This window comes from Haemaphysalis longicornis, unplaced genomic scaffold (assembly GCF_048455015.1).
Source record: "Haemaphysalis longicornis isolate Haplotype H1 unplaced genomic scaffold, Haemaphysalis longicornis Haplotype H1 scaffold_1, whole genome shotgun sequence".
Classification (NCBI taxonomy): Eukaryota; Metazoa; Arthropoda; class Arachnida; order Ixodida; family Ixodidae; genus Haemaphysalis; species Haemaphysalis longicornis.
The window spans coordinates 27228880-27300968 of NW_027526203.1; the positions used below are offsets into that span (position 1 = coordinate 27228880).

At 48.9% G+C, this 72089-nt stretch overlaps 1 pseudogene; it reads left to right on the top strand.

The window, feature by feature from the left end:
* The first annotated feature begins 10157 nt into the window (after window positions 1-10157).
* Window positions 10158-31077, top strand: LOC144160584 (uncharacterized; annotated as a pseudogene).
* Window positions 31078-72089: the final 41012 nt, after the last annotated feature.

Here is a 72089-nt window from a genome sequence, read left to right on the forward strand (position 1 = left end):
GTTCCATGCTATCATAGATTGATTGTAGGGTCTAACGCGCCAACGAAACGTAGGCGACGAGGCGCGCCGTAGTGGAGGGCTCCGGATTAATTTTGACCACCTGGGGATCTTTAACGCGGGGCGAAATCTCGTACACACGGGCGTTTTGGTTTTCGCCTCCATCAGAAATGTGGGCGCCGCGGCCTCCACGATATAAAGAAAACCTAACTACCCCTTCTCTTTAATGGGCTTAATACTGAGAGAGAGATAGAAAGTGTTTATTAAACTGAAAATTTTTACAAGGCGAAGCTTTGCCTCTCGACAGTTGGCACAGGTCTCGCTGGGTGAGGAAGAAACATTGAAGAAAAAAATAAAATGGTGGTGAAAGAGCAACGGAAAAATAAAATATGATAACACGCTATTAAAAGGTTATGTATACACAATGTACATACACACGCACGTAATAAACAGACTTTTTTTACATACACACGCACACAGCCTAACATTGACGACCAGGTCGGACCGAAGCATTTAAATTTCGCCACAAAGGACAGACACTTTATACCTCTGCTGCAGCTTTTTTTATTTATTTGCAGCAGGGAGGCACGGCCGTCTTTGCTCCTCAGGCGGGCCGAGCTCGCACAATGCCAGACAAGGTCCCCTGCTTCTTATAACTCAAAGGGTAGCCCTCATCTCCACCTCGGGGAGAGGGATTTTGCTGCAGGAGGAGGCACAACACGTGGGAAGAAAGACGGGGATTATGAACAGTGGGATTTGGAGACAAGGAGGAAGCTGGACGGGAAAATTGCGACGGTGGAAATGCGACATGGGGAGGCGTGCTACACTCACAGCAGACATCTGGCATGCGGTGTCGTCAGTGACAGATGCAGGGGCATCTAGAAGTATTTTATGTGGGGGCGTTCGGCCTTCTACTGCAAAAATAAGAGCAGGCGCAATTACTACTCGTTGAAAATACAGGATCACTTTCGGAGTACTCACCTGCCTTCCTCTTCATCTCATGTCGAACTCGCAGGGCATTCAATTCGCTTGGGTCTCCCGCGGGAACACGCCCACTCGTCGCAGCCAACTCGTCATAGGAAAACTGGTCCTAGGGGAACTGGTCAAAGCGCCCATCTGGTTCTAGGAGATTTCGTACTAGGGAAAGTGGTAGCCCCGACCTTCTTGTTCTCGGAAATTTAGTTTCGCAGTTCCATTTTCGGCGGATGTCGAGGAGGGCAGGAGGGGATGGGTGAGTTGTTTGGCGTCAACCTCATAATTGTTCCCTCTGGGAGCTCCCTCTGGCGTCCCTCTTTTCCGCAAGCGTGTCAGCTCAATAATAGCGTTTCGGTTCCTTTGCGACCAATTGATTATGGGCATATCGTGAAAGATTTATTCACTATACTCGGTTACAACTCAAGAACGGCACCACCTCATGTAGTGTATCACTCCGCCGAAGCGCCGGACCCGTGACGTCAGTGCGCCCGCGTTCTGAAAGAGGATCGCGGTAAATGCGTGACATCATCTGCTTTTCTCAGGGAGTTTGTTTGTCGTCGCTGCAGTAATTTATAGGCAGATTAAGTCCGAAAAGTCATGGAAACGACTTGTGTCCGGTGTAGTTATTGTGTGCGTGCGCTGGCGGTGAATTGCTATTGGTTTTTTATCTTGCGTCTATATTTTAAAACTGATCGATTGTACACAGCTCATCTCACCAGTTCGTGGACTGCGCGAGATTTCGTAATTATGACATACGAATGAACAAATAAGTTTTAATATAGCGTGTAAAACAACGAGCGCGTCGTTAATTCGTATAAGAATCACCATGTTACAAAGATCGATGCAGTTAAACGTACGTGGGGTACTCGATGTGCTGAAGCATTATTTCGCGAAGTACGCAGCATTATGGGCATTCGACGACGACGCGGACAACAATTTTAGATTTTTAGATTATGCTGATGGGTAATAACAATGGCATCAAACACTCTTGTGTTTAGTAATGTGTGCACGAAAGCCACGCCAATCGGAGGTGCACACAGGTACCGCGCTGTGTGTAAAAAGAAAAACAATAACAGAATTGCTCCTGTCAGATCACGCGTGAAAAATAACTTCGCTTCTGCTTCGTTATTACGCATGAGTTCATTACTTTCTGTTCCAGGTTATTGCTCCTTACATGTGGATTGCCTAAGCACCGCCGTCATTTCTACGACAGTCTTCAATATCGGGCTGTTACGCATTTTTTACGCTGTCAATATAAATATCAATAGGAGTTAATTGGCATAACTTCCATACAGCTGAGATCCAGAGGCAGCCAAAAGGCAGGAGCCCATACACCAGAGTGCTGGCTGCTTCCTCAGCTATATGTTAACGATATGTAGGGCATGCGAAAACGATTATGATAACATATATACAAATGAGGGGAGTTATAGTTATATATACTGTAGTATATACGGGTGAGGGGAGGTGCAGTGCAGTTGGTCACACATCTCTGTACCGCACGAAGTCTTTGAATTCACCGACACTTTGGGCCCTCCTAGGGTCGACTGGCAAGGAGTTTCATAGCTCAGGGTCTTGGATGAAGAGGGAGTATGAGGCACTAGAGGTGGGAGCGAGGCGCTGCTCGAGTCTCAGTGGGTCCCGTCTTGAACGCCGCAGGTAACCCTCCGGGATGGGACAGTCGCCGTGCAGAAACTTGTACAGCAGTACCCGCCTGGAGAACAGTCCGCGTCCGTCAAGTCTAGACCACCTCAGGGTCTGCAACCGCCACTCCTAGGGAAGTTTGGTTGCCCAGTCCTTGATATGAAACGCAGTCTTCAACGCTTTCCGTTGAACGGACTCGAGCCGCTTTTGGAGGTCAGTCTGCGGGGGCTCCAGATGTGGGAACAGTATTCCAGGACTGGAAGTACAAGGGCTGTGAACAGCGCACAGAAGGCATGGTGTGGCAATTGCCCTTGACGTTAGGGTTATGAACCCCCTTAGCCTGTTATCTCTTTTGCAGACATAGTGTACGTGAGGTCTGAAAGACAGGCTTCTATCAAAACAGATCCCAAGGAGCTTAGCCTCGGTGACCTCCTGCAGGCGTGTGCCATTGGCCATGTAGGACATGTCCGCCGTTGTTCGTTTGCGAGATATGCGAAGGTATAGCGACTTGCGTGGGGTGAGGAACAAGCCATTACGATCGCTCCATCTGGAAATCTTGAGGAGGTCGGACTGCAAGATCTGCCGGTCTTTGGTGGTATGGATAGTGCGGTAAAGTATGTGGTCGTGAGCGTATCTTAGATTGTTTGATTCAATGTCGGACGCGAGGTCATTCATGTACAGGGTAAATAGGAGTGGCCCAATCACGGATCCCTGAGGCACGCCCGTTTTCACAGTGTGCCACTGACCAGTAGCACCCCGGTAGTAGACCTGCTGGCGGCGGTTTGTGAGGAAGGCTGTTATCCAGTCTTGGCAAGAAAGCTTGCAGTTTACACGAAGCGACCATGAAGTGTCTGCGCGTAAAAATCGTGTTTCACGGCGCTGAACATTTTTGGGAAAAAACGCTTTTAAGCTCAGTTCTGCTCAAGTGTCAACGCAATGCAATTCTGGTGGGGTCTACGCAGGCTTTTCCAAAAGGATGTTAAATTCTTCATCCTGAAAAATGCTGTTTCACAGCTGCCATGGCAGTTGCGATTTTGAGAATGCCAATATAGGTTCTAACAGGCTATTTCACTATAGCCTGTTTATAGCCTGTATATATTTCACTATATACAGGCTATTTCACTTCTTTAAGATTGTTATACGCCCTAACACACGGTATTTGGAGTGTAATTTTACGATACTACAAAAAATGCCCGTACAGTGAAAAATTTTTGGCGCCATAGTTATAGCTCACCTTTTTATGCCCATTGTTTAAATTTACTTCTGCTTGGGCAAGCCCAAAGAAATCGCAGTCCAAACAGCAGAAACGTTTGCTTTTGTTTTAACTATATATGGGAGTGAATTATACACACTTATAATTCGCTAAAGAACTGCCACTTATAAACAGAATTTGTTTTTATTCCCTTTTGCGCTAAAATTTTTATGAATGGAAAGTTATAGTTTCTTCTATGCAAATTCAAGTGCCAAAACAAGGGCAAGATGCAGACAGTCTCACTGGCAGACATACGCATACATACTAGCTTGAGGTACCAATTTATAAATATGAAAAGGTCATTAGAACCCAGAAACATAAGCAGGCGCCTCCGCCGCCCCAACCAAAATAAATTGGGCTAAAACGGGTTGTGTGGTTTTGACATGGAGCTTCACTGAACACCAGAATGCAGAGTGCGACAGGTGGTTCCCTGCAGGTCTTACATGTGGATTTACCACTAGGGCACTACCGCAAGACAATCACAGTGCCCGTACGCAGTTTTGTTCAATGTTTCCTCCACATTATCACAATAATGCACTGCTAACAACCTCGATATCTCACATTTCTCTCTGAAGTATGCTTTACAGCCCAGATGTTGAAACAGCTGCTTACACTTCTGTTCAGCTGCATATTTATATACGTGAGGCACTTTCGACAAAGTTGACACTCGGTCTTCTTTTCACATCAAAACAAAGTTGCATTCAATGACCTCTCCATGCCCGTAATATGACAGTCACATTTTATCGGTCTTACAATGAGCCTGAGATTATTATACATGCATTCGCTATAAGCAGTGTACTCGACAAGCACAAAATTCGCAACGGCTGCTTTTTTGATACCATTCAACACGACATCAAACCAGGGAGATGTTGCAAAATTCTATCTCCACCACTGTCAATTGTAATTTTTTAATTACATATTACATATATTGAATTACACTGCAAGCTGTGACGTGAAATCACATACAAGCACACATGTAGTGAGAGGAAAATGTACACATCCTCAGTGAAAGAACAAAACATCCCATACGTGGCGCTACCATGAGAAATCCATTCGAGCATATAAGTAGCATATGATGCCACTTTGAACACTGCCATGATTTCCCGTATACCTTACTTCCAAATGCTGCCGTTGCAAAGAGGCTTAGTGAGATGGTTATACATGTCGTTTTTCCCTCAGCACCTCGGCAACTCTTTATTGCCAGCTGTTTCAAATGAAATAAAATCACCAAAAAACGAGAAATATGGTTGCAGGTCACGTAATGCTGCAAGACAATTTCAAGCTTACGCGCAGAAGGTCCTACTCATCAGGCACAGCGGCACAAATACGACGTAAAGAGAACAAAACGACATGAGCACATTTTGTACAGCAGCTAGTTGTCGTAGCAGCCATTTCAAAAAATTTTTGTACGTCCGCGAGGCACAGTCCCCTCATTGAAGCTTGTGGCTGAAAGTTTCAGGCAGTCCGATAACATTAATCAGACAGCCTTGTCCTGGTGGCATTCAGCGTATCTTGTGCATTGTTGCAACATGTTGGCATTCGTTCCAAGGGTAGAATATCCTATTGTGGAAAGGCAGGGCACACGTGGTAGCAACGTCAAAAAATGTGTTGTTTGAACAGTAAGTTAGCCTGCTAAATGTAGTCGTGCGGGCAGAACCACCATTATTACTAGAAAAGAGGCTTCCTTAAAATTATTGACTGCAAGCTTGAGCAGATGGTGGTTTCTCCCTGGTCGATGCAAAAATGAGCGGGAAGTTTTTCTCTTTCCTTCGCGTGCATTCCCCAGACAAGGCGCAACCTCGTACTGACCTGTTTGCTTCACCACAAACAGTACCACGTAATGTACTGGAAAATGCATTTCTTCTTTATGAGGAGATATTAACTGGGTAAAGTGTCAGTGACAAGGGAGAGCAGAGCCAGACACTCTCAACTTGTACGTTAATGTTCATTTTGTGGGACAGTGATAGAATCCATGTGGACCCGCGACGTCAGCGGGGTGCCGCCCCGCAGCACATGGCGGCATGGCACGTCTCAAGCTCGCCTGGACCGCTTCTGCGTTACCAGGGATTTCTTGCAGTGGGTGCCGTCGCACGTCCTTTCTGACCATGGACTAGTGTCTTTCTCCATGTTAATCAGCTTGGCTCGTGTGGAAAGAAAGACCAGCAATCGCTGGATAACGAATCCTGACGCTGTTCACAAACCTCCACTCGTTGAAAAGGTAAACAAGACCATTGGAAACCTTGAAACCAACACTGCTGACGTGGCCGCATGAAAATATTTAAGGCAAGAATTGAGCGTGAGGCCACAAAGATAGGCAGGCGGGAGGCAGCCGAGCGTAAAGTTACAGAGCGTCGCCTAAATAATACAAGATTGTTTTTTCAATAATGAAGATTGTGTAACCATCCCCCTTAGTTTTATGGTTCATGTTGCTCAGCCCTACATTGTTGTCCAGCCCAGTAAACAACCTTGGCATTGCTCCAGAAATAAAAGTTGAATTCTGCCTGCATAAAGCAAACATAGTGGGAGGATACACCGGTGGCAAGCTCGCTGTAGAGCAGACCGCTATGCAACAATTGGTGGGCTCCTAAAGGAGCCGTTTGGAGCTTCGGAGATGAAGACTGCAGCATGGTAAGCCTCACTCCATTTGCTTGATGCCGGAGAGGTCGTCGTCTGGTGGTGGTGGTGGTGGTGGTGCCAAAAGAGATGGCTCCAGAGATGATGATTGGCTCCACAGGGTCGCTGAAGCCACGCGCCTCTCGGCACTTGTCCTCCATGCCGATGACGTGCTGGACAGCCCTCGCCCAGTTGTTTGGAGAAACAAACATTCTCAGCTGCTGTGATGAGGAGCTTCCGCACACTGCCAATCATGAAGTCAGTGTTCAGCCTAGCAACTTCACCTTTCATCTGCGCCCAGATCAGCTCGATGGGGTTAAACTCGCAGTGGTATGGTGGCAACCTCAGAACGACTCATCCAGCCTTTTTGACGTGACATCAACTCTGAACTTCACAAACGGGTCTTTCTGCGGCGCCCCCTGTTCAAGAAGCTGCTTCTTTGTCATCGTTGCATCACACGGGATACCTTTTGATGTCAGCCAGTCTAGTAGATGAGGCTTGCGTGAGGACATGGTCGGGACAGTCTCCAGGCACCTGGATTGGTAGGACACGTTGTCCATGACAACACTACCCTGGGGCAGCTCAGTGAGAACAGAGTCAAACCAAGCCTCGAAATGCTCACCGTCTATTTCCTTGTGTTAGTCTCCCGACTTCGTTCCTTTGAAGACGGACAGACAGCCGTCCACGAAGCCGTCCTCGTTGCTGATGTTTGTGACTACCAGCCGCGCTTTTCTTCCAGATGGCTGTTTGAGCTCAGTTGTCAAACCACGCTGGAAAGCGTCCTCAGACGTTTTCGCTGTGTCGTCCCTCCAAGCCATCGTCACAGTGTGGCCAGCGTTTACCCAAGTTTCGTCTGTGTAGAACACCTTGCGGTGCTGTTGCCTGTACTCGGAAATCTGACGAAGGTACCTCTGCCGCCAAATCAGCACGTCCTGATGCTCGATCATCGTCGAGTTTCGTTCGCGTTTCTCCAAGACGAAGCCGATGTCACTCAGGAGGTGACGGATAGTCCACGTTCGAAGGCTGGAGAGATGCTCACTCCTCCGAAATTCTTCAGCAATCTTCTGTGCAGTAGGAGGCTCGTTGCGCCGGCAGAGATCGTGCACAATGTTTCTCAGCGCGCACAAAGTGATTCCGTCATACATCGCAGTGCGGCGTCTGCGGTTCTCGCTTCCGGGCCTTTTCCGCCAAGGTGTTGTCAGCTTCCCGCCCGTCGCCTTCGCTTTGGATTTGATGTCCAAAGTCTTCCGGAAACTGACGCCGGTGTACTCACAAGTTGTGTGGCTAGTTTCTTTCACGCCAACGCGCGAATACTCCTCTCTCAGTTTCATGTAGACGTTCAAAACTGTCTGCTAAACATGGCGACAAAGAACAATGCCGCTGCAGTTCTTCCTGTACAGATGCTTCGGCGTTGATGGGCTCTGTGGGGGATGTGAACTCACCCCAGATCGCAAACGCGACGAAGAATATTGAGTCGAAGAAACAGTAACGAATGCTGCTGCAGGTGGCACTGCGTAGTCATGCTCCGCCAAAAAAATCACCTCGTGCGAGACGTCCATGTTGGAGAATGAGATGGGGGAAAATGTGAGGACAAAAATACAATGCGCGACGCAAGAAGGCCACTATACGCTAATATTTCGTAATTTAAAAGCTAATCAATATTGCATACGTGTGTCAAATACAGCACGTAAGCCATAAAAAGTAAATTGAACTTAGTTATTTTTTAAATAAGGTTTTGTCAGTTTTGCATCGGGTGTAGACTGGGAATGGCAATTTGGTATGATATTTTTACGTTTTCATACAAGTTAGTTGTGGTAATGTATCTCACATTGAAATTTTAAAATCCGAAGAACGTTAAGTGTACTTGTTTTGTTTTGGGGGGGATGTTTTACTTTGTGCTTCAAAAAATATTCGGAGTAACGTACTCTTTGCGCCGAGCGGAGGAACATCCGGTTGCGGTGTGCGGTGATGAGGCGCAAGGTGCCGTTCTTAAGTGGTAACCGAGTGTAGTGCTTCTTTCTTATACGCCAGCTTCTCCCCTTCCTGCCTCTTTTTGCCAGTTACAGTCTCTCTTTCTGCTTTGTGTACCAAGACAAAAAGGTCGCGTCCCTTTCACCGCCTTTCACCGAACGAACTATACTGAAACGTTCTGACCCCTCATATTTCCATTTATATTGTGCCCTGCTCTATGTTTTGTCTAAAGGATTTCTCAGTTTCTAGTTTGAAAGGCAAACGTGGAAATGCAGTTTTTGCCCAACCATTGCAGAAACAGGAGTGGTACCAGTAACGTAAAAAAAATCTAATAAAACAAAGGTGATCGAAAAACGGGAAAAACGCGTCAACATATATAAGCAGGTTTTTGATTGTAATGCATGGCAGAGACAATGTAGAAGAAAGCTAAGTGCAGGTTAGGTTAATGCCATGGTCAGTTAAACAAAATAAATCCCGGAAACTACAATGAAATCCGCAAAACCACACTTTCGATAAAACGGACATAGGTGGTTGGATGAAACGGTATTCGATAAAACGGCCATTTAGATAAAACGAAACACGAAAATAGATTCTTGTCACGTAATGCGATCCTGTGGTGAACTGTCAAAGGGTATGTTTTCCAGTCACCACGTGGCCATGACTTTTTCGGCTACACAAATGCGTGTAGAAAAAGAAAAAAAAAACACTACGAAGGACAACACTGCATTGTATTACAAAGGCCACACAAACTAAACTTTATATATAATATATCGCTGAAACAAGACACGTTTAAATTTAGAGGGGGGACGTCAATTTTTTGTAATTGTTTGCGCGAATTATGGGGGCTTGATTTCTTACTTGAACAATTTAGTCTAGTGTTTTAAATAACAAAATACAATTGCTCGGCGTGGATATAGCTTGAAATTATGTGTGCATGGCAGGGTACCCTCGCTCATGAAGCAATACGATTGGAGTAAACCATGCTGTAAGTGTATTTAGCTTCACAAAAACAGTTCGAATGGGATGTCTCACTTCTTTGAAGCAGTATCGCTAGACTCAATTTACGCTATAGTCATCAACAAGCCATACTTCTTGTGACGAACCACCTTTCAATTTAGTGGGGCCTTGGCCTCTGCGTTCGGCTGCCGTTGGCCCGCCGCTGGCAGCCGACCGCGGAGGCTATGGTGCGGCCGTGGCCTCCGCGATCGGCTACGGGTGGCTACCGGCGGCGCAGCAAATCGCGGAGGCCACGGTGCGGCTGTAGAGGATGCCGGCCACTACGAGAGAGGGCACCACACTTTTCCCACTCTCTAACCTGGCATTAGACTCCAGACAAAAGGTCCCTAGTAACGTTTTTCTCTGAATCAATCATGCGGAATTTTATGACGTCTTGAAGTATCATACTGTAGTACTCAAATCCGGGAGAGCAATTGGATATCTGATCTTGCAGCGACACAGTGCTCGATTTAGGAGAGCCAAGTGGTCCATTTTTCAGAGACTGCCCATAGACGCCATTGGAAAAAATTTATACGCTTAGTAGGATGCATCGTTTTAGTTACGCGAACGAAAATGCACAGGGATGGAGAATTAAAGCTCTTCTGCATATAACGGGGAGAACAATGAGCTCCCTAGTTTGTGTGAGGAGTTATGGATTTTTCATTTTTCACTCCCTTCAGTTACGGAGCGTCGCACCGCCACGGGCCGAGAGATGGCGCTGCTCCCCCAGATGCGCGTGAGCAGGATTTCTGGGTTCGATTTATGTTTTTTTCATTTGATTTCACTTGATTTCACGGCATCTTTAGTAGGCTATCCTCGTAGGGACCTCAATCTTAAGTCTTTGATTCGTTTGCATCACACTATCTGTAGTGCTTCCATCAATGATGCCTAACTTGTTGGTCCTATTGGGTTTATCATTGCATTAGTGTTCGCGATCCCTTCTGTTCGGGAGGCGCGGGGGACCATTCTATTCTGTTCTATTGTAGTGAAGATTTCGCCAATCTATTTCCCTTTCCGATTTCTTCGGTGGTGGCATCGGTGAAGATACCAGTTCTTCCGTTCCACTAAACGTCTTGGTGAATAGCTTGCTCGCTTCATTTGTATGTCACTGGGCGTACCCGCATGACTAGGGTGCAGCCTCGACATCTCTGGGCGGGGGCGGATACCTTGTTTTTCGAGAAACTGCCCTACAGCAGGGATACTGTAGGGCAGCTGTAGGACACCTCGTGAGGCGTGCTTACCTGCCCGCCAATGTCGGAGCACGCAGGTGTCATTTGCGGCCCACAACGCCTGCCTGATTTTAGATGCGAAGCATCTCATGCTCGGGGCTGCGTCCGTGCCTCTCTTGTAGTTGTTTCCGCCGTCCGCACGCCCACTGCTTGTGCCTGCCCAGGCACCGCTGATGATGATTGTGGCAGGATGCCCCTAGGGATTGGCCAACCAAATAATCCATCCCGATATAGCTTCGCGTTCAACCACCGTCGTCAACTTCCCGTAGGGGAACCCTGAGTACCACACCCCCACTGCGCATGCCTGGCCAGGCACCGCTGATGATTATTGTTGCAGGATGCCCTAGGGATTGTATTTGATGCGAAGCATCTCATGCTCGGGGCTGTGTCCCTCCTTCCCTTTTCGTTGTCGTTGTCCACCGTCCGCACACCCACTCCGCATGCCTGGCCAGGTACCGCTGATGATGATTGTGGCAGGATGCCCCTAGAGATAGGCCAACCAAGGAATACATCACGAGATAGCTTCGCGTTCAACCACCGTCGTCATCTTCCCGTAGGAGAACCCTGAGTAACCCGCCGCGGTGGCTCAGTGGCTAAGGCGTTGCGCTGCTGAGCACTAGGTTGCGGGTTCGATTCCCGGCCGCGGCGGCCGCTTTTCTGATGGAGGCAAAAAGCAAAAACGCCCGTGTGTACGAGATGTCGGTGCACGTTAAAGATCCCCAGGTGGTCAAAATTAATCCGGAGTCCTCCACTACGGCGCGCCTCATCGCCTGCGTTGCGTCGGCGCGTTAAACCCTACAATCAATCAAGAACCCTGAGTATTATGCGAGGCATTCCTCGTCTCCTCTCCGGCATTCCTCCTCTCCTCTCGGAAGCTCCTCTCCTCCGCAGGATTGCGCAACGAAGGGCAACACCTGCGGCACCGCGCGCGATAATGCGAAGCAGCTTAGGATTAGAGACGCGACGGTAGCCACCGCATACTCCGCTGGGGGCGCCACTGTAGCTCCGCGGTATAAATGACGCGCGCGCGCGCTCCGCTCCCCTCATTTTCCTCCCTGAACGCCGCGATCGAAGTGAAAACTAATGGGAACTAATAATGGGAAAACTAATGGGAGTCGACCCCATGGCTGCTTTGCATACTACTCAGGGTTCCCCTACGAGAAGATGATGAAATTTTCTGTTTTATTCACGCGCTCGTCGCAGCCTTGGCGGCCTTTCAGTCACGTCGAAGCGAAAGGAGGAGACACTTGGCTGCCATCATCGAGCGTTGCGCATCTTTCGCGTTTCCGCCGCCACATCTGGGGCATCCAGAAAGCGGGGCTGCGTCAGCACAGTCGCTCTCCAGTCTGTTCTTCCCCGTTGATTGTAGCCGAGTGTGTTTCCACATGCAAAATTCTTGGCGAACTCGACTGATTTAAGAAGCTCTTCGCCTAAACCGCCTCGAGCGAAAGCACGCGCGCGTTATTACAAGCCTCCGCACTGCACACTTGTAGCACGCCTGAATATCCTCAACAACTAACTCAATGGCCTTCAGGATTTGGCCGAGCGGCTATCGCACGCCCGGTTCACTCCTTTGTAGGACGACGGCTGGCCGCCATATCCCGAGGACATTGGGCCAATCCAGTCGCCATCTCGCATTTTTAACCACACCCCGCAGCCTCCCGGAAGTCCTGCATCTTCTGCACGGGCAACTCCTGCCAAGACATGCGACCTGTACGAAGTGCTCGCCACAAAGGCGCTGCTCCCGCGGTCCCGGCGGCTGCATGTTGCTAGTGTCTTTATCTACATCGACGCTGCCCTTTCCAACATGCTACAGCTGTTGCCTGCGACATCTCACGTGGCACCAGTGGCGTGCAAACGATTCAGTTTCGGGAGGGCGGCGGAGGGGGGAGTAGAGAGTGCATAAAACGGTGAAAAAAAAACTATAAAAAGTGAAAACAAGCAATCCCGTCCAAAGTAATTATTAGCAGTGGCTTAGCTCGGCTATGCCAGGATATACGTAGCGTGAGCTAAGGTTCAACTGGTTATTTTTAGCTTTCCATGTTGTCTAAGATTAGCTTGATTATCATGCTTACTGCTGCTTCAATGACACACACGCGGTATACGCATTATGGGACACATGTATCTTTATCAAGCGGCTCCGGCGCAGCGTCACCAATCGCCCCAGAGCTAAGCTGGTTCCACAGGCGCACGCCGGTTTTGCTGCAGCGCACGAGCCATCGGTTCCACACCCGGCTACTCCTCGCATGATCATCAAGTGACCGGGCCGCCGCGTGCGGAACGAAGGTCGGCGAAGAATCTGGGCGCGTGGGGTGAGAGAGAGGGAGTGAGAGAGAGAGGGGGAGAGAAACATTTATTTGTCAACATGGTTTTGAAACAAAGAAGGCGGAGCCTTTTCACGCCCCTCAGACGGCGGCCAGAAGTCCTTGGGCTCCGGCGGCGTCTTCGGCCATTTTGACAACCCGGATCTGTACGTCCGTATCGGAGCTGCGCAGAACGGTCTCCCACTGCTCCTCGGTTTTAATTACTAGCAAAGCCGCTAACGAATTCTTCTTCTGGGGGCATTCCCAAATAATATGGCGCAGGTCTGCCCTGCCCGTACATAGTTTACATTCGCTTGTGCAGAGACCCAGGGTAACAGTGGCTGTACATGACTGGATTGGGGAATGTATTTGTCTGTAAGAGGCGCCATGCTACAGACTGCCATTTGTTGCGAGTACAGTGAGGGGGAGGATACTTAACCCGTTCCAATTTGTAATGATTTAAAAGGTCTCTGTACGAGACCATGCGGTCCCTCCCTATCCCAGCGCGAGAGAAGTGCTCAGATGTTTCCTCGACGTGATCGGCTCGGTTAGCCAAACCTTGAGCCACGTCGTGAGTGTTCTCGTTACCGGGAATAGAAGAGTGTGCTGGCGTCCACACAATTTGGACCTTTTTTCGGTATTTGAAGCCGACAAGAATTCTCAGCGCCTCGGACGAGATACGTCCCTTTGCGAAATTCCGGATTGCAGTTTGAGTCGCTGACAATAAATTTAGCTTTCGTGGAGGCCATCGCCATAGCAATGGCCGCCTCGTCTTCCGCATCCGGCGAAGACGTCAGTATCGTGCCGCTAGTATAGGGAATCGCCGTTGCAATTGATAGCTACCACGGTCATGTCATCGCTGGCTGCGTATTCCGCGGCGTCCACGTAGACCACGTTCTCAGAGTTTTTGAGTCTCTGTTGTAAGCTTTCGCTCTTTCGCGTCTTCTTTCTTGTTGTGTTCGGGATGCATTAATCTTCGGTATAGGAGGGACGTGAATGCATTCCCATGCTTCACATGGAATCTCGCGTTTGGTGCCGAATTGAGATTCGTACCGAATGCCTAGAGTCATTAGGGCGTAACCACATGGAGCGATTTTTGCTAGCGACGCGACAAGCGATAGCGACAAGTTGTCGCCGCCGCTTGACTTTCCGCCCGCCGATGCAACCACATGCAGCGACAAGCGACTGGTTGTCACCCGGCCGTTGGCAACCAAGGGAGCGGGGCGAGAATGCTTTTTGTTTACAGGGGCCCTATTCTCGACTGCACAAATTGCCGGCAATTCAGGCAATTTTCCGGAAGTCTTTTCTGATTGGCTTTCAATTTTGGTCACGTGCTTCCGGTTGACAAAGCGGTTGTGTGTGCTGTCGTGATTTTGACGTTTCATGTCGTCTACGGACACCAGTTCTAAAGTTTGTCTTACTTCTCGTTACTAAAGGCGCATAATTCTTGGCCGGCAATGAAAAACCAGACTAAATGCAGCGGACATGACAACGTAAGCCTGTCTTTGCTATTCAACAACAATACTGCTTTTAATACACACCCCCTCTGTGATTGGCTGAGAAAGCGTGACGTAATTTAAACAGTTGGCGGGAACGATTACGTCATGCATTGGCAACTTCAGCCTGCGTAAAAGTGACGTAATGCTACGTAACAGCTTGAAAATGGCGGCTGTTTTTGTCGCAAAATACAAGCAAAATAGGGCACAATATTGCCCCGGCTTACGGCGCCGCGAAATGTGCGGCAATTTGCAGCAGGCGGAGTTTAGCATGCGCGCTGTTTAAAGCGTGTTTCCTACCGAAACAAATTATAGTTTTAACTGCTTCCAAGTCAGCGATCATGGAACATAACATGCAGTATTTTGCTTTTATGTTTGGCAATGAAATAAAAATTATTTGTTTGGCGTAACCGCAACATAAGAGGGCAGTACAAGCCTCTCCATGACAAAGAGAACCCAATGCATGGCATTTGTCCATACTTGTCCTGGTACGCTGTTGGGTCACATGATCGAACTCAAGGTAAAAATAACAAAGAAAAGTGACTATTTGGTTCATTACAGTGCTGATTGCAGTCGAGCTTGACGAATGAGTGAATCAGCGACATCGGTGCGCTCCGCGGTTATCAGGCGTAGCGCTTCGCTGCTCTTATGTTTCATAGAAGCGATGGTCGCGGCCGTCTTTTTCTGTGATCACGCCATAAACTTGTAACATAGCAGCAGACGATGGCGTGGCGGCGGTGGCGGCAGGGAAGGTGATAACGCAACAAAGCTTGCATTGAAGCAGAGAGCCCAGCTTTGTTAATAAAAGCGATTGAAAGAAATAAATAGCTACGGTAAAAAAAATTGTGTGATGTTCTTTAACTCGACATCCGCCTTTCGCTCGCTTTTGGATCAACGTTACTCGATCGTCTTGTGGTGTTGGCGCCAAATTTGACCTTCAGAAATGTGTTTTTCTTGTCAGCCTCTGCTACCGCCTTAATTTTTATAGTACATGCCAAGTGTTTTTATATCTTTCTTGCACAATATTTAATACATTGGTAGCGATCTTTATGAGTGACTCGTCAAATTACACTGCATGTCGTCATAGCTATAGGTGCAGCACGTCACTGATTGCTTACGTCGTGCTTACGCAAAAAAACATGGGCGAAATGCCGGCAATTTGTGCAGTCGAGAATAGGGCCCCAGGATGGTCACGAATGCGAAAAAATATATAAATACAATTTACAATTACATCTCCTAGCTATAATTTAATGAAAACGTAGCCAGTGACGTTTCTTAAATAGTAATTATCAGTTGATTTTACACTACAACAGGTCCGCAGTCCCGTACTCCGCGCTTGCGCAGAACGAGCGTGGGTGAACAAAAAGGCGCCAAAAGGGTCCTGTCGGTGGTTTTGTCGTTTTGTGTAGAGGTGCGTAGATTTCATTTTGCTGGCTATGGAGCGCAGAAATCGTGCTGCCAGACTGAAGGCCCTGCTAATTCTCAGGCAACTTTCCGAATGCAATCGCACTTGCTGGGTGCGACCAATTTGGCGTAAGCGCGCCTTGGAAAGCGAATACTTCACGGCGGTAAGTTCACCACTCGTTTTTTGAAATTCCGTTACACAAGTTTATTGGTTATCCAAACGTCGTTACAGATCGAAGTCATGAAGGATGGCGACCCGGGGCTGTTCTACAGCTATTGCCGGATGTCACCAGAAACTTTCGACGCCCTTCACGGTCTAGTCGGCAAGAGGCTGATGAAGGAGTAGCTCTGCAGGGAACCGCTGTCGTCCGAAGAGCGCCTCGCTCTGACCCTGCGGTGAGCCCATGGCCTTCGAACGGCAGATTGTTTTGCGAACAAGCATTGTATTATAAAAGCAGAGTTATCTAGAAGTGCACTTCTTGTATACTCGTTGTAGGTACCTTTCCTTGGGAATCCGCATCCTGGACGTCGCCATGGCATTCCGTGTCGGAAAAGAAACCGCGATATAGGCCATTCACCTGACTTGCCTGGTGCTGCGAGAGCAGCTGTCTCCCATATACTTTAACGTATGAATACTGAGCTCTGCGATGTCGCGTCTAGTCCATTTAAATGCACTTAACCTGACGGACAGCAAACTCCTCTCCGATCAGGATGAATGCGACCCACACCTTCACAAACCGAAGTACCCTACTTTATTTTAATCAAACAACCCTGCCACCCTCCCCCCCTGCTCTTTTATGGTGGCCCTGATGCTTGTGCTCTTCAGAATGTGCCTTGTCATCATGGATATTGCATCTGGCCATCACTCAGCAGGAATAGACTACACTTTCAAATGAATACGGTGTCTATATGTATTGTAATGAAGAGAAGTGAAAAAACTAACGGACTTTGATCGTCCAATCGCTGTTCGGGTATGTGCCGGAAGCATCAGCTGGCATCATCTCTGTGCGTCCATGAGGTCAGATCAGCGATCCCCTATCCGGTTCACCTGGAACAGACTGCGCTGCTTCCCGTCTCTCGCTTTTACTGCTTGTTAGCAATTAAACCGCTTTTCAAGTGGTGGAAGTGCTGGGTACGAGGTGAACCAACCTGGAGCTTCGCAACCGCACCGTACCAATGCCCGTCAACCCCGTCGACGTAGGTCAACAGCCACGATCGCCGGTGCCAACGGTCATCTGTGCCAGCCCCATCCGTCAGCGTGACCCGCCCTTTTTCACCGGCAAAGGTAATTATGATGCCGAGGATTGGTTGTCCACATTCGAGCGAGTGAGCGTCTACAACAGGTGGGATGACAAAGCTAAGCTGAGCAATGCGGAGTTTTACCTTAGGAAAGTGGCTGATGTCTGGTTTCGGAACAATGGCAGGACCATCAAAACGTGGGGCGAATTCAAAACCCTCTTCGCAGAGGCGTTCGACAGGCCAGAGTTGCGGAAACTGCACGCTGAACAGTGTCTTCGCGTACGCGCGCAGCAGCCCGGTGAGAATTTCACAAGTTATATCGAAGACGTTGTGGATCTCTGCAGGCGTATCAACATGGATATGTCTGATTAAGAAAAGATTCGGCACATACTGAAAGGAATTGAAGACGACGCGTTTCAGATGTTGATGTCCAAAGACTCAAAGATCGTAACTGAGATAATTAAGCTGTGCCAAAGCTATGATGAGCTGCGGCGGCAGAGGAGTTTTGTTCGACAGTCGCTCGGGACGGGCGCAGAACTGTCAACTTTATCCTTCAGTTCTGAACAAGCATCGCTTGAGATGAGGAATAAGTACTTCGTCCGGGAAGAGGTCGCTCGGCAACTTTCGCTGGTACCTTTTGTAGAGCAGCCTGCACCAAGTTTGCCTCAAGCTGTTCAGCGCACCGTCAGGGAGCAGGTCCCCGAAGCCCTATCACCTGCACACCAGTCAACTGCACCCGCTGTCCCGCTGACTGTTCCAACCATGGCTACCATAGCACCGCCAGTGACCGCTCCGTTGACGTACGCCGAATGCGCTGCAAGGGCTGCCCCGCCACTTGTCCACTCCTTTGTCCCCTCGTTTGGACCCTACATACCAGCGCCTGTGACGTTCACTCCTCAGCCAGTCTCCCAGTTCCGCCGTCCCGCGCCATTGGCTGTACAGCAGATGAATCCGTGGCGCACTCAGGACAACCGACCTATATGCTTTTCCTGTCGTCTCCCAGGACATGTAGCACGTTACTGTCGCCGTGCAATGCAGCAGGTTGAAGCATCTCATAGCCCAGTGCATGTTTCCCGCCAAGCTCCCCGTCGCGCACCTGCGGGACCGCCGTCACCATCCTTTCAATCCGACCATCAGACGTTCGCGAGTCAGCGATCGCCTTCTCCTCGTCGCCGCTCCATCTCTCCTATGCGTCGTCAGTCAGCGCCTCATGACGCGGGAAACTAATTCCCGCAGTTCCGGAGGCATGAAATGCGTACGTAGCAAAATGTCAAAGTCCTCATGTATCTCCGAAAAATGTCGTCGACGTTGTTCTTGAAGGAGTTCCTATTCTTGCTCTTGTCGATACTGGTGCCGCGATTTCTGTTATGAGTGTGAAACTATGCCGCTATCTGAAAAAGGTTATGACGCCACTGTCGGGACTTTCGCTTCGAACTGCAAGTGCTGAACATGTGTCACCACTGGCTGCATGCACTGCTCGAGTAGTAATCCAAGACACTGTCTACACCATCGAATTCGTTGTTTTGTCTTCATGTTCCCATGACGTTATTCTTCGATGGAACTTCTTGTCAAGCCATAACGCAGTAATTGACTGTGCCAAGGATGAGATTGAACTTATTTCCCAGAACGATCCGCCGCTGTCTGAGCATTTTTTTGGTGGATGGAAGATTACCGTGGACGAAGACGTCGATATCCCGCCGCTAAGTTCCGTAATGGTTGACCTTGCTAGTGCGCCCGTACCCGATGGACCTGTCCTATTCACACCAGGCGACCTTTTTGTTAGCCGGAAGGAGTTGCCACTTCCATTCGCCGTTCTTACAGTGCAAGGTGGGCGTACGAGAATGTTTATCTCCAATCAAACCCACTGTTCTGTCAGCCTGCTCCATGGAGAGTCAATTGACCATGTTGAAGCTATGCGCTCCATCAGCCGCTTCGACGTTTGCGATGATCCCGCTGCGCTTTCGCTTACTGCCCTGGACTTGTCCATTTCTACCGACGCTTCACTGTCCGCCGACGTGTTCAAGCAGTCCCTGGACGCCGATTTGGATCCCACACAGCGCACGCAGCTTCTCGCCCTTCTTAAGAAGTTCCGTTCTTCCTTTGACTGTGCGCAAGCTCCGTTGGGTAAACCCCGCACGGGGCACCTTGAGCAATCTTGGTGACGGTACTGGCGATACCGCGGACCCCGAGCCCCCAAACATAAGCTGGATCCAACCGTGGTGATGTGTTTTTAAGGTGAAGGGTAGAAACCTCTAACGGTGGCCGTCGGAGCCCAGGTCAAGCTCCGGCGGATGGGCTGCCTGTCTGTTTACCAGGCAGGGAGCTCCGGGACCTCCTCAGCTATCAGGGTAAGGTTGTGGAAGAAAGTACCCCCGTCTCCCTGCTTCTATACTATGATATATGGCATTTTCTAAACCCCCCCAGACGTGATCGGCCCCCTAAAAGGGGCCGCACCGAAGTTTCATTCCCACCTCTGTCAACAACTGTCGTTTCAACAAACATGAATAACTATTCTCGTTTTCTTGTGATCGAGTCAGCTGACCCAACGAGACCCGTCGCTTCACTTTCGGTATTCCTTGTCTCGAAATTTCTGCAAAGCACATTAGGTGAAAAGTATGAAGCCGAAAAGCTCAGGACAGGAGAAATCCTTGTCGAACTCAACAATGAAAAACAATCCCGCACACTTCTTGCCCAAACTCGCATCCATGATCTCGACATCAAGATCACGCCCCACCGGAGCCTGAACAGCTCCCAGGGTGTGATTTCAGAGTCGGATCTGCTTACAGAAACAGATTTCGGCCTTCTTGAAGGTTTAAAGGACCAGGGCGTCACAGCTGTGCGGCGCATCACGATGCGCAGGGACGATAAGATAATCCCAACAAAACACATTATCCTGACCTTCGACCGTTCGACACTTCTGCATGATATAAATGCAGGCTACATCCGATGCTCTATTCCACCGTACATACCGAACCCGCGCCGCTGCTTTAAGTGCCAGCGGTTCGGGCACAGCACAACCTCTTGCCGCGGCAAAACAACCTGTGCAAAATGTGCAGCGCAGGACCACCCCACTGACTATTGCAATTCTGACAACCTCACATGTGCAAACTGCAGGGGCCCTCATGCGGCCTACTCCAGGAAGTGCGAGGAATTCCAAGTGGAAAAGAAAATAATCCATCTAAAAGTGACAGAAAACATCACCTTCCCAGAGGCGCGGAAGAGGTTCGCCTCTTTCCCCCTGGGGAGGTACGCCGACGTGGCTCGCCGGGGGGCGGAGCGGCGTCTGGTTTCAGCGGGGACCCAGTACCGCGAGTCGGACTTGGTCCCACCCGCGCCCCCCCCCCTGGGTTGCCTCTGGCCGCCCAACCCGCCACCACGCCGCTTGCTGAGGCAGCAGCGGTTGTGGTGGCAACCTCTTACGTCGGGACCGGTGCCGCTCCCGTCCGTGCCTCCCCATCGTCCAGTGCGTTGGAGTGTGCCATGGACACCACGAGCCCCGCACCGGCTCCCACCGCCACCGCACCGCCCGTGCCACTTCTGGTGCCTCCGACACCACCGGCGGTGGCGGCTCAAACGAAGGGCCCATGAAGGGGGGCCAAGTCCGGGGGGCCCAGTTCGACGGGCACACCCAGGACATCGGACGACGAGATGGACGTCGTGCCGTTCTTGCCTGCAACGCAGCGCAAGGAGCGGCCTCCGACGTCCAAGCCTTCAGATAGGCCGCCCAAAAAGCCCAATCCAAGAGTCACAGTTCCGAAAGACGACACATAAACATACACACTCCAGTAGCTCTCACACTAAATAATGGGAAGAGAAAATATTGTTCAATGGAACTGCAGAGGCCTTCTGAATAATCCTGACGACGTGTATGAGATTCTGCATACCAATCAGCCAAGTGTAATGTGTGTTCAGGAAACACATTTGAATTCTAAACACCCAAATTTCTTGAATAGTTACCGGGTATACAGGAAAGACAGGGATGGCTGCACACACTCTTCTGGCGGTGTAGCCATAATCGTCCGGAAATCCTTAGCATGCCACCCTGTCACCTTGAACACTATCCTTGAGGCTGTAGCAATACGCTTAATAATATTTAATAGGTTGATAACGGTATGCTCCATATACATTCCTCCTGATGTTTCACTTATGAGCTCCGACTTCGAGGCGCTGGTTGACCAGCTGCCCGAACCATACATCCTTACAGGCGACCTTCATGCTCACAACTCCCTTTGGGGCTCTTCCAGAACGGATGCCCGAGGTCGCCTGATAGAAAAATTCCTTACATCTTCTGGAGCATGCCTTTTCAACAATAAACAGCCTACATACCATAACATAGGTCACAACACATACTCATTTCTTGACTTGGCTATTGGCTCCGCAGTTCTCTTTCCTCTTGTCGAGTGGGGAGTGGGAACTGACCCATATGGCAATGACCACTTCCCCACCTCACTCACATACATAGGTAAAGGCCCAAGCAGTCTATCTTCCCATAATAGGTTCAATGAAGCACGAGCTAATTGGAATACATTTACACTGATATCCAAACTACACCACTCATCCATAGGACACCTACACGTTGAAGAAGCTACCCAACTCCTCACGGCGCACATCCTCGACGCCGCCGAAAAGTCCATTCCCCACGCCTCTGGAGCCCCGCGCAACCAGCGGAGGCCGTGGTGGAATGAGGACTGTAGGCGGGCGCGAGAGGCCCAGAACAAGGCGTGGGGTATCCTTCGTCGGTACCCCACGTCGGGTAACCTCATTTTGTTCAAACGGGCCAAGGCGTTCGGAAAACGTGTGCGCCGTGAGGCAAAACGAGAGAGTTGGCGCACCTTCCTTACATCCATTAACTCATACACAGATGCACATAAGGTATGGGCAAGAATACGCAAACTTAAAGGACAACATACACATAGCCTGCCCCTGGTCAGTACTACAGGGGACACACTCGAAGACCAGGCTAACACTCTTGCACAACACTTCCAACACGTTTCCAGCTCCGCACACTACACAAACACTTTCCTGAAACAAAAATTCTTGTGAAAAGAAGTCCCTACATGACAATAACAGGTCAAAATCTGGTGACAATTCTGAATTTACACTCTATGAGTTGAGGGCTGCACTGAGCACGTGTAAACCTTCAGCTCCCGGCGCAGATAAGATTACATACACCATGATACAACACCTACACCCGGACACTCTTGAAACACTCCTACACGTATACAACAACATATGGCTTTCGGGGCACATCCCAAAATCTTGGAGGGAGGCTATTGTAGTGGCGTTCCTGAAGGAGGGTAAGGACCCTTCTTCTCCCGCCAGTTATCGACCCATCGCCCTCACAAGCTGCCTGGGCAAGCTTCTCGAGAAGATGATCAACAGGAGACTTGTGTACTTCTTAGAGTTCAATGGTCTTCTCGAGAGCTGCCAGGCCGGCTTCAGGGTGGGGCGATCCACAAACGACCAACTCGTCGCCCTTGAGTCGTATATCAAGGATGCGTTTGTCCATAAACAGTTTTGTGCTACGGTGTTTTTTGATCTCGAGAAAGCCTACGATACCGCTTGGCGATACGGGATACTTTGCGACCTAAAAGCCTTCGGTGTGTCGGGAAATATGTTTAATACACTTTGTAGCTACCTGGCGGAGCGAACCTTTCGTGTGAGAGTTGGCACTGCCCTTTCAAATGTTTTCCTGCAGGAAAATGGCGTTCATTGTTCATTCTCAAGAATGCACATTGTTCATTCTCAAGATGAACTCACTTTGAAAGGCGTTGCCACGAACCATTTCCTGTACAGTATATGTAGATGATGTGCAAACATCTTTTGAATCATGCAATATGTCAATCTGCGAACGCCAAGTCCAGCTTGGTGTCAACAAACTAGCAGGCTGGGCAGATCAGAACGGTTTTAAGCTGAACCCAGTCAAGACCACTTGTGTTGTGTTTTCCAAAAGGCGTGGGATCAGGCCAGATCCAGACATCAAACTGAATGGTGTCTCGATTCCAGTCAAAAAAGAACACAAGTTCCTCGGTATAATTCTTGATGAAAAACTTTCGTTTATCCCTCATATGAAACAACTAAAACAAAAATGTCTGAAAACAATGAATATCCTTAAGGTTCTCTCACACCAATCCTATGGTTCCGATAAAGAACTCCTGCTGCGCTTGTATACTGCTTTGGTTGGGTCTCGTTTGGACTATGGCAGTGTGATGTATGGGTCGGCGAGCAAAACGGCGTTACGAATGCTTGACCCAGTACTACACTTGGGGCTACGGCTTGCGTCGGGTGCTTTTCCCACTAGCCCTGTCGAGAGTCTGTATGTTGAATGTGATACGTGGAGCCTTGAGAACCAGCGAACGTACATGGACTTACTTTATGCTTTTAAAATTTCATCGCTGAATAATCATCCTTTTTATCCTGTCCTTAACGATACATCCACATCTGTGCTGTTTGTAAATCGCCCGTCCGTTACTCCGCCTTTTTCACTTCGAGCGAGAGAGCGAGCCTCGGATCTGAGTGCTTCGTTTTTAGACGTGTACAGGTCATCCTCTTTAAACATTTTACCGCCTTGGCAAGTTCGCCCTGTGTCCTGTGACCTTTCTTTTATAAAGCTTGACAAAAATCGGGTAACGTGTGCTGCAATACTGCAGCAGTTTCTTTCTTTGCAGTTCAAATACCCACGTACTGAATTCTACAGTGACGCTTCTAAAACCTCCACTATGGTGTCGTGCGCTGCTCATGGTCCGAATTTCAATGCAGCCAGAACCATGAGCGTGCACACAACAATTTTTTCAGCAGAAGCGTACGGAATTTTACTGATTGTACGACATATCCTTGAAAATCAAATTCCCAATTCTATCATCTACACAGATTCTTTGAGTGTTGTTCGCGCATTGTCATCGCATACACCCCCCAAAAACCACATAGTTAAACTTGTATTCAACACTATCATGTCGGTGTATGCGGAGAAGCATCGGATGCTCCTCTGCTGGGTCCCAGGACACGCTGGGATCGCTGGGAACGAGTTGGCAAACGAGAGGGCCGGTGCTGCTGCACTCAGGAACACTGTAGACATAACAAGCGTACCATATACAGACCTCAAGCCACACATAAGACAACATCTGCGCAGAACATGGCAAACAGAACAGACAGACAACAAACTACATGTAATAAAGCCACACTTGGGACGGTACACAGCTGACTCACACAACAGAAACACAGAAGTCGCTTTGGCTAGGCTACAGATGGGGCACACGCATGCAACTCACTCGTATCTGCTGACGGGATCTCCTAGACCCCAGTGCGGCAGGTGCGGAGAGGCCCTATCCGTAGTGCACATACTAATAACATGCAAGGCACTTCACACCACACGACGCAAACACTTTCCAGAAACCTACAGACAACAAATCCCACTCCACCCATCGCACTTCTTAGGCGATGAACCAATGTTTACTATCAAACGTGTTTTTAATTATCTATCAGAAGTTAAATTTCTGAACCTCATATCGTATCATGCATAATCACAACCTGGCCCTCTACACCAGCCATCCTCATTGTCTTCATTTGTTTTCTGGTGCTATTCACTTCTAGTATTGACTTTAATATGTGGTAGCTAACCATCTTTTTTTTGGCGCTCTTTGCCCCAGTTGGCCTTGCGCTATTAAAATGCAACCATCATCATCATCATCCGTTGGGTAAAACGTCAACAGTCACCCATCACATCGACAAATGCGATCATGCTCCCTTGCGACAACGACCCTACCGTGTGTCTTGGCCGGAACGTGGTGTTATTAGTGAGCACGTGGATGACATGCTACAGCGCGGCGTCATTCGGCCGTCCCAAAGCCCATGGTCGTCGCCCGTGGTCCTCGTGACAAAAAGGATGGGTCTTTGCGCTTGCGTGTTGACTACCGTCGCCTAAATAAAATTACCCACAATGACGTTTATCCGCTCCCTCGCATCGACGACGCTCTCGATTGTTTACACGGTGCAGAATTCTTCTCGTCCCTTGATTTGCGCTCGGGCTACTGGCAAGTGCCGGTTGCGGAATCGGACCGCCCAAGACCGCCTTTGTTACCCCGGATGGTTTATATGAATTTAACGTCATGCAATTTGGCTTATGTAACGCACCTGCCACATTCGAGAGAATGATGGATAACATCTTGCGTGGTCTCAAGTGGCATATTGCCTTTGTTACTTAGATGACGTCGTCGTATTTTCTCCCGATTTTGACACACACCTAACTCGTCTCCACCAGATCATGGCGTGTCTCACCGCTGCCGGCCTCCAACTAAGCTTAAAGAAGTATCGTTTTGGTGCGCGCAAGTTGACTATTCTGGGCCACGTTGTTTCAAAAGATGGTGTGTCACCTGGTCCCGATAAGCTACGTGCTGTCGCCAACTTTCCCAAGCCGACTTCCTTCAAAACCCTCCGGAGCTTCATCGGGCTCTGTTCCTATTTCCGACGCTTCGTCAGAAATTGAGCTACCATCGTTTCCCCCCTAACAAGACTGCTGAACGGTGATAACGCTCTTTCTGCGTGGTCCCCTGATTGTGATGAAGCATTTTCTTCCTTGCGACGTCTGTTAATCTCACCACCTATCCTCCGGCATTACGACCCAGCAGCTCCTACGGAGGTGCACACTGACGCCAGTGGCGTCGGTCTCGGTGCAGTGCTTGCCCAACGGAAGCCCAACTACGACGAATACGTTGTAGCGTATGCAAGTCGAACTCTCACAAAGTCCGAGCGAGATTATTCCGTGACCGAAAAAGAATGATTGGCCATAGTGTGGGCGCTCACTATATTCCGCCCCTATATTTATGGCCGCCCCTTTGATGTTGTCACCGACCACCACGCATTGTGCTGGCTGTCGTCTCTCAAAGACCCCATGGGACGACTTGCTCGTTGGGCCCTCCGTCTACAAGAATTCGACATTCCTGTTATGTATCGATCCGGCCGCAAGCATTCTGACGCAGACGCCCTCTCTCGCTCCCCGGTGTCCGCTGATACGGCACACCTCAGCACAACAGACTCTACCTTGTCGTCGCTGACTCTCTCAGACATGGCTTTCCAGCAGAAAGAAGATCCATAGATCGCTACTATCGTCAACTTCCTGTCTTCACCGTCAACCCTTTCTCAGCCTAGGGCCCTGCGTCGCCAGGCTGCTCACTTTGCCATTCGCGACAACCTCCTCTACCGCCGCAACTACATGCCGGACGGCCGCAAGTGGCTCCTTGTGTTTCCACGGGGTCTCCACGCGGAGGTGTGTGCCGCTTACCACGATGATCCGCAGAGTGCTCACGCGGGACTCTTGAAGACCTATACCCGACTTCGTCAAAGATACTACTGGCGTGGTATGTACAGCTTTGTGCGAAGATTTGTTCGTGTCTGTACTGATTGTCAACGACGTAAGTCGCCTGTCCCTAAGCCAGCCGGCCCGCTGCAGCCCCTGCCGTGCCCCATTCGTCCGTATGAGCGCGTTGGCATTGATCTTCACGGCCCACTGCCATACTCTTCTTCTGGTAACCGGTGGATAATTGGGGCAGTAGATTAACTAACCCGCTATGCCGAAACAGCAGCGCTTCCCGCTTCCACGGCACGTGAGGTTGGTCCATTCATTCTGCACTCCCTCGTCCTACGCCAAGGTGCACCACGGGAACTCCTAAGCGATAGGGGGCGTGTATTCCTCTCTCAGGACATCGAAGCGCTCCTCGTAGAATGCAAAATTGTGCACCGCACCACATCCGCCTACCATCCCCAAACCAATGGACTGGCAGAAAGATTCAACCGCACGCTTGGGGACATGATCGCAAAGTATGTCGTGCCCGACCACTCGAACTGGGACTCCGTGCTACCGTTCATAACGTTCGCTTACAACACGGCCGTGCAGACCACTACAGGTTTTTCACCTTTCTTTTTGTTATACGGACGGGAGCCATCGTGTACAATGGATACCATCCTTCCCTACAGCCCTGATCCGTCCGAATGCCATCTCCTTTCCGACGCAACGCGCCATGCAGAAGAGTGCCGCCTGCTCGCACGTTCGTTTACATCGAACGACCAAGCTCAACAGAAGCACCGTCATGACCAGGAGCACTCATCGACTTCTTACAGTGCTGGCGATTTCGCTTGGCTGTGGATACTATCTGCCACTCCTGGTCTCCCCTCAAAGCTCCTTTCTAAATATCATGGCCCCTACCGTGTCATCGATTCTTCCTCCCCCGTTAACTACGTTGTAGAGCCACTGAAGCCAACGGAAGATCTTCGCCGTCGCGGCCGCGAAACTGTCCACGTCTCTCGCCTAAAACCCTATTACGATCCCCTTGTGCTGCACTCACCGTAGGTCGCCAGGGTGGCTCTCTCTTCGGCGGAGGGTGATTGTAATGAAGAGAAATGAAAGGACTAACGGACCTCGATCCTCCAATCCCTGTTCGGGTGTGTGCCGGTAACATCAAGCTGGCATCATCTCTGTGCGTCCTTGTGGTCAGATCAGCGATGCTCTATCCGGTTCACCTGGAACAGACTGCGCTGCTTCCCGTCTCTCGCTTTTACTGCTTGTTAGCAATTAAACCGCCTTTCAGTATATATAATGTTATGCTGATTAGCAAACGTCCGGGAAAAAAGACGGAAAACTGCAAAGAATATTATGGATACATGCAGGAAAAAAAAATTCAAAGCAAAGGTGAACAGTCGAACGTTTTCCTTCCAACATGCACTCAAGCGAAACCCACATTTTCACGAGTACGGATTTCTGGGCTAGTTGGTGATGCTTTGACGAAAAATTCATAGCGCATAAAAAACAAGGACAGAGAAGAGGAGAGACAACACGGAGCGCACTTTCAACTGAGCGCACTTCAGAGTTGAAAGTGCGCTCCGTGTTGTCTCTCCTCTTCTCTGTCCTTGTTTTTTATGCGCTATGAATTTTTCCACATTTTCACTTCGCTTTGCATGTAGTATTTAGGGCAGCATACCTTATCTTTGGTTGCAGGCGCCCCGTCAGAGACAGAGTGGAGGGACGGTGCGAGTGGCTACTGCGGTGGCAGTTCCCAGCGGTGGCAGTTTCCAAACTGCCTGGGTGTAGTGGATGGCAAGCACGTCCAGATAAAGTGCCCCAGGAAGTCGGGAAGCCTGTACTACAAATATAAGGTAAACCATTGGGGAAAGTCTTTGGCAACGCAAAATATACACACATATTGTAGAACGAGCTTCAGGAGCGGGTGTTTACGGAAAAGCAGAATCTATCAATACGCCGGGTTCGCACCTTTATTCGAAATTCTGTGCCATCGCAACTTTTTGGGGCATTCAAATTCACTGAGTGGAATTACTTGTTTTGTTTTGCGGGTATGAGGAAATGTCCGTGTGGCGATTGAGGGAGGAGCCCACGGAGACATGGTATTACATTTGAGGCTCGTATCGGGGATTTTCCAGCTGCATTCCTCTCCATACGGTGCGTGTTTCTTGGGGACGGGGGGAGGGACTGTGGTGGAGTGTCGGTGAAGGACGTATGTGCTGCTTCTCCCGCGTAATGGTAGCGGCATGTAGCTGAACATGGCTCTGCCTGCTGGTGTGAGTGTGGGAATTGGAGGTGGGATAGGATTCTTGTAGTCCCTCCCATGTATTACCGACATCAAACTGTCGGCGTTTTCGTGCGTCATCTTTGTCGAAACTCCAGGGCTGCATTTTAGCCTTGGTGTGCGACAATGTGGAGTTTTAAATGCAGAGCATTTCAGTAACTCACGATGTCACCCGCGTTGGCGTCCGTGGTCCGCACCGCACCCCTCCCTACTATATAAAAAGAAAATACTATCCGGCGCCCGGTTTCGATCCCTCGACCCTGCGGGCAGAACGCAATGTACATGGTGCGCTTCCCACTACGCCACAAAGCCGACACGGAATCGGACGCTACCAACGCGCCTTATATCGTTGACGCATTCAAATTACTGCTGACGAGCGCTTTCTCGTCAGCAGTTGCCACAGGTGCAACAACATTAACGTAACGCAAACTACTTAACGTCGTGCGCCCCCGGAAATGCTCTGCATTTGATCGTGCTTCTTGCGAGGGGGATGTTTATACAGGAACTCCTACTTCTAGCGGACTCCTGGCGCCCTCTTTCTGCCATTGTAGAGACTATGAGGCGGTCTTCGAAGGGCGCCAAATTTGAATTTTGCTTCAAATGAGTTGCTAGAGCGGGGCTGGCTCTTTGTTTATACTTGTGTGTGCGCTTCTTAGCTGCGCGGACGAGCTTTTTCCCTTTTACCCTCAGGCGGCAAGGGTTAACTTTGTGCAAAATGGCCTACCTAGACCACTTTTTGTAAAGTTATAGGGGCCACGTATGTCTAGCGTGTCTACCTGCACGCTCCCCTGGTTGGGCTCCGTGGTGGGCGGCCAGCGTGGCCACCGAATCAGCAGCTAAATTCATGGCTAAAAGTAAAGCACCTCTTGATCGGTCCCTGAAAAGGTCCCGGACCGAAGTCAGTTCTCAGTACCTGCCGCTAAAAAACAGTGACAACTTCGCACAATTTTTTGTCGTTCAAGGAGTAGAGGAGTCAATGCAGACAAAGTCTCCCTTTGCAATTGCCAAGGGCCTCAATCAACTAGTGGGGGACAAACTACAACGCCAGGAAACTCCAGAACGGAGATGTACTGGTAGAAGTGCACACCAAAGAACAGAGCGCAAAAATCATGGAACTCACAAAAATCAACGACACGAACGTGACAGTGACTACGCACCGTTCACTAAATTTCTCTAAAGCCGTGGTCTCCGAGTCCGAGCTGTTTCACTGCTCCGACGCGGAGACAGAAAACGAACTTGCAGAACAAGGGGTGGTTGCAGCCAGGGTGTCGACCCGGAACCGGAACCGAACCAAAAACCGGAACCGAACCAAAATTTTTTCTTTTGCAGATCGGGGGGCCCGCAAGTACGGTGTACGTAACACAGCTAGGAAGGGCAGCATACATGATGGCAGTCAGTGCCAGTGTAGACAAGCTGAATGGGAAGGTAACACTTGAGCGGGGCAACTTCAGGTTCAACGGATGAACTTCGAGCCTGGTGTCATTTCCGCAGTGCAATTCAACAGGCCCGGTGTTGAGGGTGAACATCTGGTGAAGTCTTCGCCCTTGCATTCTGTGAAACTCGGTTGAGATAAGTGCAGTGTATTGCACAAAAACGACGGGATTAGGTCACGTGAGCCAGAAGTCTGATTTCTATTCGCTAATATTCTCTCCGTACTATCATCTTCTGTGCATCCAGCCGCTATGCCTAGCATGATCCCTCATATAGCCCGTTTGTTTAGTTCTGAAGTTGTCACAATGTTGGGTGGAGTGTCAGCGGCAGACGGACGCACGGTAGCCGACAATGCACTTGGAATGCTTTAAGATATTTCCTAGGAACGCAATATTTAGCTTTTGCGGCATTATTTTCCTCTGTAACCGTGACTGATAGATGCTCATGTGGCGAGATGGGGCACCTGTACCACTCTCGCGCTAAAATCTGATTTATGGCACCAACGTAGTTTTTTTAACATAGTCTCATCTACCCGCCTGGTGACACAATTTGTGGGGTGTAGTGCCACTTGTGAAGTGCCGGTTTTCCATTGCAGGGAACCTTCTCGATTTTTCTCATGGCCGTTGTGGACAGCCGCTACCTGTTCACGCTCGTCGACGTAGGTGCTCCTGGACGCCTCTGCGACGGGGGAATCTTCAAGGACTCCCCCATCGGGCAGCGGTTGAACAAGGGTAAGCTGAACCTGCCCAGAGCACAGCAGCTCCAGGGAACGAGCACCCTGGTCCCCCATGTTTTCATTGGGGACGAGGCATACCAGCTGAGACCCGACTTCTTGAGGCCGCTGCCGGGCACCCGAAAGCGGCCTGAAGAAGTCATTTACAACTACCGGCTCAGCCGTGCAAGGTGCAAGTTGCACTGTGTAGAAGTTTCTCTTCCTCAAACAGGCCACAGACGTAGTCTGATGCTGATATTTTTATTCTCTCAGGTGTCATTGTGTGCGTTCTGATTCCACACACACAAAAAAAGCAAATACCAGTGGCTTAATTTTTGTCCCTAATAACAAGTGTGCATGCATGATTTTTTTCCGTTCGCAGGAGGTGCGTTGAAAACGCATTCGGCATCCTCGCCTCCAGGTGGTCCATCTCAGTCCGTGCAATCTCAGTCCGTTTCAGTCCGTGCAATGGTGAACATGGTTTTGTCTTTGCTCGTCACAGGGGTTGCGAGAGTAAATGAATTTGCGGCGTAGACTACGTAACTTGAGCTTGTTTGAAAGCAGGAATAATGTTGGGCCATCCCCCAATAGCAAAGCTAACGGCAAAGTTCACTCGTGAAAATGAGTAATTACTCCACAGCAAAAGCGAACCGAATAAACAAGAGAGGGCAAAGCGTCCGAGAACCTGTTTGTTCATGCCACTATGAAACATTGCGGGCAGCAAAGCCAGGATCGCACAAAAATGAGCGACTAAATTCACCTGTGATAAGCTACGTTTCTTGTGCATATTATTCTATCTGCTAGTAACAAGTTCAAAAAATTTACTTTTGTTCATTTTTAATTGCTTATGGTGACAGATTATGGCAAGCAGCTGTTGTGTTACACTGTGTCTGCGTTACTTAACTGAAATAACCAGTGATTTTTGTGTTCTTATTCTAATTCGTGTGTTCTCTTGCTTTCAGCCTTTGTCTCGGTGTTTGCGCTACGGTTCAGCAGTGATTTGTAATTTTGTGTTCCCTGTTGGTCCTGCTACATATTTTGCTGTATTTGAAACTGCGTGGTCAGTAGTTTTTGCTTCCTTAGGTGTCATGTCTTATTATTTTGTATTTCTTCTCTGCACGCTGCCATTAGTGTACGCATGAGCGGGTGCATTTGTGTTTGCGTTGTATGCCCCTAAATACGGTGTGATGTGGTATTCCTAGCTCATTTTACTGTATAAATCCGAATTTTATGCATGTGCGTTCTGCACTACATTTTGAATGTATACTTTTTACATGGCCTGTATATTAAGGGGCACGGACCCCGTCAAGCCGCTTTATTGGCATTTTGTCCATGCTCCTGACATCTGTAAGTGTGTGGATGTCAAACAGATTGACACCGGCAGACTAAATTGCGCAAATGTGAAATAGAAATGCAAAGCGAAGGTGGGAGAAGGCACCTAGAGCCTGCTGCCTTATCGCTAAGCCAAATCCAACTTTCATAGCTACTCATAGACGTGATGAAACGGAAACCATAACCACCTTGAAACCGAAAACACGATTTTTCAGCCGTTTTCAGGCATGGCGCATAATGGCGGTCGTTTCTAGCTGTTCAATTCAGGTGTGCCACCGCAGAACGACGCTGATAAACGAGCTTGGCGCGGGATGGTGCAGGCACACATTCGACGCTCAATGGCGCAGCTCTTCACCCCTGCTTATTTTTATTGTGACTGACAACGTAATCTACGAACAAGGCAAAATATAAGTATTAATTGTTCATAATGAAAAGTTCCTTCCACTCAACGTGGTGTGTCTGCTATAATTAAGCCCATATGCTCCAGGCACGTCAACTCAAAATTCACAGTGCTACACAGTGCTGGAGCCGGCTGCCTCCTCTGAGATCTCGTTGGCACATCTCAACAGTTCCATTTGGATTTTGTCACCCAGGTTCTCCAGACAAGCGCCTAATTTTTGCTGCTATTAGCAAGCCGCAGTACTCCGACTCGTCGGGCTTTGTTGAGATCACCCGCGTTAGCTTGGAAATTTCCGCGTCGAACTGCTGCTGCCTTTCCCGTTTCTTGGGAGGAGCAGTGAGCACTGGCAGACTGGGGCCAGTTGCCACCACCTCCACGTCGCATTGTGCTGGCACATCGTCGCGCTCCACCCACACAATCGCCGTTTCTTGCGCGCCATCTTCGTGGTACATGGCAGCAAAAATCTGCTGCGCCTCAGTGGGCTCCTCACTCTGCTCTCCAACGCTGTCCTCATCGGCCAGCGGCTCGAGGTTTCCTGATGTCCTGAAACAAAAACTCCATCGTTTGTTTTTTCAGTTCTTCCATTCGGCATATGAGACTAGATTTAACAAATGGAAAGGGAATGAAGTATGAATATAGAAGGGAGGGAAACAGGTGTATGAAAATCAGAGATGAGAGAAAGCAGGAAGAGCGATCAAGTGTAAATGCATACAGTTCAGGCGGACATTTCATGACCTGTAACAACTGTCCTTCATCCAGTGGTTGTGGTCATCCAGTTTGCACAACTGTGGACCAGCCTGTCTTAGCCCATTGTCCCTATCTGGACACATCCACAAAAGACGCTTGGCATCGTCCTGAGCTGGGACAGGTATCCGGAGCAAGATTTTGTTTTCCTTGGGTGAGCCCTCTTGAAAAAATTCGTATATATGCATACGGAAAAGATATGGTTTCCGTATCTATACACATCGAAAAGATACGCTTTCCAGTTGATTTCCGCATGCTTCATATGGAACTCATATGGCATCCGTATAAACGATGCGGAAGTCCGTAATGGATATACGGAAATCTTTACGGGCAATACGGAGACTCGCATATGGATTATACAGAATCTGTATGGACGATATAGAAGCCCCATACGGAACTTACGGAATCCATATGCAAAATACGGAGCTCCGCATAAACGACTGCGGATAATACGGAAAGCGACATTTGGAAAGTGTCAAATCCGTATAAGCATACGGAACCTCCACACGAGCGATATGGAGGATATGGAAGGTGACGCACGGTGAAGCGCCCAAAATATGCGGACTCGCGGCTAGGCAGCGGATATGCCCAGGAAAACAATCTGTTATACAGTGAACCCTAGCTCGTTCGAACTGCTGTATGGTTCAATGCGAATCTAAGGACCATTAGAACATTCTGATTTGGTCCAGCCGAGCTCGATCTATGAAAAGCTATGCGTACAAAAGCCCGTTAATTCGAAACTGCGCAACGAAATACCGCCACAAATTTACGTTGAACTACGCGCCACTGCAGTGACGGTGGTTTGGCAAGTAGCACACGGCACTGAAACACGTATATTCGCTGCCTACATCGCCGGATGTCACCTTCGGAACAAAAATAAAGGGCACGGAAATTCTGGTACTATATGCACAAGGTAAAACCAATCCAAAACACTGACGCGCACGTTTTGGGAGGCGTAAGTATTAGCGAGTGCAGTTGATCGGTGCGCTGTCAGACAGGACTTAATTCTTCTTCATGTGAGAAGGATTGAACCTGTGCAGTGAGGAGTAAAGCGGAATTAAGTTGGGAAAGTTGATTAGCTGTAACTGATCTACTGCTACGTAACACTGGATTCAGAAAGAAAAGGCGAAGCACACACCAGTGATGTAAGTATAGGACGAATTAAGCACGATGGCGGCTGTGCACTAGCCACTCATGACGGATTGATTCCTGCTGGTCTCTTCTTGAGTGTTAACCCTTTCACTCCCGTTTACGAATATAGATCGTCATTAGGTTTTGTACCATACTCGTCATGACCTATGACGACTATACTCGTCATCGGTCATTTTGGAGCTCCCCGCAGGGGGCACCTTGTGTACTCAAGGTGTTTTGGTGAGTAGCGCCATCACGGTCCCGAGCTCCGCAGGGGTGCCTACTGCTGTAGGCACTTGGTGTCTTGCAACACCATGGACCCGAGCACATGTGGGTTGGACCCACCCACGCCCTCGGCTGTGCGTGGCTTTGCCGTGTCCGGGGAAAAGGGCATCCTGGTGGTTGAGCCAAAGCCGGGGTTGTTTTGGACCTTCGTGGCCCCCTGGCAGAGGCAACACACCACTTCGGCCCCCGCTTCCCGTAGACGGTGCCCCCAGTCTGACCCGACCTGGGGGGAATCAGCCAGTCGCCTCTTCCTGTCCTCTTCTCCATTCTTTCCCTTTCCTATGTTCTTTCCTAACCCTGTCCTGTCATCTTTTCTCTTCCTCATTTTTCCGTTTTTTTCTCTAGGCGGCGAGGGTTAACCCTGTGTGAGGACATCACCCTAGATTCCGACCATAGGGTTATAGTGGCGAGGTACAGTTAACGTGTGCTTCAAAGCCACGTTCCCTTGTTGGGCTCGGTGGTGGGCGACTGGCCTCGCCACCGAATTGATTCCATGTTCTATGGCTATTTTCTCAACTCTCGCAAAACACCCTGATGGACCTCCTAAAAGGGGTCGCACCGACGTACTCCGCACCCAACCACCTCAGGCAGCTTTCAGCAAGTATCTAGTTGTACACTCGACCGATGAAAAACCTATCACCGACCTGTCAGTCTTCTTAATTGCCAAATGTATTGAAAACATTGTCGGCAAAGACTACAACGCCAAAAAGAAGCCCTCTGGAGACCTCCTTGTTGAAGTTATGCGAAAAAACCAAAGCGAGAACCTCCTGAAGCAAGAAAAAATTGCCAACTTGACCGTCACCGTTACGCCACACCGCACGCTAAACACTGTCCAAGGTGTTATCTCTGACAAAGAGCTCCTCCATGAGACAGATGATGATCTCCTTGAGGGACTGCATGACCAAGGTGTTGTTGGCATCCGTAGAATTATTATGAGAAGAGATGGAGCAGAGATCAAGACCCGACACATCATCCTAACATTTGCTAGCTCTACCCTGCCAGAGACAGTCAAGGCAGCTTTCCTTAGCTGTCGTGTGCGCGCCTACATTCCAAACCCGAGGCGATGCTTTAAATGTCAACACTACGGTCATGGAACTCTAGCTTGCCGTGGCAAGCTCACTTGTGCGAAACGTGGCGAGAATGATCACTCTTCTGATGACTGCAAAAAAACAATCAAGAAATGTCCTAACTGCAGTGGTTCACACGCTACATACTCACGATCTTGCCCATCTTTCAAGAAAGAAAAATAGATCATTGAAATCAAAGTAACCGAAAATATCAGTTTCCCCGAAGCACGCCAAAAGCACAAGATGTTTTTGGCTGCATCCTATGCAGACGCCGCCCGCCGGGGGTTGGGGCGACGTTTGGTTAGTACTGCGACACAATGCAGCTTAGCTGATGTGTCGCTGTCGTTAACCCCCTCCGAGCAACCACCAGCTCCTGCCTCTACAGCAGAGGCCCTGGTGGTTCCTCCTCCTGCTGGGCTGCCGTCCACAGCCGAGCACCCCGCCACTACGTCTGCGGAGCCCGTGGAGAATGTGGTGACGGGCGCTGTTGGGACTGGTCTGGCCTCTTCCAGTCCAGCTCCATTGGCCCGCACGACACCCAAGGGCATTGAGAGCATGAACTCAGGTGGCCCCACACGTACTCCTTCCCTTCCCGCACGGCAGGTTCCAACCAAGAAGCCTGCGGCCACCTCAGGAACCAATCCGCGAGGTGGATGTCGGATGAACAGCATGTCGGTGCCGCCTGATTTGTCAGACGAGGACATGGACACCTCGGCATCTCAACCTGCCCAGCAGGCGCAAAATGAGCGCCGCGGCACTTTTGGCCGTGGGAAAAAACCACCTCAACGTACAACAGGCCCTAAACAAGACTCACTGACATGAACCATAATAGGCAACTTCTCAACTACATCTTTATCTTTAATCCATAATAGCTCTTGAAAACATAGTTCAATGGAACTGTAGGGGTCTCATAAAAAACTTGGATGATGTATATGAACTCCTTTATAAACATCAATCCAGTATTGTTTGCCTCCAAGAGACACACCTGAATCCCAAGCAAAGTAACTTTCTTAAACAATACACTGTCTTCAGGAAAGATAGAGATGCCTTTGCTCATTCATCTGGTGGGGTTGCCATTGTCACGCGAAAATCCATTCCATTCCAGTCTATTAGACTACTCACCAGCCTTGAGGCAGTTGCTGTCCGCGTGATCATTTTTGGTCGGCTGATTACAATATGTTCCTTATACATTCCCCCGGATCATCAATTGTCTACCTCAGAATTTGAGTCATTGGTAAATGAGCTTCCTGAACCATTTATCTTGTTGGAGACCTAAATGCACACAACAAACTCTGGGGTTCTGGGCGAACTGACGCTCGCCGCTGCTTGATTGGCTTGATTGAACATTTCCTAGTATCATCTGGTGCGTGTTTGTTCAACAAAAAACAGCCCACATATTATAACATTACACACAACACGTACTCACACATAGACTTGGCAATCAGTTCTGCTGTTCTTTTTCCACTCGTTGAGTAGCAGGTGGAGAAAAACCCGCTTGGAAGTCACCATTTCCCAGTATTCCTGAGATGCCTAGACAGAGACCCTTACACTCCTACCTCAACTAAAAGGTTTAAAGAAATCGCTGCAGACTGGGAGAAATTTAAGCAGAAATCTCAACTCGCATACAGTTCCATAGAACACTTGGGTATTGATGAAGCTTGTAGCCTTGTCACGGCACATATCCTTGACGCTGCAGAGAACTTCATTCCCCAGACTTCTGGTGACACAAGTAACCTAAGGCGGCCCTGGTGGAATGAAGAGTGTCAACAAGCACGCCAGGCACAGAACAAGGCGTGGGGCATTCTTCGCAGGTACCCCACTGCGGACAACCTTGTAGCGTTCAAGCGCACCAAAGCCATGGGAAGGCGCATTCGCCATCAGGCCAAAAACAATACCTGGAGGTCCTTCTTAACTTCAATAAATTCTTTCACCGAAACAAGAAAGGTTTGGAACAGGATAAGAAAACTAAATGGACAAAGCACACATTGCTTACCCCTTGTTGTCACCACCGGTGGCACCCTGGAGGACCAGGCAAACGCGTTGGCACAACACTTCGAACACGTCTCAAGCTCTTCTCATTACACAAGCACATTTATACACTACAAAAAGTCAGCTGAGCGGAAGTCCATACGTGACCACAAGCAATCAAACGACTCCTATAACTCTCCATTCTCCCTTCACGAGCTCATGGCTGCGTTGGCTGGTTGCAAGCCTTCGGCACCAGGTGCAGATAACATTACGTACGGCATGATCAAACACCTTCATACAAACACAATCAATACTCTCCTGTTTTTATTTAACAGAATATGGCGTGCTGGGCACTTTTCTAAGGCATGGAAACAGGCTATTGTTGTGCCACTGCTGAAAGAGGGAAAGGATGCATCCTGTGTTTCAAGTTATCGTCCAATTGCCCTGACCAGCTGCTTGTGCAAGCTGTTCGAAAAAATGATCAATAGAAGGTTACTATACTTCCTGGAATACAATGGTATTCTGGACAGCTGCCAGGCAGGTTTTTGGTCGGGCAGATCAACAACAGACCAACTTGTCGCTTTTGAATCCTATGTGAAAAATGTCTTTGTTAACAAACAGTTTTGTATGTCCATATTTTTTGATCTAGAGAAAGCATATGACACTGCCTGGCGCTACGGCATCCCGCGAGACCTGAAATCTTTTGGAATTTGTGGCAATATGCTTAATGCCCTTGAAAGCTATTTGTCTGAAGGAGCACCCCGCACGGGGCACCTTGAGCAATCTTGGTGACGGTACTGGCGATACCGCGGACCCCGAGCCCCCAAACATAAGCTGGATCCAACCGTGGCCGTCGGAGCCCAGGTCAAGCTCCGGCGGATGGGCTCCCTGTCTGTTCACCAGGCAGGGAGCTCCGGGACCTCTTTGGCTACCAGGGTAAGGTCAAAGAAGAAAGTACCCCCGTCTCCCTGCTTTCCAATGTATCATATGGCATTTTCCAAACCCCCCCCCCAAACGTGATCGGCCCTCGAAAAGGGGCCGCACCGAAGCTTCGTTCCCACCACTTACCAACATGAGTATTTCGAAACCGAACAACTACCCTCGCTTCTTAGTAATAGAATCAGTTGACCAGTTGAACCCTCTTGCTTCAAAGTCAGTATTTCTCGTCTCCAAATTTCTTGAAGGTGTCATCGGCGAATCATATAAAGCCAAAAAACAAAGAACCGGTGAAATCCTTGTTGAAGTCAGTAGCCAGGATCAGGCTGATAAACTACTTGCACAAACCCGCATCGCCGATCTGGCCATCCGAGTCACGCCCCACCGCAGCCTAAACAGCTCCCAGGGCGTGATTTCCGAATATGACCTAATCAATGAATCTGAAGCTGACCTGCTGGAGGGCCTTCGTAGTCAGGGCGTAACAGCGGTCAGGCGCATAACCATCCGCAGAGACGATAAACAAATACCGACAAAGCACCTCATCCTAACCTTCGACAAGGCGACCCTTCCTGAATTCATCAACGCAGGTTACATTCGTTGTTCAGTCCGGCCTTACATCCCGAACCCACGGCGCTGCTTCAAGTGCCAACGGTTCGGGCACGGCACAAACACCTGTCGCGGCCGACTTACCTGCGCAAAATGCGCCCAGCACGATCACCCGGCCGAAAACTGCAACGTGCAACAACTTCTTTGTGTAAACTGCCAGGGTCCACATGCGGCCTACTCCAGAAAATGCGAAAATTTTCAGTTAGAAAAGAAAATCATTAACATCAAGGTCACTGAAAACATAACTTTCCCAGAGGCGCGGAAGAGGTTCGCCTCTTTCCCTCTGGGGAGGTACGCCGACGCAGCTCGCCGGGGGGCGGAGCGGCGTCTGGTTTCGGCGGAGACCCAGTACCGCGAGTCGGACTTGGTCCCGCCCCCACCCCCCCCTGGGTTGCCTGTGGCAGCCCAACCCGCCTCCACACCGCTCGCTGAGCCAGCAGCGGCTGTGGTGGCATCCACGTCCGGTGGGGATGCTGCTGCACCCACCGTTTCCCCCTCTCTACCGGCCCGAAGCACACGCGAGGGCCCGGACGAGATGGAGACGGAGGCAGTCGCAGCGACCCCCTCCACCGCCTCACTGCCTGTGCCATCTGTGGTGCTCCCCACGCCTTCGGCACTGGCAGCACAGGCAAAGAACACCCGAAATGGTACCACGTCAAGGGGGCCCAGTCCGCTGGGCACCCCCTTGCCTTCAGATGATGACATGGACGTCGAGCCCTTCCGGCTTTCATCGCAGCAGAAGGAACGGGCTGCGACGTCCAGGTCAGTAGAGAAGGCCAGAAGACCCCTTCCAAGAGTCCAAGCCCCGAAAGACCCTACATAAATAGTCCACTCCAGTAGCTCTGAACACATAATAATGGGAAGAGAAAATATTGTTCAATGGAATTTCAGAGGCCTTCTGAATAATCTTGACGACGTTTATGAGATTCTGCATGCCAATCAGCCAAGTATAATGTGTGTCCAAGAAACACATCTGAATTCCAAACACACAAATTTCTTGAATAGTTACATGGTATACAGGAAAGACAGGTATGGCTGCACACACTCTTCTGGCGGTGTTGCCATAATCACCCGCAAATCCTTAGCATGCCACCCTGTCACCTTGAACACCGTCCTTGAGGCTGTAGCAATACGCTTAATAATATTTAATAGGTTGATAACGGTATGCTCCATATACATTCCTCCTGATGTTGCACTTACGAGCTCCGACTTCGAGGTGCTGGTTGACCAGCTGCCCGAACCATACATCCTTACAGGCGACCTTAATGCTCACAACTATCTTTGGGGCTCTTCCAGAACGGATGCCCGAGGTCGCCTGATAGAGAAATTCCTGACATCTTCTGGAGCATGCCTTTTCAACAATAAACAGCCTACATATCATAACATAGGACACAACACATACTCATGTCTTGACTTGGGTATTCGCTCTGCAGTTCTCTTTCCTCTTCTCAAGTGGGGTGTGGGACCTGACCCATATGGCAGTGACCATTTCCCCACTTCATTAACGTATATAGGTAAAGGCCCGAGCAGTCCATCTTCCCATAATAGGTTCAATGAAGCACGAGCTAACTGGAACACATTTACCGAGTCATCGAAACTACACCACACATCCATAGCACACCTACACGTGGATGAAGCCGCACAACTCCTCACGGCGCACATCCTCGACGCCGCCGAAAAGTCCATTCCCCACGCCTCTGGTGCCCCGCGCAACCAGCGGAGGCCGTGGTGGAATGAGGACTGTAGGCGGGCGCGAGAGGCCCAGAACAAGGCGTGGGGTGTCCTTCGTCGGTACCCGACGTCGGGTAACCTCATTTTGTTCAAACGGGCCAAGGCGTTAGGAAAACGTGTGCGCCGTGAGGCAAAACGAGAGAGTTGGCGCTCATTGATAACATCTATAAACTCATACACAGACACACGCAAGGTATGGACACGTATACGCAAACTCAAAGGACAACATACACACAGTCTGCCCCTGGTCAGTACAACAGGGGACACACTGGAAGACCAGGCTGACACACTGGCACAACACTTCCAACACGTGTCCAGTTCAGCACACTACACGAACACTTTGTTGAAGTATAAAGCCTCTTGTGAAAGGAAGTCCCTACACGACAACAACAAATCACAGACTTCTTACAACTCCCTGTTTTCACTACATGAGGTGAGGGCTGCTCTGAGCACGTGTAAACCCTCAGCTCCAGGCCCAGACAACATTACATATACAATGATACAGAACTTACACACAGACACTCTTGTAACACTTCTTCACCTTTTCAACAAGATATGGCTTTCGGGGCACATTGCAAAGTCTTGGAGGGATGCCATAGTTGTAGCATTTTTGAAAGAAGGGAAGGACCCTTCTTCTCCCGCTAGCTATCGACCCATTGCCCTGACCAGCTGCCTGTGCAAGCTTCTCGAGAAGATGATAAACCGGAGGCTTGTGTACTTTTTGGAGTACAACTGTCTTCTTGAGAGCTGCCAGGCAGGCTTCAGGGTAGGGAGATCCACAAACGATCAACTTGTGGCACTAGAGTCATACATTAAGGATGCCTTCATTCACAAACAATTCTGTCTTACGGTGTTTTTTGACATAGAGAAGGCCTATGACACCGCATGGCGTTATGGCATACTTACTGACCCTAAGTCGTTCGGTGTCTCTGGTAACATGTTAAATACCGTTATTAGTTATTTGTCAGAGAGAACCTTTCGCGTCAGAGTTGGTTCTGCACTGTCAAAGGTACACGTGCAGGAAAATGGCGTGCCGCAAGGTGGAGTTCTAAGCTGCACTCTCTTCATAGTAAAGATGAACTCTCTTGGGAAGGCACTGCCACCTACAATTTCTTACTCTATGTATGTAGATGACGTGCAGATATCGTTTAAATCCTGTAATATGTCAATATGCGAACGTCAAGTCCAGCTTGGCGTCAAGAAACTTGCCAGCTGGGCAGACAAAAATGGTTTTAAATTGAATCCTGCAAAAAGCTCCTGCGTTGTGTTCTCTAGGAAGCGCGGGATCCTTCCAGACCCAGACATTACCCTTAATGGCGTGTCGCTTCCTGTGAACAAGGAGCACAAGTTCTTAGGTGTTGTGTTTGACCAGAAACTCACATTCATTCCACACATCAAGAAACTTAAAGATAAATGTCCTAAAACAACGAATATCCTGAAGGTTCTCTCCCACAATTCGTATGGTTCCGACAAAGAACTCCTACTACGGCTCTATACTGCTTTGGTTGGGTCTCGTTTGGACTATGGCAGTGTGGTATATGGGTCGGCGAGTAAAACAGCATTGCGAATGCTTGACCCAGTACTACACTTGGGGCTACGGCTTGCGTCGGGTGCTTTTCGCACTAGCCCTGTCGAGAGTCTATATGTTGAATGCAATAAGTGGAGCCTTGAGAACCACCGAACGTACATGGACTTACTTTATGCTTTTAAAATTTCATCTCAGAATAACCACCCTTTTTATCCTGTCCTTAACAATACATCCACATCTGTGCTGTTTGTAAATCGCCCGTCCGTTACTCCGCCTTTTTCACTTCGAGCGAGAGAGCAAGCCTCGGATCTGAGTGCTTCGTTTTTAGACGTGTACAGGTCATCCTCTTTAAACATTTTACCGCCTTGGCAAGTTCGCCCTGTGTCCTGTGACCTTTCTTTTATAAAGCTTGACAAAAATCGGGTACCGCGAGCTGCAATACTGCAGCACTTTCTTTCTTTGCAGTTCAAATACCCACGTGCTGAATTCTACAGTGACGCTTCTAAAACCTCCACTATGGTGTCGTGCGCTGCTCATGGTCCGAATTTCAATGCAGCCAGAACCATGAGCGTGCACACAACAATTTTTTCAGCAGAAGCGTACGGAATTTTACTGATTGTACGACATATCCTTGAAAATCAAATTCCCAATTCTATCATCTACACAGATTCTTTGAGTGTTGTTCGCGCATTGTCATCGCATACACCCCCCAAAAACCACATAGTTAATCTTGTATTCAACACTATCATGTCGGTGTATGCGGACAAGCATCGGCTGCTCCTTTGCTGGGTCCCAGGACACGCTGGGATCGCTGGGAACGAGTTGGCAGACGAGAGGGCCGGTGCTGCTGCACTCAGGAACACTGTAGACATAACAAGAGTACCATATACAGACCTCAAGCCACACATAAGACAACACCTGCGCAGAACATGGCAAACACACTGGGACGAACAGACAGACAACAAACTACATGTAATAAAGCCACACTTGGGATGGTACACAGCTGACTCACACAACAGAAACACAGAAGTCGCCTTGGCTAGGCTACGGATGGGGCACACGCATGCAACTCACTCGTATCTGCTGACGGGATCTCCTAGACCCCAGTGCGGCAGGTGTGGAGAGGCCCTATCCGTAGTGCACATACTAATAACATGCAAGGCACTTCACACCACACGACGCAAACACTTTCCAGAAATCTACAGACAACAAATCCCACTCCACCCATCGCACTTTTTAGGCGATGAACCAATGTTTACTATCAAACGTGTTTTTAATTATCTGTCAGAAGTTAAATTTCTGAATCTCATATCGTATCATGCATAATCACAACCTGGCCCTCTACACCAGCCATCCTCATTGTCTTTATTTGTTTTTACTTCTGGTGCTATTCACTTCTAGTATTGACTTTAATATGTGGTAGCTAACCATCTTTTTTATGGCGCTCTTTGCCCCAGTTGGCCTTGCGCCATTAAAAGGCAACCATCATCATCATTTCTGAAGGAACATTCAGAGTGAGGGTCGGGGCTGCATTATCCGCGCTGTATATGCAAGAAAATGGTGTTCCTCAGGGTGGAGTACTTAGTTGCACACTTTTTATAGCTAAGATGAACACACTTGGAAAAGCTCTGCCCCGTACCATTTTTTACTCCATTTACGTGGATGATGTTCATATCAGTTTCCGTTCCTGTAACCTGTCTATCTGTGAACGGCAGTTACAACTTGCCACAAACAGGCTTGTAAAATGGGCGACGAAAATGGCTTTAAGCTAAATCCTCAAAAGAGCACATGTGTCTTATTTTCCAAGAGGCGTGGTATTCACCCTGAGCCCACCGTCCACCTCAGTGGAGTGGCTGTGCCTGTGAAGAAGGAACACAAGTTTTTAGGGATTGTGCTAGATGAAAAGCTGTCATTTATTCCACATATAAAGCTACTCAAAATAAAATGTATAAAGGCAATGAATATCCTAAAAGTCCTATCCCACCACTCCTACGGCGCAGATAAGATGTGCCTGCTGCGTCTCTACAACAGTTTAGTGAAGTCGCGGCTGGACTATGGGAGCGTAGTATACGGGTGAGCTTCGAAAACCGCTTTAAAAATGCTTGACCCTGTTCTGCACCTTGGGCTTCGCCTTTCGTCAGGAGCCTTCCGAACGAGTCCTGCACAAAGCCTATATGTGGAATGTGACCAGTGGTGCCTGGAAGACCAGCGCTTATACACAGATCTATTGTATGCCATGAAGGCAACATCCATAAAAAACACCCTTCTTCGTTTATTGTCAATGACACCTTTGCCATGCACTCGTTTCTCAGTCGGCCCTCTATATCTATGCCTTTTTCGTTGAGAGTGAGAGTGCATGCTGAAGAGCTTGGGGTTTCTTTTAGCGAGACTTACAAAACTTCGATCACAGACCTTGTTGCTCCCTGGGAAATGTCCCCCATTTCTTGTGATTTATCTTTCAGAGCCATTAACAAAAGAACTGCACCAAGAGAACTCATCTTGCAGCACTTCCTACATCTACGACACAAATACCCCTACACAACGTTTTACACAGATGCCTCCAAGTCCGCCCATTCTGTGTCATGCGCTGCACATGGCCCAAACTTTGCTACCACGAAGACAATGAACAAAAATACCAGTATTTTTATAGCTGAGGCACACGGCATTTTAACCACTGTGGAACACATTACAGAATTCAGAATACCCAGTTCCATTATTTTTACAGACTCCCTGAGTGTAGTATTAGCTCTCCATTCAGGAAAACCAACTAGAAACATTATTTTAAACCGTCTTATCACATCCATAATGTCTGCTTACGCTCTAAAATTGACTGTAGTAGTGTGCTGGGTACCTGGGCACAGTGGAATTTCAGGCAATGAAATTGCTGACCAGAATGCTGCTGTGGCGGCTCTCCGCAGTGATGTAGATATCCCACATGTGCCCTACCTAGACATGAAACCACTAGTTCGGAGTATGCTTCGGAGGCGCTGGCAGGTACAGTGGGACACACAAATCGAAAACAAACTGCACATTATAAAACCACACATAGGGAAATACAACACAGAGAAACAGAACAGGTTCACAGAAATATCAATATGCAGATTAAGAATAGGTCACACACACGCTACACACTCATACCTTTTAAACGGAACCCCACCACCATCTTGTGAGAAATGCGGACGAAGACTTACACTCCTCCATGTATTGATTGAATGCTTGGCATACCATGACGCAAGGAAACGACACTTCCCAGAACTATACACCTACATGATACCCTTACACCCATCCTTGTTTTTATCTGATCAACCCCCGATTAGAAGTGAACGCCTTTTAGCCTATCTCGCTGACATTGGATTTTTAACACTCATCTCATACCATGTGTGACATCAGGGCCACCCAATGCAAATAGTGAGGGCGGTTCTGAGCGTTTTCATAACGTGCCAGGGACGTCACCGCCATCCCTGCTATGTTATGGCGCTCCCAGCACACACATAAACATCGTCACTGTTACCCCTCATCTTATTCATCTTCGCTTCTTAGAGTAAGGGCCCTTTACACCCATATATACACTATTTTTATCAAGTACATCACAATCATCGCCATGGCATTTTAATAAATGTGACAAAACAAACATTGTCTTGGCGCTCTTTGGCCTCAGACGCCCTTGCGCCAATAAAATATACATAGTAGTAGTAGTCATTTTGGAGCAGTGACGGTGCTTTTTAGCAATACACTGCGGCCATGCGATGAAGCTATCTACGGGCAATCTTTTTACACATTTAAGAAATCAAGGAACGTTATTTTATCGATATAATGCGGCCGTGTGGTGCCATCTTAGAGCCATCTTTCTTACACAATTAGTGATATAAAGAACGTTATTTTATCGGAATAACTGTGCCGCTCCATTCAGAAAGAAAAGCTCTACAAATTGAGCAAAAACATTTTTCGGTATGTTTTTCTTTTTTTTCATGGTACGGAAAGGGGTAAAAAGGATGAAGGGAGGCCTTCCGCTACATTCACTCGTTAGCGCAAGAGCTGCCTAGCTGTTCCATTCCAGTACCTTTTCAATCATCATGCAAATTGTGGACATTATATGGCTCCCCAATCGCAGTGCAGTATCCTTCAGTCTGATTAATTTGCATTGAAATGTCTAGCTTGCCCTTCCGGTTCAAACTAATGACCATTTACCTTGTATATAACATAAACACAAAATATTACCGCACAAGCTTAACTTATGAATGGGCTGCCACATCATTAGTATGATACACATTTTTGACAAACACAATTACTGCGCTAGCTTATGGCAGCAAGGTTTATTGTTTTCTTTTGAAATATGCATATAGTTTGCTTATAACACCATTTTGTTTTTTAATCAATAAGTTTTAGATATGTATGTTGGCTGAATGAAGAATTAAAGAAGTGTATGTTTGCATATTTTTTCCTATAGAATCGTGGCAAAGGGGAGGGGCCTGGATTTGTAGAACTTAAGGCAGCCTTATAAATACGTTCAGCTAATTAAATAGAGCCAAACAAAAAAATACACCCGGAATAAAATAAACAAATGCATCTTAGCAGCTCTTTAACAAACCATCTCAAGCCCAAATTTTAAATACAGCTGGGCCTGATAAAAATGTCATAATTGCCAAATTAATTATTGCGTATGCACAGGTTACACTTGTATATAACAGCTTCTTTTCATGACGTGTGCGCTTGCACCAAAAGTTCTATACCACATTTTTTACACGTACCGCCCTTCAGTACATTTGATGTATCCGAGTTAATGATACTTGTTTTAGTCAAGCGTTCAACGAAACTTTGTCTGGTCATGGCTGGTGCTTAAATTTGATGGTGTAAAATCACAGTGCCTGACCAAGTCAGAAATGGAATGTTCGTCGTTTCATGCAGGTTAATTTGCAACTTTCCCCGCACGGGGCACCTTGAGTATTCATGGTGACGGTGTTGGCGACACCGCGGACCCCGAGCCCCCAACATAAACTGTAACCTACCGTGGTGATGTGTTTAAAGGTGAAGGGTAGAAGCCTCAAACGGTGGCCGTCGGAGCCCAGGTCAAGCTCCGGCGGATGGGCTCGCTGTCTGTTTACCAGGCAGGGAGCTCCGGGACCTCTCAGGCTATCAGGGTCAGGTTTGAGAAGAAAGTACCCCCGTCCCCTGCTTTTTTCTATGCTGTATGGAAAATTCAAAACCCCCCCAAACGTGATCGGTCCCTGAAAAGGGGCCGCACCGAAGTATCTTTCCCTCGCCCCGCACGGGGCACCTTGAGCAATCTTGGTGACGGTACTGGCGATACCGCGGACCCCGAGCCCCCAAACATACGCTGGATCCAACCGTGGCAATGTGTTTATAGGTGAAGGGTTAGAAACCATGAACGGTGGCCGTCGGAGCCCAGGTCAAGCTCCGGCGGATGGGCTCCCTGTCTGTTCACCAGGCAGGGAGCTCCGGGACCTCTTTGGCTACCAGGGTAAGGTCAAAGAAGAAAGTACCCCCGTCTCCCTGCTTCCCAATGTATCATATGGCATTTTCCAAACCCCCCCCCCAAACGTGATCGGCCCCCGAAAAGGGGCCGCACCGAAGCTTCATTCCCACCCTTGCCAATAATTGCATCCCAAAAGCCAGATAACTATCCGCGCTTCTTGATTGTTGAATCTCTTGACAAGTCAAATCCCATCTCCTCCCAGTCAGTGTTCCTTATCACCAAATTCCTTGAAGGCATCCTTGGCAAGTCTTTCCAAGCCAAGAAACTGAGAACCGGCGAAGTTCTGGTCGAGGTGAACACTCACCAGCAAGCCACAAGCCTCCTTACCCAGAATCGCATGGCAGATCTGGACATCAGAGTCACACCCCACCGTAGCCTCAATAGCTCTCAGGGTGTGATTTCTGAGCCAGATCTGATAAATGAGACGGAAGCCGATCTGCTCGAAGGTCTGAAAGGCGAGGGCGTGACGGCAGTGAGGCGCATCACCATGCGGCGAGATGATAAGCAAATCATGACAAAGCATATAATCTTGACATTTGACCGTTCCACACTCCCCGAATCCATCAAAGCAGGTTTCATTCACTGTTCTGTCCGGCCTTACATCCCGAACCCGCGGCGCTGTTTCAAGTGCCAACGGTTCGGGCATGGCACCACCTCCTGTCGCGGCAAAACAACATGTGCAAAATGTTCATCCCAAGATCATGATACAGATAACTGCCAGGCTCAACAATTAATGTGCAGCAACTGTCATGGACCTCATGCTGCGTACTCCCGCACGTGTGAAAGGTTCCAGATGGAAAAGAAAATAATAAATCTCAAAATCACTGAAAACATCACCTTCCCAGAGGCGCGGAAGAGGTTCGCCTCTTTTCCCCTGGGGAGGTACGCCGACGCAGCTCGCCGGGGGGCGGAGCGGCGTCTTGTTTCGGCGGGGACCCAGTACCGAGAGTCGGACTTGGTCCCGCCCCCCGCCCCCCCCAGGGTTGCCTCTTGCAGCCCAACCCGCCTCCGCACCGCTCGCTCAGCCAGCAGCGGCTGTGGTGGCATCCACGTCCGGTGGGGATGCTGCTGCACCCACCGTTTCCCCCTCTCCACCGGCCCGAAGCACACGCAAGGGCCCGGACGAGATGGAGACGGAGGCGGTCGCAGAGACCCGCTCCCCCTCCTTACTGCCTGTGCCATCTGGGGTGCTCCCCACGCCTTCGGCACAGGCAGCGCAGGCAAAGAACACCCGAAAGGGTACCACGTCAAGGGGGCCCAGTCCGCTGGGCACCCCCTTGCCATCAGATGACGACATGGACGTCGAGCCCTTCCGGCTTTCATCGCAGCGGAAGGAACGGGCTGCGACGTCCAGGTCAGTAGAGAAGGCCAGAAAGCCCCTCCCAAGAGTGCAAGCCCCGAAAGACCCTACATAATCACTCTCCAGTAGCTCTATCACATCATAATGGGAAGAGAAAACATAGTTCAATGGAACTGCAGAGGCCTTCTGAATAATATTGACGACGTGCATGAGATTCTGCATGCCAACCAGCCAAGTTTAATGTGTGTCCAGGAAACACATCTGAATTCCAAACACACAAATTTCTTGAATAGTTACCTGGTATACAGGAAAGACAGGGATGGCTGCACACACTCATCTGGCGGTGTGGCCATAATCGCCCGAAAATCCTTAGCATGCCACCCTGTCACCTTGAATACCGTCCTTGAGGCTGTAGCAATACGCTTAATAATATTTAATAGGTTGATAACGGTATGCTCCGTCTACATTCCTCCTGATGTTACACTTTTAAGCTCTGACTTCGAGGCGCTGGTTGACCAGCTGCCCGAACCGTACATTCTAACAGGCGACCTTAATGCTCACAATTCTCTTTGGGGCTCTTCTCGTACGGATGCCCGGGGTCGCCTGATAGAGAGGTTTCTTACATCCTCTGGAGCATGCCTTTTCAACAATAAACAGCCTACATATCATAACATAGGACACAACACATACTCATGTCTTGACTTGGCTATTGGTTCGGCAATTCTCTTTCCATGTCTTGAGTGGGGTGTGGCCACGGACCCATATGGTAGTGACCATTTCCCTACTTCATTAACGTACATAGGTACAGGCCCAAGCAGTCCATCTTCCCATAAAAGGTTTAATGAAGCAAGAGCTACATGGAATACATTTACAGAGACATCTCAACTACACCACACATCCATAGGACACCTACACGTTGAAGAAGCTACCCAACTGCTCACGGCGCACATCCTCGACGCCGCCGAAAAGTCCATTCCCCACGCCTCTGGTGCCCCGCGCAACCAGCGGAGGCCGTGGTGGAATGAGGACTGTAGGCGGGCGCGAGAGGCCCAGAACAAGGCGTGGGGTGTCCTTCGTCGGTACCCCACGTCGGGTAACCTCATTTTGTTCAAACGGGCCAAGGCGTTAGGAAAACGTGTGCGCCGTGAGGCAAAACGAGAGAGTTGGCGCTCATTCATAACATCTATAAACTCGTACACAGACACACGCAAGGTATGGACACGTATACGCAAACTCAAAGGACAACATGCACACAGCCTGCCCCTGGTCAGTACAACAGGGGACACACTGGAAGACCAGGCTGACACACTCGCACAACACTTCCAACACGTGTCCAGTTCAGCACACTACACGAACACTTTCTTGAAGTACAAAGCCTCTTGTGAAAAGAAGTCCCTACACGATAACATCAAATCACAGACTTCTTACAACTCCCTGTTTTCACTACATGAGCTGAGGGCTGCTCTGAGCACGTGTAAACCCTCAGCTCCAGGCCCAGACAACATTACATACACAATGATACAACACCTACACGCAGACACACTTGAAGCACTTCTACATCTATATAATAAAATATGGCTTTCGGGGCACATTCCACACTCTTGGAGGGAGGCCATTGTAGTGGCTTTCTTAAAGGAGGGAAAGGACCCGTCGTCCCCCTCAAGTTACCGTCCAATAGCCCTGACGAGCTGCCTGTGCAAGCTCTTCGAGAAGATGATCAATCGCAGGCTCGTGTACTTCCTCGAGTACAATGGTCTTCTCGAGAGCTGCCAGGCAGGCTTTAGGGTGGGGCGATCGACGAACGATCAACTGGTTGCACTTGACTCATACATCAAGGATGCCTTCGTACACAAGCAGTACTGCTTAACTGTCTTTTTCGACCTCGAGAAGGCCTACGACACCGCTTGGCGTTATGGGATCCTTAGTGACCTCAGGTCATTCGGTGTTTCGGGTAATATGTTCAACACCCTTGTTAGTTATTTGTCGGAGAGAGCGTTCAGAGTAAGAGTTGGTTGTGCACTTTCAAAGGTTCACGTCCAAGAAAATGGCGTGCCGCAAGGTGGCGTGTTGAGTTGCACTCTCTTTATCGTAAAGATGAACTCTCTGGGAAAGGCACTTCCACCAACAATCTCTTATTCTATGTATGTAGACGACGTGCAAATATCTTTTAAATCATGTAATATGTCAATATGCGAACGTCAAGTCCAGCTTGGTGTCAAGAAGCTTGCCGGCTGGGCAGACAAGAATGGGTTTAAATTGAATCCTGCAAAAAGCTCCTGCGTTGTGTTCTCCAGGAAGCGCGGGGTCCATCCGGACCCAGACATTACTCTGAATGGTGTGTCGCTTCCTGTGAACAAGGAGCACAAGTTCTTAGGTGTTGTGTTTGACCATAAACTCACATTCATTCCACACATCAAGAAACTTAAACATAAATGTCTGAAAACAATGAATATACTTAAGGTTCTCTCCCACCAATCGTATGGTTCCGACAAAGAACTCCTACTACGGCTCTATACTGCGTTGGTTGGGTCTCGGTTAGACTATGGCAGTGTGGTATATGGGTCGGCAACTAAAACAGCGTTGCGAATGCTTGACCCAGTGCTACACTTGGGGCTGCGGCTTGCGTCGGGTGCTTTTCGCACTAGCCCTGCTGAGAGTCTTTATGTCGAGTGTAATAAGTGGAGCCTTGAGAACCAACGAACATACATGGACTTGCTTTATGCTTTTAAGATTTCATCGCTGAATAATCATCCTTTTTATCCTGTCTTTAACGATACATCAACATCTCTGCTCTTTGTAAATCGCCCATCCGTTCCTCTGCCCTTTTCACTTAGAGTGAGAGAGCGAGCCTCGGATCTAAGTGCTTTGTTTTTAGATGTGTACAGGTCATCCTTTTCAAACAGTTTACCGCCTTGGCAAGCTCGCCCTGTGTCGTGCGACCTTTCTTTTATGAGACTTGACAAAAATCGTGTACCACGAGCTGCAATACTGCAGCACTTTCTGGCTTTGCAGTTTAAATACACATGTGCCGAATATTAGAGTGACGCTTCTAAAACCTCCAGTATGGTGTCGTGCGCTGCTCATGGCCCTAATTTCAATGCAGCCAGAACCATGAACGTGCACACATCAATTTTTTCTGCAGAAGCGTATGGAATTTTACTGATTGTACGACACATAATTGAAAATCATATTCCAAAGTCTATCATCTACACAGATTCCTTGAGTGTCGTTCGCGCACTGTCATCGCATACACCCGCCAAAAACCACATAATTAATATTGTATTTAACACTATCATGTCTGTGTATGCAAAGAAGCATGAGCTGGTCCTCTGCTGGGTCCCAGGACATGCAGGGATCGCTGGGAACGAGTTGGCAGACGAGAGGGCCGGTGCTGCTGCACTCAGGAACACTGTGGACATTACAACGGTACCCTACACAGACCTCAAGCCACACATAAGACAACACTTGCGCAGAACATGGCAAACACACTGGAATGAACAGACAGACAACAAACTACATGTAATAAAGCTACACTTGGGACGGTACACATCTGACTCACACAACAGACACACGGAAGTCGCCTTGGGTAGGCTGCGGATAGGGCACACCCATGCGACGCACTCGTATCTGCTGACGGGATCTCCTAGACCCCAGTGCGGCCGGTGCGGAGAGGCCCTATCCGTAGTGCACATACTAATCACATGCAAGGCACTTCACACAACACGACACAAACACTTCAGAGAACTCTACAGACAACATATTCCCCTACATCCATCTTTTTTCCTAGGTGACGATGCCATTGTTTCCGTCAAACGTGTGTTTGAGTATCTGTCAGAAGTCAAGTTTTTAAACCTCATTTCCTATCACGCATCATGAATTCTGGCCCTTTACACCAGCCACCCTCACTGTCTTTTATTGATTTTACTTTTGTTCTTGCTTATTGATTTCAGTGTCTAAGTTCTCACCTCTCATATTTAACCACTGTTTTGGCGCTCTTTGCCCTAGTTGGCCTTGCGCCATTAACATCCAACCATCATCATCATCATCATCATCTTTCCCTCAACTTCCAAGCATGAGCTACCCAAGGCCAAACAAATACTCTCGTTTCCTTGTTATCGAATCCCTTGACACAGCCCGCCCTCTTGCTTCACAATCAGTATTTTTGATTACAAAATACCTTGATGGAATCATTGGGAAAACCTACAACGCCAAAAAACAACGCACAGGTGAAGTCCTTGTTGAAGTAAAAAACCAACAGAAGGCAACCACACTTCTTGGTCAGACGAAAATGGTCGATCTGGACATCAGGGTCACACCCCACCGCAGCCTGAATAGCTCGCAGGGTGTGATCTCTGAGGCAGATCTTCTTAACGAGACAGATGCCGATATTCTTGAAGGTCTAAAGGATCAGGGTGTCACAGCCGTGCGCCGCACCACGATGGGTAGAGATGATATGGTAATCTCCACGAAACATATCATCTTGACCTTCAACTCCTCCTATCTTTCTGACCATATCAACGCAGGGTTCATCCGATGCTTCATTCGTCCTTACATTCCGAACCCGCGCCGCTGCTTTAAGTGCCAGCGGTTCGGGCACGGAACCAACTCCTGCCGTGGTCGTCTGAACTGCGCAAAGACGCTCAGCATGATCATCCATTTGATAATTGTCCATCATCAACCCTCACGTGCGCCAACTGCCAGGGACCCCATGCCGCTTACTCTCGAACGTGCGAGAAGTTTAAGCAGGAGAAGGCGATCATTAATGTGAAGGTAACTGAGAACACTCACCTTCCCAGAGGCGCGAAAGAGGTTCGCCTCTTTCCCCCTGGGGAGGTACGCCGACGCGGCTCGCCGGGGGGCGGAGCGGCGTCTGGTGTCCACAGGGACCCAGTTCAGCGAGTCTGACCTGGTCCCTCCCCCGCCCCCCCCCCTGGGTTGCCTCTGGCAGCCCAATCCGTTTCCACGCCGCTTGCTGAGGCAGCAGCGGTTGTGGTGACAACCTCTTCTGTAGGGACCGGTGCCACTCCCGCCTCTGCCTCCCCGTCCTCCAGTGCGTTGGAGGGTGCCAACCGGATGGACACCGGGGGCCCTGCATCGGCTCCCACCGCCACCGCCCCTCCCGTGCCACCTCTGGTGCCCCGAACGCCCTCGGCGGTGGCGGCTCAAACGAAGGGCTCCCGAAAGGGGGCCAAGTCCGAGGGGCCTGGTCCGCCGGGCACCCTCCTGGCATCCGATGAGGAGATGGATGTCGGGCCGTTCCTGCCTGCAACGCAGCGCAAGGAATGGCCTCCGATGTTGAAGCCGACAGAAAGGCCTAGAAATCCTAGAATAACTGCCCCGAAAGACGACACATGAACAAACAGACACACACACACACACTCCAGTTATTCTTAAATTTAAATAATGGGAAGAGAAAACATCATCCAATGGAACTGCAGAGGCCTCCTTAAAAATCTTGACGATGTGTATGAGATTCTGCATGACAGTCAGCCAAGTGTCATGTGTCTCCAGGAAACCCACCTCAATTCGAAACAAACAAATTTCTTAAATAGGTACATGGTATTCAGAAAGGACAGGGTTGGCTGCACACACTCTTCAGGAGGTGTGGCAATTGTCGCCCGGAAATCCTTAGCCTGCCACCCTGTCACTCTGAACACTGTCCTTGAGGCTGTAGCAATCCGTACGATAATATTTAATAGGTTAATAACGGTGTGCTCCATTTACATTCCTCCTGATTTTGCACTCCTGAGCTCTGATTTCGAGGCACTGGTTGACCAGCTGCCCGAACCATACATACTAACAGGCGACCTTAATGCGCACAACTCTCTTTGGGGCTCCTCCAGAACGGATGCCCGAGGTCGCCTGATAGAGAAGTTTCTTACATCCTCCGGAGCATGCCTTTTCAACAAAAAACAGCCTACATATCATAACTTAGGACACAATACATACTCGCATCTTGACTTGGCGATTGGTTCTGCAGTTCTCTTTCCATGTCTTGAGTGGGGTGTGGGCACAGACCCATATGGTAGTGACCATTTCCCCACTTCCCTAACGTACATAGTTAAAGGCCCATGCAATCCATCTTCCCATAATAGGTTTAATGAATCAAAAGCAAATTGGAGTACATTCACAGAAACATCTAAACTACACCGCGCTACCATAAAACACCTACACGTGGAGGAAGCAACCCGACTTGTCACGGCACACATACTCGACGCCGCCGAAAAGTCCATGCCCCAGGCCTCCAGTGCGTCCCGCAACCCAAGGAGGCCCTGGTGGAACGAGGACTGTAGGCGAGCGCGAGAGGCCCAGAACAAGGCGTGGGGTGTCCTTCGCCGGTACCCCACGTCAGATAACCTCATTTCTTTTAAACGGGCAAAGGCTTTTGGGAAGCGAGTGCGTCGTAAGGCGAAAAGGGAGAGTTGGCACACCTTCCTCAACTCCATCAACTCATACACTGATACACACAAAGTCTGGACAAGAATACGCAAGCTGAAAGGACAACAAACAACAGCCTGCCCCTGGTTAGCACAACAGGGGACACACTGAAAGACCAGGCTAACACACTTGCACAACACTTCGAACACGTGTCCAGTTCAGCACACTACACTAACACTTTCATGAAACACAAGACATCTGTAGAAAAGAAGTCCCTGCGTGATAACAACAAGTCGCACACTTCTTACAATTCTCCTTTTTCAATTCATGAGCTGAAGGTTGCTCTGAGCACATGCACGCCTTCAGCTCCAGGTGCAGACAAAATCACATACACCATGATACAACACCTACACCCAAACACTCTTGAAACACTCCTACATCTATACAACAACATATGGCTTTCGGGGCACATTCCTCGCTCTTGGAGGGAGGCCATAGTAGTGGCTTTCCTGAAGGAAGGAAAGGACCCTTCCTCTCCTGCTAGTTATCGGCCCATCGCCCTTACAATCTGCCTTTGCAAGCTCTTCGAGAAGATGATAAACAGGAGACTTGTGTACTTCCTTGAGTACAACGGTCTTCTCGAGGGATGCCAGGCAGGCTTCAGGGCGGGGCGATCTACAAATGACCAACTTGTCGCCCTTGAATCATACATAAAGGACGCTTTCATTCACAAACAGTTTTGCACAACGGTATTTTTTGACCTTGAGAAGGCCTATGACACCGCTTGGCGTTACGGGATCCTAAGTGACCTAAAGTCTTTCGGTGTTTCTTGCCATATGCTCAACACCCTTGCTAGTTATTTGTCCGAAAGAACGTTTCGCGTGAGAGTAGGTAGCGCACTCTCAAGAGTTCATGTGCAAGAAAACGGCGTTCCGCAAGGTGGAGTGCTAAGCTGCACTCTGTTCATAGTTAAAATGAACTCCCTTGGGAAGGCATTGCCACCTACAATTTCTTATTCAATGTATGTAGACGACATCCAGCTATCTTTTAAATCATGTAATATGTCCATCTGTGAGCGTCAAGTCCAGCTCGGTGTCAAAAAACTTGCCAGCTGGGCAGACAAGAACGGTTTTAAAGTTAACCCAGAAAAAAGCACCGGTGTTGTCTTTTCCAGGAGGCGTGGGATCCATCTGGACCCAGACATTATCCTTAATGGCGTATCGATTCCTGTGAGGAAGGAACACAAGTTTTTAGGTGTGGTGCTGGATGGAAGGCTTACGTTCATCCCTCACATTAAACAATTGAAACATAAATGTTTAAAGGCTCTCAACATTCTTAAAATCTTGTACCACCAGTCGTATGGAACGGATAAGCAACTCCTGTTACGTATTTTCACAAGTCTAGTGGGGTCTAGATTGGACTATGGGAGTGTTGTGTATGGGTCAGCCACTAAAACAGCACCTAAAATGCTCGACCCAGTGCTTCACTTGGGGCTTCGCCTCTCTTGTGGCGCATTCCGTACGAGCCCTGTACAGAGTCTTTACGCAGAGTGTGACAAATGATGCTTATCACACCAGCGAACCTATGTTGACTTGTTATATGCCTCTAAAATTTCATCAATGGACAACCATCCTTTTAAACCGGTTTTTAATGATACATCCACATCAAAACTCTTTTTACATCGCCCGTCCATTCCTGTTCCCTTCTCGCTCAGAGTAAGGGACGAGGTCACTATTCATGAGGTCTCCTTTGTAGACACATTTAAGTCATCTATCACTGATCTTGTAGCACCATGGCATCTTCGTCCTGTTGCATGTTACTTGTCTTTCTTAAAATACAATAAGAACAGGACACCGAAAAGTGGGATTCTGCAGCATTTCATGTATGTGCAGGATAAATACAAGGCTGCAGAATTTTTTCAGCGATGCATCGAAAACGTTCACTGCAGTGTCTTGTGCGGCGCATGGGCCGAATTTTGAAGCATATAGAACCATGAATGTAAAGACAAGTATTTTTACGGCAGAAGCATATGGCATTTTTCTTGTTGTAAGTCACATAGTTGAACATCATATTCCTAAATCCATCATCTATACAGATTCGCTGAGTGTCATCCGTACACTGTCATCCGGAGAGTCCTCGAAAAACCATGTAGTTAACCTTGTCTTGAAATCAATTGTGCTGGCATATTCTTCAAACCTTGAGGTGACTGTGTTGGGTGCCAGGCCACTCTGGCATCAGCGGAAATGAACTGTCGGATGAAATGGCCGCCAATGCTGCACTCCTAAACACAGTAGACATAACAACACTACCTTACACAGACCTCAAGCCACACATAAGACAACACTTGCGCAGAGCATGGCAAACACACTGGAATGAACAGACACACAACAAACTACATGTAATAAAGCCACACTTGGGACGGTACACATCTGACTCGTACAACCGACACACGGAAGTCGCCTTGGGTAGGCTGCGGATAGGGCACACCTATGCAACGCACTCGTATCTGCTGACGGGATCTCCTAGACCCCAGTGCGGCAGGTGCGGGGAGGCCCTATCCGTAGTGCACATACTAATCACATGCAAGGCACTTCACACACTCTACAGACAACACATTCCCCTACATCCATCGTTTTTCCTAGGTGACGATGCTATTGTTTTCGTCAAACGTGTGTTTGAGTATTTGTCAGAAGTCAAGTTTTTAAACCTCATTTCCTATCACGCATCATGAAATCTGGCCCTTTACACCAGCCATCCTCACTGTCTTTTATTGATTTTACTTTTGTTATTGCTTACTGATTTCAGTGTCTAAGTTCTCACCTCTCATATTTAACTACTGTTTTGGCGCTCTTTGCCCTAGTTGGCCTTGCGCCATTAACATCCAACCATCATCATCAATTTGCAACTTTGGCACACCACAATCGGTTGTGAATCAATCATCCTATCAGAAGAGAGCTGTTTAATTGCACATTTGAATTTTAATTACATTGGGCAGGCAAAAATTTAGCCTGCTATGTCCTGAGCAGTTCTAAAATCTTCCCTAAATGCAGTTCATGCAGCTGATAAAATATTTAGGTGAACTTTTTTTGTGCCGCGTTTACATAATTTTGTTATAGATATTGTTCTCCTGGCTACGAGTGAATACTTGGCCAACGTAATACACAAAATTAGCTCAAATGTTGGACAGTCGCAAGGCGACGAGAACTTGTAATGCAGAAAAAAAATTGACTAATAGTCGACCGCATAACGCCGCTGGCAACACTGTCTTAAAGGAGTTGTTTGTGAAGTCAAACTAAACCAAGCTAAGCCGATTGCATATTCAAAATGGCTCTAAAGCACGACTGCGTCACTGCGCTGTAAGTCCTGGGGCGGTATTCTCGTAACTGTCCCTTTTGAAAACGTCCCTTTTGAGTCCCTTTCATCGTGACGTACTTCCGGTGCACCAGTTAACGTTGGCAGTAGGTTTGTTGTGCTTGCGTTACGTCACTTCCGTTTGTTTGCTTTTAGCCAATCAGGGCTCGCCAAAAGGGACACTTTTGAAAGGGACGCAAAAGGGACCAAACTCGAGAATACCGCCCCTGTTCACCGAGTAAAAAAGAGTGCAAGTTGGTCCGTACCTTAAAGTAGTAAACTGCATCGTTAGTAACAATTTATTCATTGAGCGGCAGCATCACGTAGTCGAGTAATGGCGGCACTGGTTTGTTGGTGCTTATGATTTCGACGAAGACGTACGCGGCTTCTTCAATGTGGTTCTAGCGGACGATGAAAGCCTTCATTTGTGCTTCCAAACCACTTTTGTTCAAGTGGTTCGCAGAAGTGTTTCTGCGGTGCAGTCACAACAAGTGCTTCCTTATACATTCATCCTGCACCGGACAGGCGTCATTTTGCACTGACTGTTGTGCCGTGTCCCGAGGTCTGCTGTTCGCTAGACCGCGCAGGTAGGACCACGTGTATATCCAAACATTGTGTATCTTCTCCACTTCTCAGCCATTCTGCTTTGGCAGGAGCAGGTCACAGCTTGTTTGGAAACTTTAGTATTAAAGTTTATCAGCCTAATAAAATGTTTTAGTTTAGTATATATGCTATTAGTCAGCTTACAGTCTCAGACAAAGACACTGCACGTTAAGATTGCCCAGAAAATGGACATCAAATGGCAGCAGTGAGGGTGAACAATGCGGTTATACTGGTAGCCTTCATTTACACTCTCCCCACCCCTTGTCAATCTCCCTATAGAATGTAGGGTATGTTTCCAGATCTTTGTTTTCCTAGGATACTCCATCACATTTCATATCAAAGTATTGGACAAGGCAAAAGTCGATGTTCACTTTATCCAAATTTTCCATACAAAAGTATTAATAAATTAGTTGAAAAATAGCGAAGTTTATGTACTGAAGTATTCACAAATAAAGCAATAGATGAAAGCAACTGCAGCCTGCAGTGCACGCTTGCCATGGTCTGCCTGGTTTCAACGGGCATCATGCTTGTGACCAGAGCAGGAATAAATTAGGAGTTCATGCTCCTTTACAAGCAGGCATTAGCCTTTACTGCTCAGTTCCTAAAGGGCTAATTTCTGCGACCACCCCGCACGGGGCACCTTGAGCAATCTTGGTGACGGTACTGGCGATACCGCGGACCCCGAGCCCCCAAACATAAGCTGGATCCAACCGTGGTGATGTGTTTTTAAGGTGAAGGGTAGAAACCTCTAACGGTGGCCGTCGGAGCCCAGGTCAAGCTCCGGCGGATGGGCTCCCTGTCTGTTTACCAGGCAGGGAGCTCCGGGACCTCCTCAGCTATCAGGGTAAGGTTGTGGAAGAAAGTACTCCCGTCTCCCTGCTTCTATACTATGATATATGGCATTTTCTAACCCCCCCCCCAGGCGTGATCGGCCCCCGAAAAGGAGCCGCACCGAAGTTTCATTCCCACCTCTGTCAACAACTGTCCTTTCAACAAACATGAATAACTATTCTCGTTTTCTTGTGATCGAGTCAGCTGACCCAACGACCCAACAAACTTCACTGTCGGTATTCCTTGTCTCGAAATTTCTGCAAAGCACATTAGGTGAAAAGTATGAAGCCAAAAAGGTCAGGACAGGAGAAATCCTTGTCGAACTCAACAATGAAAAACAATCCCGCACACTTATTGCCCAAACTCGCATCCATGATCTGGACATCAAGATCACGCCCCACCGGAGCCTGAACAGCTCCCAGGGTGTGATTTCAGAGTCGGATCTCCTTGCAGAAACAGATTCCGACCTTCTTGAAGGTTTAAAGGACCAGGGCGTCACAGCTGTGCGGCGCATCACGATGCGCAGGGACGATAAGATAATCCCAACCAAACACATTATCCTGACCTTCGACCGTTCGACACTTCCGCAATATATAAATGCAGGCTACATCCGATGCTCTATTCGACCGTACATACCGAACCCGCGCCGCTGCTTTAAGTGCCAGCGGTTCGGGCACAGCACAACCTCTTGCCGCGGCAAAACAACCTGTGCGAAATGTGCAGCGCAGGACCACCCCACTGACAATTGCAATTCTGACAACCTCACATGTGCAAACTGCAGGGGCCCTCATGCGGCCTACTCCAGGAAGTGTGAGAAATTCCAAGTGGAAAAGAAAATAATCCATCTAAAAGTGACAGAAAACATCACCTTCCCAGAGGCGCGGAAGAGGTTCGCCTCTTTCCCCCTGGGGAGGTATGCCGACGCGGCTCGCCGGGGGGCGGAGCGGCGTCTGGTTTCGGCGGGGACCCAGTACCGCGAGTCGGACTTGGTCCCGCTACGCCCCCCCCTGGGTTGCCTCTGGCCGCCCAACCCGCCACCATGCCACGTGCTGAGGCAGCAGCGGTTGTGGTGGCAACCTCTCCCGTCGGGACCGGTGCCGCTCCCGTCCGTGCCTCCCCATCGTCCAGTGCGTTGGAGTGTGCCATGGACACCACGAGCCCCGCACCGGCTCCCACCGCCACCGCACCGCCCGTGCAACTTCTGGTGCCTCCGACACCACCGGCGGTGGCGGGTCAAACGAAGGGGCCCCAAAGGGGGGCCAAGTCCGGGGGGCCCGGTTCGACGGGCACACCCAGGACATCGGACGACGAGATGGACGTCGTGCCGTTCTTGCCTGCAACGCAGCGCAAGGAGCGGCCTTTGACGTCCAAGCCTTCAGATAGGCCGCCCAAAAAGCCCAATCCAAGAGTCACAGCCCCGAAAGACGACACAAACAACACAGTCCAGTAGCTCCGAACACTTCATAATGGGAAGAGAGAACATAGTACAATGGAACTGCAGAGGCCTCTTTAAAAATCTTGACGATCTAAATGAAATACTGCATGCTAATCAGCCAAGTGTAATGTGTGTTCAGGAAACACATTTGAATTCTAAACACACAAATTTCTTGAATAGTTACCTGGTATACAGAAAGGACAGGGATGGCTGCACACACTCTTCTGGGGGTGTGGCCATAATCGCCCGGAAATCTTTAGCATGCCACCCTGTCACTTTGAACACCATCCTTGAGGCTGTAGCAATACGCTTAATAATATTTAATAGGTTGATAACTGTATGCTCCATATACATTCCTCCTGATGTTGCACTTTTAAGCTCTGACTTCGAGGCGCTGGTAGACCAGCTGCCCGAACCATACATCCTTACAGGCGAACTTAATGCTCACAACTCTCTTTGGGGCTCTTCCAGAACGGATGCCCGAGGTCGCCTGATAGAGAAATTCCTTACATCTTCTGGAGCATGCCTTTTCAACAGTAAACAGCCTACATTCCATAACATAGGACACAACACATACTCATGTCTTGACTTGGCGATTGGATCAGCAGTTCTCTTTCCTATCCTCGAGTGGGGTGTGGGCACTGACTCATACGGTAGTGACCACTTCCCCACCTCACTTACATACATAGGTAAAGGCCCATGCAGTCCATCTTCCCATAATAGGTTCAATGAAGCACGAGCTAACTGGAATACATTCACACAGACATCCAAACTACACCACACATCCATAGGACACCTACACGTCCAAGAAGCTACCCAACTGCTCACGGCGCACATCCTCGACGCCGCCGAAAAGTCCATTCCCCACGCCTCTGGTGCCCCGCGCAACCAGCGGAGGCCGTGGTGGAATGAGGACTGTAGGCGGGCGCGAGAGGCCCAGAACAAGGCGTGGGGTGTCCTTCGTCGGTACCCCACGTCGGGTAACCTCATTTTGTTCAAACGGGCCAAGGCGTTAGGAAAACGTGTGCGCCGTGAGGCAAAACGAGAGAGTTGGCGTTCCTTCATAACATCAATAAACTCATATACAGACACACGGAAAGTATGGACAAGAATACGCAAACTCAAAGGACAACAAACACACAGCCTGCCTCTGGTCAGCACAACAGGGGACACACTCGAAGACCAGGCTGACACCCTCGCACAACACTTCCAACACGTGTCCAGTTCCGCACACTACACAAACACTTTCATGAAACACAAACAAACGGCCGAAAAGAAGCCTATACTAGATAACAATAGGTCAACATCTTCTTATAACTCAGAGTTTTCATTGCATGAGCTGAGGGCTGCTTTGAGCACGTGTAAACCCTCAGCTCCAGGCCCAGACAACATCACATACACAATGATACAACACCTGCACGCAGACACTCTTCTAACACTCTTACACCTATATAACAAGATATGGCTTTCGGGGCACATTCCAAACTCTTGGAAGGAGGCTATAGTTGTAGCTTTCCTGAAGGAGGGAAAGGACCCGTCATCCCCCTCAAGTTACCGTCCTATTGCCCTGACGAGCTGCCTGTGCAAGCTCTTCGAGAAGATGATAAATCCCCCGCACGGGGCACCTTGAGCAATCATGGTGACGGTACTGGCGATACCGCGGACCCCGAGCCCCCAAACATAAGCTGGATCCAACCGTGGCGATGTGTTTATAGGTGGAGGGTTAGAAACCACGAACGGTGGCCGTCGGAGCCCAGGTCAAGCTCCGGCGGATGGGCTCCCTGTCTGTTTACCAGGCAGGGAGCTCCGGGACCTCTCTCGGCAACAGGGTAAACCGAGTGAAGAAAGTACCCCCGTCCCCTGCTTTTTCCTATGCCATATGGTAAATCGAAAAACCCCCCCCAAACATGATCGGACCCTGAAAAGGGTCCGCACCGAAGAATCCTTTCCACCTCTTCCTGCCATCAACTCACCGAAACCTGACAATTACCCACGTTTTTTGATAGTTGAATCGGTAGACAAATCCAAGCCTCTTTCCTCACAATCTGTATTCCTTGTATCCAAGTTTCTTGAATCCATCCTTGGCAAGACATACAATGCTAAAAAACTAAGAACTGGCGAGGTCCTAGTTGAGGTTAACTCACAGAAGCAAGCCACAACTCTCATGAGCCAAACCCGCATGGCAGACCTGGATATCAGAGTCACACCCCACCGCAGCCTCAACAGCTCCCAGGGTGTGATATCTGAGCCAGACCTCCTAACCGAGACAGAGACCGATCTGCTCGAAGGCCTAAAAGATCCAGGCGTGACAGCAGTAAGGCGCATCGTCATTAGGAGAGATAATAAAGAAATACCCACCAAACATCTAATTCTCACTTTCGACCGCTGCACACTGCCCGAGCATGTCAGCGCAGGTTTCATCCGTTGTTCTGTCCGGCCATACATCCCGAACCCGCGGCGCTGTTTCAAGTGCCAGAGGTTCGGGCATGGTACCAACTCCTGTCGTGGCAGAACAACATGTGCCAAATGTGGCCAGCATGATCATCTATCGGACAACTGCACAGCAACCAACCTTACCTGCCCGAATTGCCAGGGTCCACATGCAGCATACTCTCGCGCCTGTGAAAAGTTTCAACTAGAGAAGAAAATAATCAACATCAAAGTCACTGAAAACATCACCTTCCCCGAGGCGCGAAAGAGGTTCGCCTCTTTTCCCGTGGGGAGGTACGCCGACGCAGCTCGCCGGGGGGCGGAGCGGCGTCTGGTTTCGGCGGGGACCCAGTACCGCGAGTCGGACTTGGTCCCGCCCCCGCCCCCCCCAGGGTTGCCTCTGGCAGCCCAACCCGCCTCCGCACCGCTCGCTGAGCCAGCAGCGGCTGTGGTGGCATCCACGTCCGGTGGGGATGCTGCTGCACCCACCATTTCCCCCTCTCCACCGGCCCGAAGCACACGCAAGGGCCCGGACGAGATGGAGACGGAGGCAGTCGCAGCGACCCCCTCCCCCTCCTTACTGCCTGTGCCATCTGGGGTGCTCCCCACGCCTTCGGCACAGGCAGCGCAGGCAAAGAACACCCGAAAGGGTACCACGTCAAGGGGGCCCAGTCCGCTGGGCACCCCCTTGCCTTCAGATGACGACATGGACGTCGAGCCCTTCCGGCTTTCATCGCAGCGGAAGGAACGGGCTGCGACGTCCAGGTCAGTAGAGAAGGTCAGAAAACCCCTTCCAAGAGTGCAAGCCCCGAAAGACCCTACATAAAAAGTCACACTCCAGTAGCTCTGAACACATAATAATGGGAAGAGAAAATATTGTTCAATGGAACTGCAGAGGCCTTCTGAATAATCTTGACGACGTTTATGAGATTCTGCATGCCAATCAGCCAAGTATAATGTGTGTCCAGGAAACACATCTGAATTCCAAACACACAAATTTCTTGAATAGTTACATGGTATACAGGAAAGACAGGGATGGCTGCACACACTCTTCTGGCGGTGTTGCCATAATCACCCGCAAATCCTTAGCATGCCACCCTGTCACCTTGAACACCGTCCTTGAGGCTGTAGCCGTCCGCACAATAATATTTAATAGATTAATAACGGTATGCTCCATATACATTCCTCCTGATGTTTCGCTTACGAGCTCCGACTTCGAGGCGCTGGTTGACCAGCTGCCCGAACCATACATCCTTACAGGCGACCTTAATGCTCACAACTCTCTTTGGGGCTCTTCCAGAACGGATGCCCGAGGTCGCCTGATAGAGAAATTTCTTACATCTTCTGGAGCATGCCTTTTCAACAATAAACAGCCTACATATCATAACATAGGACACAACACATACTCATGTCTTGACTTGGCTATTGGCTCTGCAGTTCTCTTTCCTCTTCTCGAGTGGGGTGTGGGAACAGACCCATATGGTAGTGACCACTTCCCCACCTCACTTAGATATATAGGTAAAGGCCCAAGCAGTTCATCTTCCCATAATAGGTTCAATGAAGCACGAGCTAACTGGAACACATTTATAGAGACATCGAAACTACACCACACATCCATAGCACACCTACACGTAGATGAAGCCGCACAACTCCTCACGGCGCACATCCTCGACGCCGCCGAAAAGTCTATTCCCCACGCCTCTGGTGCCCCGCGCAACCAGCGGAGGCCGTGGTGGAATGAGGACTGTAGGCGGGCGCGAGAGGCCCAGAACAAGGCGTGGGGTGTCCTTCGTCGGTACCCCACGTCGGGTAACCTCATTTTGTTCAAACGGGCCAAGGCGTTAGGAAAACGTGTGCGCCGTGAGGCAAAACGAGAGAGTTGGCGCTCATTCATAACATCTATAAACTCATACACAGACACACGCAAGGTATGGACACGTATACGCAAACTCAAAGGACAACATACACACAGCCTGCCCCTGGTCAGTACAACAGGGGACACACTGGAAGACCAGGCTGACACACTCGCACAACACTTCCAACACGTGTCCAGTTCAGCACACTACACGAACACTTTCCTGAAGTATAAAGCCTCTTGTGAAAAGAAGTCCCTACACGACAACAACAAATCACAGACTTCTTACAACTCTCTGTTTTCACTACATGAGCTGAGGGCTGTTCTGAGCACGTGTAAACCCTCAGCTCCAGGCCCAGACAACATTACATACACAATGATACAACATCTACACGCAGACACACTTGAAGCACTTCTACATCTATATAATAAAATATGGCTTTCGGGGCACATTCCACACTCTTGGAGGGAGGCCATTGTAGTGGCTTTCTTGAAGGAGGGAAAGGACCCGTCGTCCCCCTCAAGTTACCGTCCAATAGCCCTGACGAGCTGCCTGTGCAAGCTCTTCGAGAAGATGATCAATCGCAGGCTTGTGTACTTCCTCGAGTACAATGGTCTTCTCGAGAGCTGCCAGGCAGGCTTTAGGGTGGGGCGATCGACGAAGGATCAACTGGTTGCACTTGACTCATACATCAAGGATGCCTTCGTGCATAAGCAGTACTGCTTAACTGTCTTTTTCGACCTCGAGAAGGCCTACGACACCGCTTGGCGTTATGGGATCCTTAGTGATCTCAGGTCATTCGGTGTTTCGGGTAATATGTTGAACACCCTTGTTAGTTATTTGTCGGACAGAGCGTTCAGAGTAAGAGTTGGTTGTGCACTTTCAAAGGTTCACGTCCAAGAAAATGGCGTGCCGCAAGGAGGCGTGTTGAGTTGCACTCTCTTTATCGTAAAGATGAACTCTCTTGGAAAGGCACTGCCACCAACAATCTCTTATTCTATGTATGTAGACGACGTGCAAATATCTTTTAAATCATGTAATATGTCAATATGCGAACGTCAAGTCCAGCTTGGTGTCAAGAAGCTTGCCGGCTGGGCAGACAAGAATGGGTTTAAATTGAATCCTGAAAAAAGCTCCTGCGTTGTGTTCTCCAGGAAGCGCGGGGTCCATCCGGACCCAGACATTACTCTGAATGGCGTGTCGCTTCCTGTGAACAAGGAGCACAAGTTCTTAGGTGTTGTGTTTGACCAGAAACTGACATTCATTCCACACATCAAGAAACTTAAACATAAATGTCTGAAAACAATGAATATACTTAAGGTTCTCTCCCATCAATCGTATGGTTCCGACAAAGAACTCCTACTACGGCTCTATACTGCTTTGGTTGGGTCTCGTTTAGACTATGGTAGTGTGGTATATGGGTCGGCGTCGAAAACAGCGTTGCGAATGCTTGACCCAGTGCTACACTTGGGGCTACGGCTTGCGTCGGGTGCTTTTCGCACGAGCCCTGTCGAGAGTCTGTATGCCGAGTGTAATAAGTGGAGCCTTGAGAACCAACGGACGTACATGAACTTACTTTATGCATTTAAAATTTCATCGCTGAATAACCATCCTTTTTATCCTGTCTTTAACGACACATCCACATCTCTGCTTTTTGTAAATCGCCCATCCGTTCCTCTGCCCTTTTCACTTCGAGTGAGAGAGCGAGCCTCGGATCTGAGCGCTTCGTTTTTAGACGTGTACAGATCATCCTTTTCAGACATTTTACCTCCTTGGAAAGTTCGTCCTGTTTCCTCTGACCTTTCTTTTATGAAACTTGACAAAAATCGGGTACCGCGAGCTGCTATACTGCAGCACTTTCTGTCTCTGCAGTTTAAATACCCACTTGCAGAATTTTACAGTGACGCGTCTAAAACCTCCACTATGGTCTCCTGCGCTGCTCATGGTCCGAATTTCAGTGCAGCCAGAACCATGAGCGTCCACACAACAATTTTCTCAGCAGAAGCATATGGAATTTTATTGATTGTACGACACATACTTGAAAATCAAATTCCAAAGTCTATCATCTACACAGATTCCTTGAGTGTTGTTCGCGCACTGTCATCGCATACACCCCCAAAAAACCACATAGTTAATCTTGTATTTAAATCTATCATGTCTGTGTATGCGCAGAAGCATCAGCTGCTCCTCTGCTGGGTCCCAGGACACGCTGGGATCGCTGGAAACGAGTTGGCAGACGAGAGGGCAGCTGCTGCTGCACTCAGGAACACTGTGGACATAACAAGCGTACCATATACAGACCTCAAGCCTCACATAAAACAACACCTGCGCAGAACGTGGCAAACACACTGGAACGAACAGACAGACAACAAACTACACGTAATAAAGCCACACTTGGGACGGTACACAACTGACTCACACAACAGACACACAGAAGTCGCTTTGGCAAGGCTGCGGATGGGGCACACCCATGCGACGCACTCGCATCTGCTGACGGGATCTTCTAGACCCCAGTGCAGCAGGTGCGGAGAGGCCCTATCCGTAGTGCACATACTAATCACATGCAAGGCACTTCACACAACACGACAGAAACACTTCAGAGAACTCTACAGACAACATATTCCCCTACATCCATCATTTTTTCTAGGTGACGATGCCATTGTTTCTGTGAAACGTGTGTTTGAGTATTTGTTAGACGTCAAGTTTTTAAACCTCATTTCCTATCACGCATAATCAAATCTGGCCCTATACACCAGCCATCACCATTTTGTATAATTGATTTTACTATGTTCGGTTTACACTTTTTTTTTCTTCCTTTTTATACCTACCTTTGTATGGTAATCACTTCTCCATTAAATAACGTCTTCTCTGGCGCTCTTTGCACTCGTTGGCCTTGCGCCATTAAACACTAACCATCATCATCAAGATGATAAATCGCAGGCTCGTGTACTTCCTTGAGTACAACGGTCTTCTCGAGAGCTGCCAGGCAGGCTTCAGGGTGGGGCGATCGACGAACGATACACTGTTAGCTCTTGACTCGTACATCAAGGATGCCTTCGCGCACAAGCAGTATTGTTTAACTGTGTTTTTCGACCTTTAGAAGGCATACGACACCGCTTGGCGTTATGGGATCCTTAGGGACCTCAATTCATTCGGTGTTTCGGGTAACATGTTGAACGCTCTTGTCAGTTACTTGTCGGACAGGACGTTCCGAGTAAGAGTCGGTGGTGCACTCTCAAAGGTTCACGTGCAAGAAAATGGCGTGCCACAGGGTGGCGTGTTGAGCTGCACTCTCTTCATAGTAAAAATGAACTCTCTTGGTAAGGCACTGCCACCTACAATCTCTTATTTCATGTATGTAGATGACGTCCAGATATCCTATAAATCATGCAATATGTCAATCTGCGAACGTCAAGTCCAGCTTGGTGTAAAGAAACTTGTCGGCTGGGAAGACAAGAATGGTTTTAAATTGAATCCGGTAAAAAGCTCCTGCGTTGTGTTCTCCAGGAAGCGCGGTGTCCATCCGGACCCAGACATTCATCTTAATGGCGTGTCGCTTCCTGTGAACAAGGAGCACAAGTTCTTAGGTGTTGTGTTTGATCACAAACTCACATTCATTCCCCACATCAAGGAACTTAAAAATAAATGTCTCAAAACAATGAATATACTTAAGTTTCTCTCCCACCAATCCTACGGTTCCGACAAAGAACTCCTGCTTCGCTTGTATACTGCATTGGTTGGGTCTCGTTTAGACTATGGCAGTGTGGTATATGGGTCGGCGACTAAAACAGCGTTGCGAATGCTTGACCCAGTGCTACACTTGGGGCTTCGTCTCGCCTCGGGTGCTTTTCGCACTAGCCCTGTCGAGAGTCTGTATGTCGAGTGTGATAAGTGGAGCCTTGAGAACCAACGAACGTACATGGACTTGCTATATGCTTTTAAAATTTCATCACTGAATAATCATCCTTTTTATCCTGTCTTTAACGATACATCAACATCTCTGCTCTTTGCAAATCGCCCATCCGTTCCTCTGCCCTTTTCACTTAGAGTGAGAGAGCGAGCCTCGGATCTAAGTGCTTCGTTTTTAGATGTGTACAGGTCATCCTTTTCTAACAGTTTACCGCCTTGGCAAGTTCGCCCGGTGTCGTGCGACCTTTCTTTTATGAGACTTGACAAAAATCGTGTACCACGAGCTGCAATACTGCAGCACTTTCTGTCTTTGCAGTTTAAATACACATGTGCAGAATTTTATAGTGACGCTTCCAAATCCTCCACTATGGTGTCGTGCGCTGCTCATGGTCCGAATTTCAATGCAGCCAGAACCATGAGCGTGCACACATCAATTTTTTCAGCAGAAGCGTATGGGATTTTACTGATTGTACGACACATTCTTGAAACTCAAATTCCCAATTCCATCATCTATACAGATTCTTTGAGTGTTGTTCGCGCACTGTCATCTCACAAGCCCCCCAAAAACCACATAGTTAATCTTGTATTCAGCACTATCATGTCCGTGTATGCACAAAAGCATGAGCTGGTCCTCTGCTGGGTCCCAGGACATGCAGGGATCGCTGGGAACGAGTTGGCAGACGAGAGGGCTGGTGCTGCTGCACTCAGGAATACTGTGGACATTACAACGGTACCCTACACAGACCTCAAGCCACACATAAGACAACACCTGCGCAGAACATGGCAAACACACTGGGACGAACAGACAGACAACAAACTACATGTAATAAAGCCACACTTGGGACGGTACACATCTGACTCACACAACAGGCACACGGAAGTCGCCTTGGGTAGGCTGCGGATGGGGCACACCCATGCGACGCACTCGTATCTGCTGACGGGATCTTCTAGACCCCAGTGCAGCAGGTGCGGAGAGGCCCTATCCGTAGTGCACATACTAATCACATGCAAGGGACTTCACACAACACGACACAAACACTTCAGAGAACTCTACAGACAACATATTCCCCTACATCCATCGTTTTTCCTAGGTGATAATGCCATTGTTTCCGTGAAACGTGTGTTTGAGTATTTGTCCGACGTCAAGTTTTTAAACCTCATTTCCTATCACGCATCATGAAATCTGGCCCTATACACCAGCCATACTCATTGTCGTGTTGTGATTTTACTTTTGTTTTTGCTGATTTTACTTAGTGTTTAAGGTTCCACCCCTATCATCGACTATTGTTTTGGCGCTCTTTGCCCCAGTTGGCCTTGCGCCATAAACATCCAACGATCATCATTAAAATTTCATCCATGCCACACCATCCTTTTAAATCCATGACTGAACTCCTTTTAAATCGACCGTCGTTCTCTGCGCCCTTCTCTTACAGAGTTAGAGAGGAAGCGTCAGAGCTTGCCGTCTCCTTTTTAGACACCATCCAAAGTTCTGTAACAGATTTCATAGCACCATGGCATCTCCGCCCTGTGTCATGCGACACATCTTTCACACATGTGGATAAAAACCGAGCTCCCACATGTGCAATTCAGCTGCACTTCTTGTATTTGCAGGAGAAGTATCATTATTCTGAATTTTATACGGATGCCTCTAAGACTTCCACCTCTGTGTCTTGCGCGGCGCATGGGCCCAGCCTTAGTGTCACTAGAACTCTGAACAGTCATACTAGCATCTTTACGGCAGAGGCTTACGGTGTACTTCTTGTTGTCAATCATATAGTTCAAAGCCACATCCCACTATCCATTATCTATACAGATTCCCTCAGTGTTGTGCGGACACTGTCGTCAACAAAGTCTTCAAAAAATCACGTTGTAAATCTAATAGTCAAGGATATTATGTCGGTGTATGTACGCAAATTTGAACTGGTTCTTTGCTGGGTCCCCG